Source organism: Corvus moneduloides, chromosome 1 (assembly GCF_009650955.1).
Source record: "Corvus moneduloides isolate bCorMon1 chromosome 1, bCorMon1.pri, whole genome shotgun sequence".
NCBI classification, from domain to species: domain Eukaryota; kingdom Metazoa; phylum Chordata; class Aves; order Passeriformes; family Corvidae; genus Corvus; species Corvus moneduloides.
In genome coordinates this window covers 135022722-135094810 of record NC_045476.1, presented here as the reverse complement: position 1 = coordinate 135094810, position 72089 = coordinate 135022722, and the positions used below count along the sequence as shown (strand labels likewise).

At 41.5% G+C, this 72089-nt stretch overlaps 1 protein-coding gene across 1 annotated transcript; it reads right to left on the bottom strand.

Moving 5' to 3' along the window:
- Positions 1-41523: 41523 nt before the first annotated feature.
- On the bottom strand, positions 41524-69038 carry ZBTB10 (zinc finger and BTB domain containing 10). Its single transcript, XM_032128169.1, has 5 exons — positions 67821-69038; positions 60698-61595; positions 51320-51493; positions 49182-49357; positions 41524-46698 (listed from the first exon to the last, which is right to left on the bottom strand). The coding sequence occupies exons 1-5, from the start codon at positions 68745-68747 to the stop codon at positions 46393-46395; spliced, it is 2481 nt and encodes an 826-aa protein (XP_031984060.1). The 5' UTR covers positions 68748-69038; the 3' UTR covers positions 41524-46392.
- Between the last annotated feature and the right edge of the window lie 3051 nt (positions 69039-72089).

The window sequence follows — 72089 nt, the reverse complement described above, 5'->3', positions numbered from 1 at the left end:
TTTAAATATTTGTGTTTTCTCCCAGAACTGTGGGTGAGGGGTTTTGGCATTTCAGGCTGAACTTAGACCATTTGGCTCACTACATGGGCTGATTTTCTGCGTTCCTCCCCCTGCCAGCTCTGTTGCTTCCCAAAGTGAGGAGCAAAATGAGAAGTACAATCCCTCATTGAAGACGTTTCATATTTAGAACCGGCACCTGATGAAGACGTATCTGCACTGCACTGCTACCAGACATGGAGAGAGGCAGAGTGGGTATGGTGTCAGGGCAGGGGAACTAGAAAGCTATCAGAGGAAAGCAAGATGAAAGTGGAAGGGAAATGAAGTAAGTGGGTGATAAAATAATTCTGTTATATAGCAGCAAGCCAGAAGGATCAAAGGATCTCTTTTATTTGCATTTTATCCTCATTTCTGTTCCTTGCCATTTCCTTCCTCTGCTGCATATTATTATCACCTCTATTATAAAACTTTCTGGTTGCTTGCAATTATCCCCCCTTTAATCTCATGCTAGGCTCTTCCTCTTTGATCCATGCCTTCTTGCCATATGACTGATTGTGTGACTGCTGCGTATATATGTAAAAACATACATTTATTTCAACTTCATTTCCCCATCGTGTCTCCAGTTAAGGTCTCTAAAGTCCAGGCAAAATTGTGTGTCCTTCCAAAATCCTTCCTGCTTACCTCAAGCAGGCTTGATTCAGCTCGCAGTAAAAATGTTGCAAACAGAAAGCTCCTTTTAATGTCATTTTATTTTTGCACAAGTTACAGTTACAATTTTACACAATAAAAGAACACAATCTACAGAGAGGAACACCTGATTATGCTCTTCATGGCAAGGCTAAGCAGAGTTCAATAAAGAGACAAACCTGTCACTGGCAGACCCTCGAGTCTTTCTCTTTTTTTTAACTTCTGAAAAAAACCACCTTCTTTTTCTGTTCACTCCCTTGCCTCCCTCCTACCAGCCTCTCCTGGGGCCACTGCTACCCCCTGCAAACCGGGCTCAGTGGCAGGGCTGAAGCATTCCCTGAGATGACAGGGAGTAGAGCAGAATAGTCGGAAATGTCAGAACAGAGCAGAGTCAGTTGGAAAGTCACTAGGGAAGATGCTGCTTCTCCCAAGGACAAGCCAGTGCTTCCTTCTCTGGGGGGAAGCCGGAGGCAAATGCAGCTGCCCAGCCCAGCCTGGCCCCATCCCTCTGCAGAGGGAGGGCAGCTCCCCACCCACAGCAAGCGCTCTCGCACAGGGCTGACACCAGGCAAGAACACCTGAAGCTGTATCCATCTTTTCTCTCCTTCTCACTGGTTTTAAGTAGTATTTCTTTAGCTGTGGTAAATCCTTTTGAGTGTATGAAACACACTGGCCCTGGATGGCAAGAAATTCTCGTCTTCATTCTTCTTCTCCAAAGAGAACGCTGAAGGAACAGCCTGGATTATCTGAAGTAGTCAACTGCATATATGTATTCTATACTTACAAATGTGATAAGGACTGTCAAAAAATACCAAACTCCACAAAATAGTTAAGCAGCTTATAGCATGAATATTGTTAATTAAACCTCTTGATTTTAAAAGAAACATAAAATATGATGGAAAAATTCTTCTTTCCCTTGTTCACTGAATTCCTGGCAACCGGATACAAATAAGCACCCCGAGAGCTCAGAGGAAAAAAGAGCTGCTGAAAGGAGCCACAGAAAGGAACTAGGAGAGCACCTAAACTGTAATTTTCATCCTGGCCTACACAAATCCTCCATGAAGCAACACATCTTCCAGAAAAATCAAGCTTTTGTTCTCTGTGGCTATAAAGAACATCTGCTCTTCATGTCCTCCAGAGTACCAGCCCCATGTTGTCCTCACTATCCCCTTCCTTGTGAAAAGGAGAGCTATTTGAAATTCTAAAAAAGCAACAAGTGATTTCATTTTATTTTCCTTCACGTGAGTTTTGTGCTAATAAGCACTGAACAAAGCATCTGCAGAGATGAGAGTGACAAAATGCATTTAAATTTTTTAGCTTTAAGCTCTTGCACATGCAGTACTGTCTCTCTGGAATTAAATGGGACTGTGGTTGTTTCTAATACTGCTCTGTATTCAAAGAAACCCGTTAGTAGTAACACAAGATGCAGCACCTCATTGTTTCATTTCTTAGATCACAATATGACCTTGAACATGTTTCCACTGCCCACCTCACAGGCTACTCTGCAGACACACAAAGGATTTGCATATTATTGAGTTAGAAAAGAGGCTCAGGATGTTGCTACCTCACATCCTTCACCTGCCCTGCTCTCCTCAACACACCATCACATCTCAGGTGATGCAGCTCAGCCTTCTCTCTCTCTTTTAAAAACTTTAACAACAGTGAGTTAATTGATGCCCCCTGTGTCCCCTGGTGATCAATTACAATTAATCACACAAGCCCCACCCTCCAGCCCCAGTGATTATTCCCTCTCAGGAATATACTTCACTTCATATACTGTTGAAGATTCTAACACTGAGAGTAAGAAACTTGATCTTGCTCTACAGAACTGAAAAGTCTTGCACTTAAACACCTTTTGCAGCTGTGAGTACCGACACCCACTCACCATTCACCACTAAAGAGAAGGTTGCATTTTCAACCTTCTCTTTAGTAAGGTGCATTAGTCAGACTCCTGAAATAAGCGCCTCCAGGGTTTATTTTCTGTTCCTGTGGTTCTCCTTTGAACTCAAGCCAGCCTGTGCCTTCCCAAAACATTAACAACTGTGGTAATAAATACATCTGATAAGAGTTCACAGAGCATTAGCATCAGCAAGCCAACAAATGGCTACCAAGTGTTGGAGAGTGTTATGTGCTGGGGATATATCACAGACCGGGGGGGGGCTCTTTAGGACCTCCAGAGGGCAGCTGCCCTCCTGGGGAGTGTGGATGGGCACAGCTGACATGAATTGACTCACAGGGCTGCATGTCCCAGCCTCAAAGACTTCAAAAGCTTCTAGTTTGGGAGAGGAATAGATTATTTGTCTTGGTGATTCAAGTTTCTTGTGATTGTCCAGAGAGAAAGAGAGACTGACTGAGTCTGATTTGGTTGGTTTATTTTTGCTGAGTAGTGGTGTTCTGATTTCCTAGGCTTTAAGAGAGAAATAGTGTTTTATGTGCATGGCTACTGAAATAACAGTGGTAACAGTTATCTCAGTGCGCTGGTAAGAGATACCATGAGTGGTCAGTCTGCTAGTTCACAGCATGAACAAGAAAATGTGGACAGATGGTGGGTCTGGAGCCAGAATTTGCAGAGTACTGATGAAATGTATGCACAAATGTACTCTTTGTGTGATGTGGTGATGAGCTTGACACCCAGAGAGGAGAGGCAGATAGGTTAGGGGTATTTCCTGCTGTTGCTCCCATGAGATGTGGGCTCTGGGGTTCTCTGCTCAGCCTGCACTGTGCTGGCAGTACAAAGCAGAGGAGCTCTCTCAGGCCATTCTGGCAGCTTGGATTTCCTGGGGTGTCAGAACTTTCTAAGCAGCCTCCTGCCACCAGGAGCCCCGAGCTGTGAACCATTCATTAGCTGCCATGGTCTCTTCTGATCTCAAGGTGTGATCCAGAGTGTGTGGTGCCTGTTTCATCAGGAATCAGGTTTCAGAAGCAGATGTAAGGGCTTTTCTTTTTTCATAGACTAAAGACTCAAGGCTGTGCTCAGTCTGTTCAGATGCTGTTTATGTTTCATCAGATACACAAACACTATCCAACTTGATAGTGTTGCTGAACTGGGTCTTGCTGAACTGTATCTTAATCACTCAACAAGCTACATGCCAAGCTCTAGCAAGTGAATTTTGCACTGTGTCTAGTTAAATCTGCAAAGGGGATACAGACAAGTGTAGTGTAATTATCCACAGTGGAAGCTGGACAGAGCTCGAGTCCACAACTCCTCCTTGTTACTCCAGGTTTCATCTGGGGAAAGGGGAGAGTGTGCAGGCAAGAGCAATCCCTCAGTTCAGAAATGAGGCTCTGCAGTGTGTATTGGTCACCTGCTGACTTCAAACACTGTGTCAGAGCACAGGTACAAAGGCTACAGGGGAGAAGGAGGCATATGGACTTCAGAGGAAACACATGGCTACTGCAGCTCTTCGGAACAGACAGATGGGAAGAATTATTGAATTCTCATTGGAGGGATCTTAACTGCAGGCGTCACTGGGAAATTCAGTGCAGCTGTCTTAAGGCACAGGCAAAGAAAAATCAAACTAGAAAACGGATACCTCCAACTGAGGTACAGTCAGCAGTGAGGTTCTCTGCACAGGAAGTGACATTTCTAATGACTTGTGACAGAAAATGAAAATACAGATTTTACATAGTGAAAGCCACAGTATTAAGGACTTCTGCTTCAATTTCACCTAACATTTCTCTGCCATTTGGTCTATATTAAACTAATCTGATTTCTTGCAGCTTCTGAATGGTGTCATTCAACCTCAGCCCTTCTTCTGAGACTTTATTCTGAGCTGACAATTTGTGGCTGTACTGCTTTCGTTCTTTCACAACAGAGCTCTCTGCTTGTACTGCAGACAGTGCTCAGTGACTGCAGGGGGTGATCAACACTGGGGGAGAATCAAGTTGGAAATGACATTTCTAACTAGGAAAACTACGGTAGAGATTAATCCAGTTTATAGTAGTATTGTTCAGTAAACATTTGAATACATTGTTTCCAAACCAAAACTTTGAAGAGTTGAATCTGGGTATCCTTAGTCTACATTAAGGTCCATAAATAAGAGGATAATTGTCAAATATCACATTTTACAGCTGCTTTAAAACTTCCACCAAAACAAATTTTTGTAGGAAAATGCAACTGTGAAGAAGTTAACTTTTTTTTCCCTAGAAGAATGAATTATTTGATCAATGACTCTATCATCTTAATTCAAACATAGCTTGTTGAAACACACAAGAAACAAGTTTGGGATGGTGGTTCTTATCAAGGTGGTTTTTCTTCCCCTCACTGCATTCTATTCTCTGGCTGGAATGGAGCACTAGGAGAACTGTGACAGTGTTGAGTGGGATATAGATCCCAAGGACTGTAAAGCAGTAAAACCACCTGGGGGTATACATCTCCATGTGAAACAAAGCCAAAACGAAATAGTTTGAATTGGAAGATTTCAAAATGAAACTTTCCACATGAAAACACTTCTACATATTTCACTGGGGGCTGGGAATCATTTTTTTCAGGTTTTTATCCTGATCATGAGACAAAACCATTGTGCTGAAATACTAGAACTGAAAATGTTCCAGTTACTTGTTAGCACAGTGAAGGCCAGCGTGCGTGTAAACCATTTCTGAGGATATCAGAATCCTGGCCTGGCAGGTTACAGCAAGCAGAGAATTTTGTGTGGTAAAATGAGCAAACGACTACCTCTGAGGACAGGCCACCAGATATTTTAAATTTCTGTTTTTAAACCAAAAACTAGGTCTTTTTAAAATCTGTCAAAGATGTCTGGTGGCAACTTCTTTGATCTGTCTCTGTTCAAACACAATTCAAAGTGTTGAGTTAAGTTAGATGGGAGACGGAGTATGGTGTTAGGGAGCAAGTGATGGTGCAGATGAGGAGGACTAGGGTTAGATGCCCAAGGTGCCTATCTTGTTTGTTCAGGTAATCACAATTATTACTCTGAGAACATTTCTCTTCATTATTTGTGCCATTCATATGAATGTAATTCACATCTTAGTACAATTCTCTGTTTGCTTGAGGGAGGTAAAACAGGAGACACCCTTTTTTTGGCCCTGCTTTTTGAAAGGCTGGTGCTTGTTGGCCTACTGTAAAGATAAACTTCTGAGTCCTTCTAATGCACTCTATAACTTTGTTATACCTTAATAGCTGGATCGTGCTTTTGGCACAAGATGCAGTAGAAAATTGAAAAATGGGCTTGTAGTGACAGCAGCTACAGGGAAGGAACAGACAAATGATGGGACAGTCTGTGCTCATCACAGAGCTGTGCTTAGATGCAGTGGAGATGTTCTAAGCTGGAAACAATTTCTGCTTCTTTGATCTACCAATGTACAGTTGAGGGAAATGTAAGAAGAGAGGCTTCAAAACTGGAGGCATACTAAGGCAGTAATTTCTAAAATATCTTAAAATTATCTGAGAGATATGATCAGACACAGAAAGGTAAAGGGCTAGAAAGTAGTGGACAGCTAACAAGCACCTTGTGTGGAGTAAAAGGGAGAGAGAGGAGGAACTTTTCAAGGGGATGCAGGTGAAGGAGGCAAAGACAGTGAAATCTTTGGCTTAGATAGCAATGTCAATGAGAGGGTGGAAGCCAAGATTTTTTAAGGCTCTCACTGACAAACTCTGTAAAGTGCTGCCCCAAAACCCAGCACCATAAAATAGGCACACAGGTGCTTTGCTGGAAGGGTCTTAAAATTGTCTTCTGTTGATTTGGTTTTTTTCTTTCTTCAGCCATTCTGTACCATCCTTGGCCATCTTCTGTACATGTTGGGTATACACATGTACTGCTGTGTACTGTAGTTCATCCCTTTATCATGCTCAGGCCTTCTCTCCTTGCCACTCACTTTCTCATGTCGTAAGACTCCATAGAAAGAGTTTAACAAGTTCAGTCCACTGGCCTTTTAAAAGAGAGATGGGAGATGTTGCTACTGTCTAAAATGTGGGCTGTTCCAAGGGGCTGGTGGCTTGGCCCCACAATGTAAAGAAGTGTTATTTCTGTAAAAGACAGCAGGAATCAACTCAGGTCTGAAAGGCAAGAAGTCAGCAAATAAACAAGATAAACATAGCATAAGCATCATTTAGTTTCTTTTAATTCAGTGCCTAATACACTAATTTCAGCACACAAAATACAAGCTGTTGCAAGTACTCCAGGAACTAAGAAAAAGGAGAAACAGGGGTGTTTTCTTTTAGAAGTGGTTTTCATGTGAAGTTACAAAGATGAAGTGCATTTTTAGCTACTGATTAGCTTTAAAATTATGCTATTCAAATACCCACTTGAATTTTCTGTAAGATAATCTTTAATTTCATAGACAGATTTTTTTACTTTTTTCACATCTGATTACTAGAACTGCTTGGGGAAATTTAACCATATTTCTGTACTCTAAGGTTCTGAGTAAAGATTGAAATAAAAAGGGGAATAGAGAGTTATGTGGCTGTAGACTTTAGGCTGGAGGCTTTTGACACTTACCAGGCCAGGCACGGAAAGCATTCCACTTAAGAGCAATGCAAAAGCAGTGACAACTCATTTCTGAAGAACTGAAAGTTTCTTTGGGTCAAGACAAGGATGGCCCTCCTTATAAGATCAACAAAAATTTCAGGGTGCTTTTCCTCCTCCATGCTACCTTTAAAAGCCAATTTACAAAGGCACAGTGGTTAGAGTTGTTCAACAATGGTTTGGGTTGAAAGGGACCTTAAAGTCTATTTAATTCCGACCCCGCTGCTGTGGGCAGGATCACCTTCCACTAGACCAGGTTGCTTGATACCCCATCCAACCTGGCCTTGAACACCCCCAGGGATGTGGCATAACACCATTCTTGCTGAAATGGTGCACAGCTATGGCTGCTTCACGGGAGCTGGGAGCACGCACTGGCATACTTTGAGTGATAGAATTATTAAGAATTATCTCTTAGCTCTTCTCTTTGTGCCGTAACAGTAAATCTGTACTTCTAATTACCGCTTTTAAGCACCCTGGTACCACTGCGAATTGAATATCTAAATCCAAGATGCACCTTTGGCAATTTAAAACTCCTAAGACAAATGCGTATGTGAATTCAGCACATTATCTGTGCAAATTTGGATTACTACATCCTGACTCCACACATACCCAACTTCGTGCTGGAAATCGCTCTCCTTCGCTATTGTATGCATAGAGTCATAGAGTATCCTGAGTTGGAAGGGACTCACAGGGATCATCGAGTCCAACTCCTCACCCTGCACAGCACCATCCCCAGGAGTCACACCATGTACCTGACAGCATTGTCCAGAAACTTCTTGAACTCTGTCAGGCTTGGTGCTGGGACCACTTCCCTGGGGAGCCTGTTCCAGTGCCCAAACACCCAATGGGTGAAGAATCTTTTTCTAAAATCCAGCCTGAACATGCCCTGACACGACTTCAGGCCATTCCCCCGGGTCCTGTCACTGGTCACCACAGAGGAGAGATCAGTGTCTGTCCCTCCTTTTGCCCTCACAAGGAAGCTCTATACTGCAGTGAGGTCTCCCTTCAGTCTCCTCCAGGCTAATGAGACCAAGTGCTCTCAGCCGCTCATGGCTTCCCCTCAAAACCCTTCACCATCATCATAACTCTCCTCTGGATGCTCTGGAATAGCTTTTTATCTTCCTTATTTTGTGGTGCCCCAAACTGCACACAATACTTCATGCATATTACCTTTTCCTTAACATTTATGGTTTTCCTGCCTTAAAAAAGACCTCTATTAAGTATGTAGCAGGTGAGCTTGTTACTTGATTTTAAGGGCTTGACAACTGCATGGCCCACCTGCTCTTCTACAAACAGCTGTTGCAGGGTATAAGGATACCGCTCTGATGAAGCTTCAGGTCATCAAGACACTTATCCAGGGAAACTCTGTGATTTAAAGTCCCCAGGTATTCATACAGCCTAAGAGGAGGAGAGAGGAGCAAAACCTCAGGGATTTTAAAGCACAGCTGTTTTAGAAGTGAGAGCTTGCATTCACGGTCTTGTTTCTAAGGCAGTTTTAAGGTGCACATGGGTCCTCATGTTCTGTTTCCAAATTCAGCTGGACTTCACTGTTTTCAGATGTGACAATGTGTGAAACAGAATAATTAAATGTCTTGAAGTTAACTGCATAGGCAGACTCCTTGCCTGAACAAACATATTCAACCCCAAATGTGGTCTTAGCCCTGCAAAAATGTCAGTAATTGCTTTCCCTCTTAACTGGCTTTTCCCTGATTCTTTGCTCAGACTACTTAGTAAAAGGGCAGTTCTAGGTGAGACCTCTACTCTCCTCAGGTCTTTTTTTCCATTCCCTATTTCTGTTCTTATTATCACGAAGCACTGAAGGAACACACTCATTCCTACAAAATTACTGTGGTAAGTGGAAACTTTGCAAATAACCTAAATGGGTGACCACAGACATTATTTAGGGAGAACCCAGGGGGCTTGAGGAGGGAGAGGAAGGGAAGCTGGAATTTATTTTGTTGTTTTACAGCTAAATCCCTAAGCTTAGTGGCTGAATAGCTGAAGTGACATGCTGAAGGAGACAGGTTCCTGACATCTCCCTTCTCTTTCCAATTGAAGTTGGTCTCTCACCGATAAATGCTGGCAGGCTTAGCAGTAATGTCTAAGGCATGAAAGTGCCCAGCTGACATGACACTCACTGCCAGAGGTTACAGATTTGTAGTAGTAGAAAGCACAAATTTTATCCATCTTCTTTCTCCCTTTATCTTGTAGCTTATATTTCACATCCTAGAGGAAACACACATTTTTTTCTGATAAAAAGACTACTCAGATACATCTGGCACAGCTGAAATCTGCATTTTTTAACTTATACTCTGTAAAGAATCCAGGCAAGCAGCTCCATGCACCCTACATGCACCACCAGTTTGAGATCCTCCTAGTAGATTCTGCAGAGGACCAGGATCTTAACACAGGAAAGCCAAGTGCTCAATGAAGCTGAAATTTGTGGTAGCTCTTCCTCATAGTTACCTGATCAGAGTTACATCTGTATTAGACTGAACAGGTTTAGTGCCTGTCCTCTGACTTTGAAGGCCAGTGACACTGCCCAGCTTGTGCCCATGCGGCAGCATTTTCCTTGTCTCCTGAAACAAGTCTCCATGATGTCTCTGGGGAACAGTTTCTGGCTTGTGTCTGGGCACTGGCTGAGAAGTATGGGCTGCATGGACCAAAGCCATCCCAAGAAGCATGCTGTCAGCATGAACTCATCAGCCACCACTTGTGCCCTGTTTAGCTCATTATTTTTGTATTGTAGTTATTACAAAAAAAAAAGGGAAGTGCTCTTCGGAAGAGAACAAAGTAGTTATGGAAACGATTCATTTGAATACAGACTTAAAGGCAACTGTGCAACAGTGAAGCAGAGTATGAAGTGCTGTGGCTACACAATGACCCAGTCCTTCCAAAACCATGCAGCAGTTCAATCTGCATTTTAAGAGTTTTTAGACCATGATTTTAGGAGCAACTGAAAAAAAAAAAAAAGAAAGAAAGGAAAAAAACCAAAAAAAAGTAACCACGCCTGGCAGCCTAACTCTTATTTACTGGGAACTGTAAAATAGACTTTGGAGGCAATGTTATGTTCTTAAGCAGTCACTGTCAAATTAAAAACAATGGAAAACACACTTGCATTTCAATTCTATTTGTCTCCTGGTATTGTATGTCACACAAACTTCAAAACAGATGCTATTAGTAGTATTTTATTCTTTCACCTGATGTGTTGGCAATCTTCAGAGCTATTTTGGTGGATCTTCCACACAGCAACAGGAACGAGAAAACAGTTTTGAAAGTGTGATTGTAAAACCACAAAATACTGACTTGGGAACTTGGTCACTTGTCCCTGAAGCTGCCCTTATTTCAAACCAAAAGGAACCCAGCGGACATGCACTAAACTCTCTCGATTCCCCACCCTTACTAGTTACTGTTTCCTCAGCTATACACAAACTTAAAACAGTCTGGTTTAAAACAGTCACTGCTGGATGGGTTGTGCTACTCTGTAAATAAGGAGGTTATTCCCTTCTCTATATCCAGAACCCTTAAGCCTATTTGCTTGTCTATTTTTTCCACAAGACAAACAGAACAAAGGAAACTCTGGCTTTGCCAGGCCTGCTCCCTGGTTTGCTGAAGCATATTGATCTCTGGCTGGGCAAGCCATCCTCTCACAGGGCCCAGCTGCCCTGTTCTCTCACTGCCCTCCGGCAAGAGTCTTTCCCAGCAAATCAATAATGCATCCCAGAGCCTGCCTTTTCCTGGTGAACACAGCCTGCCTCTCTCCACCTGTGCAGCTCAGGGGAAGGAAATGAAGGCAGCAGCCAGGGCTGGCTGAAGCAATAGGCTGGGCTGGGCTGGGTTGGGTTGGGTTTCCCCAGCAGCAGGCAGGACTTGGAATGCCAAATCAGCTCACTGTCACTCCTCAGGCTCCAGGATGCTGCTCACAGTCTGCAGCACCTTTCCAGGTGCCTCAGGCAGGTTGAAATGGAAAAACAGCCATCCTGACCAGGTCTAAATGGGAACAGAGGTATTTTTTGACAAACAGAATATCTCAAAGGATATTACTATTTTAGCCATATGCTGGTTTAGAACTGTGCCTCTTGCACAACTATGTGAGGATGCAGTCTGTAATTACATGTGATGTTCTAAGGTGTTTTTTCTCCTGTGGGATTCTAGCATCATTGGTGAGCAGAACAGCCAGTGACCACCTGGTGAGTGCCTGCTCAGTAATTTGATTTCTCTTCCATCCTGCCTGTGTTTGTGCATCTTCATAAGCCAAATGTTGCCCCAACTGTGTTCTGCGCAGAAGATTATTCATCGGTGCTCCTCAGGGGCCCAGAGGGTACAGTCACTCGCCAGCACTAATGTAGATGTTGTTACACACCTTCAAGGACAGAGGGGCAAGTTTTCACACCAGTGTTACTACTTGAGTGATGATGAAGTCACGGTGTTGTTACAGGAAAATTTCTTCCCATGGCAAAAGCAGATGGATATCCCCTCTCTCTTGGTTCCTGTCTCCAGCTACCCACTCCCACTCTGGCAGCACTATTCACTGCCTCCATAGTAGCACTGACACAATCATTTTCAAGTCTGGCCTGTAAATCATCTGCTCTGCAAGCCCACAGACAGTTTCACTAGTGCATTTGTGGAGCTGGTAGCTGGCACACAGAGGCAGGGAACAGCGTAAGGGCAGATGTGACACGAAGGAGCAGAATCTAGCTTTGATACTAGAGAAAATCTTCATTTAACTAAACCTTATGGCTGATTATGAACAAGGGACAGGGCACTTTGTATTCTCAGTCTGAGACACCTCCAACTTTTGCTTTGCTTACTCTTTCAGAGTACGTAGCATTTTTTTGCACTCACTTGATTGGGACTAGAAGTCTGGTGATCTCAGCTGTAGCCATGACAGTGCAGGTTGTATATCTGAGAATGGGGCACATACCTGCAGTGGCCAGCAAGCTGCAGTTTAAGCTGCTGCCCAGAGCTGTGTAAGCAGCTCTGTCATGCAGGCAAAAAGAGATCCCAGTTCCGCTAAGTGGCATTTAACTATCTTGCTCCTGAGACATCTCCATCATACCTCCCTCACATTACTTACTATACGTGGTCCAGTTTTTTCAAAACTAGAACAAAAACCATCCAGATAACACCCCTCTTCAGTGCCCAGCTACAATTCATCCCCAGAGCACCATCCACCTCAAACACGGAGGAACAGAGGCACCCTGTGGAAAACAACACACAATCCACCATTGAAACCTGCAACATGCTGACTATATGCAGGAGGAGGATAAATTAAGAACAAGTCCCGCAGCATAATCTTTCAGGTCATATTTAAAGCAAAGAGAGGATGCTCATCATCTGAATTCATGTATGTCACCACAAGATCATTAGCAGGCTTGATGAATGCTGTAACTCCACAACATGGCCTGCCATTTGAGCTGGAGGATTAACCTCTGTCAGTGGCAAATTGCCATCTTTTACACAGATGAGCAGTGCAAGGGCTTGATGATGGTTTCTTGCTGTTACTTGTTGACAGCAGAAGAATAGCAAATTGTGGGTGCAGCTCCATGTTTCCAGCCCAGCTGGTCCATCAGCAGAGGACATCCCACTCCCCTCAACTCTGCAGCAGTGATGAGCCCCTCCACCGCTCTGCTTCCTTGTCCTGGTTGTGGGCAGGATTATCAGAGGGCAGTGCACGGGATGAGGAGAAATGGTGCGAGCTGGAGGCAGAGCTCTGCGCAGCAGCTGACCCTGCGGCCACCACAGATGTGGTCAGTCGGCCCCTGAGGGGCAATAGGCCCTCCTCCCAGTTCGGGAGGAATTGATGAAGAGTAGTCTTGCTGCCTTTGTACTTTCCAGGCACACTTTAGATCCCTCCCCTTCAACCCACTCTGTATCTTTGCCTTGCTCAGAAACCCTGTTTTTACATTCCGGCGTCTGTATCTGCCTCCCCAGGCACACCAGGTCCCTCCACGCAGCTGCAGCCCCCACACCCCGGTCCTTCGGGACACTGAAGGAGGAGACTCGCAGCACCATCTGCCCACCTCGGCTCCCGCCCGCCGCCGCCGCCCCTATCCCGCCGCGTCCTCCCCCAGCCCCGTCACCTCCCGCCCGCCTGCCCCAGCGCTGCCTCGCCCCGCTCACGTACAATTCCTCCCCTTTCATCCTGGGAAAAGCCCCCACCAGCTCGGCCCGCTGCCGCTTTCCTATGTTATTAAAATTAAATAAATATAATAAATGGTGACTAAATGCTGGCTGCATTTGGACGATTCCTTCTTCTCCCCTCCCCCCCGCGAAAAAAAAAAACCAAAACCCTCAAACAAAACAAAACAACAAAAAAACCCCACCAAACGGGAAAAAAAAAAAAAAAAAAAAAACCACCAAAAAAAAAGCCCCCAAAAACCCAGACACCCCAGCGCTGCTGCGTGGCGCTGCTTGCTTTCAGTCTGGGGCTCAGTTCTGCCGGGTTCTCTCAGCCCCGCGGTGCCCGGGCCGGGCCCGCTGTGGCCCAGGGCAGCCGCCGGGCCGGGCGGCGTTTCCATGGCGGCAGCGGCCGCTGAGGCGGCCCGCGCCTCCCTCCCGCTGCTGGGCGGCAGAGGCGGCAGCGGGGCGGCCCGGCCCCGACATCCCCCCGGAGGCCTCACCGGCGAGCCGGGAGGGAAAACTTAAGGGAAACGGAGAGATGATGGGGGCAAATCTTTGTTTTTCACACCAGGGAATATGTAAACTCAGGGAATGGCCTGTGAGAGGGGCTGAGCTCCTTAGTGCAGCCCTTTCCAAGCCAGCAGTTTTCCCATCCCTGGTGGACTAGTAACGACAGTTTGTTTTTTCCAGGCGGAGGCTGGTTTTCCCCAGGATATTTCTATGTCCCTGTGGAAAACACACTGGTGGCTTCCCAGGACCAAAGTGGAAACTCATGGCCAGCACACAAGCATGTGCTGTGCCAGGGAAAGGGTCTGTGGCCTGGGTCTGAGCCACTGGGAACGGCGTTTCCAGGACAGCTCTTTCCCAAGTGCAGTTCAATACTCCACTCTCAACCATTCAAGATTTTACTAAAATAAGATATTTCATGGAAAACTCAGTTATTAGTATCTCCTCGAAGGTCCCACTGCTGATCAGTGGGGAGATGACACTGTAGTCAAATTGGTCTGAAACAAAAATCATTATTCATTCAAGGATATCTCTATTTTTCTACACATAAGCAACATTTCAGTCACAAGAAAAACCAGAAGCCACAGCAGCACAGTTAATTATTTTCATTTTGTTCAGAATTTTGCTACTGAAATCTTCCATGAAAATGGAGAATAAAATGTTTTTACAAACACCAGGGTTATTGACATTCTCTATTACATAATTTAAAAAATCAAGAGCATTAAATGTAGGCATCAACAGTGTATTGCTCGTGCTATGTAACTGCATACATTATGTCATATCTCATTCTAGGAAACTCAAGGAAAGCCGTTGCTTCCAAATGATTCACTCCTCCAACCTGGCACCCAGTTTCAAGTGAGTAGTGCAGAAGAGTAACACATCCTACACACTCCCTGCAAACTTTGTTTAAAAGTCAACTTCAGGAATCAGGGATGGGCAATGCTCTGCCACAGCCAAACTATATACAGATATTGCCTTCTGCAGAAGCCTACTTGGCTATGTAACTGTACAAACTTGTTTGATATTTTGATTATTATATTGCTGCTAAGAACTCTCACCCATATTAAATCGTTTCAGAGAGTCACTTTCCAAGCACGTGTGAAGATTAGAAGCCCCTTAACGTTCCATTTATGGGCTATCAATTATTATTATTATTTATGTAATTCTCGTCTGTGCTAAGTACTTGTGACTCCATGTGCTTAAGGAGCTTACTGGAGGGATTCCAAAGCAAGGATGTTGCAAAGGAGGAGAGGGAAGAAAAAGCCTGCTGCTTCTTAGAGGAAAGCAGCACAGCATGTAATGTAGGGCTTGTGGAAGAAGTTGTTGTATTGAAGTATGTAAAAGGTGGAAAGCATAAGAAGAAGGGACAGTAGATGGATTTCGGGTGCGTGCAAAGACAGTAGGAAGGAGAAAGTAAATTCACTCTTGTGATTTAAAAGATGCCAGCACTCCTTTGAATCACCTTAGCCTTTAACTGACAACAACCACAGATTTGAAATAAGAGACCTGTTCCCTCCTGAAATACCTCATGTCAGCAAACTGAAGAGAGATCTCTCTGAAACAGCTGTAGGAAATGCTAAGGAAAGAGCCACAAGTTAACCCCAAGGGGCTTAGGCTCAGATTCTTAAAGGTAATTAGGTACCTTTAAATACAAGTTAGACATCTAAATCTTTGAGGCTCAGGATCTTACTTAACTAACTCTGGACTGGAGGAAGTCTCCTTAATGGATTCACAGCCATGAACCCTTTCCTGGATTTGGTTCTTGTTTTGTCTTTCAGAAACTGAACAGGGCATAGTTTTATGATGACAATTAGGCTGGTGTGGTGGGGACAAATACTCTCCAGGAAACAAGAGATAGAAAAGTGGGGCGGATAGGAAACGTATAATCATTGGTGTCTTGTGGGGAATAAAACCTATGTGCTTTTGGTCAGCAATGAGATTTTCTTAATGTAAGAAAGCCAGTAAAAGTAAGGAAAAAAAGGTCTAATTTATCATGCCATGGAGCAGAATCTCAAAATTCTCATAGGCCCTTTATTTTGATGGACATCGCTCATTTCACAGCCATATTCCTATATTCTGGGAACAGAGCAAAATTGCTTTTATTCATCTCAGGCATAAAGAGCCTTGAAATTGCAGTAACAATAATTTACACTACACACAGGAATCTTATAGTATTTATAATTAATTCCTTGAAGTATTTGTATGCGTTCTTTGGTTTGGGCCTCCGGCATATGTTGCATTCCACACACAAGTCTTGAGGGATTCAAAAGGATTCTGAGAGCTACATTATTAGAAACATAGTCATATATTTGCTTCTGTATAATGTTCAGCTTTTAATAAATTACCTTCTCTCTTTGTCTCTCTCTTCTGTCCCTGCTGCCTACTGTCATAAACCTACAGTGTTTCTCTTTAGAAATCTCTACATTCATTGTTTTGACATTATTTATGGTGTAATACTCAATATTTATGAATACTTTCCTGCTGTAATGTTATGAGGTAAATAAAGAAGAGCTAAATTTAAAAGCATCAAAGCTCGTTTTTGTACCATGTGAGAAATTCATAGTAATAAAAAGGTTTCTGTGATTTAAAATCCAGTGGAAATAGTTTTCTTTCAAGTTCCCTAAAGCATTTACAGCCCAAACATTACAGTTTTGCAACATTAAATGACATACCTGCTAGAAATAGAATGTGAATGTATTTGTTTCCTTTCTGTGACTGATGGAGTGAGAGTCTGGAAAATTGATACAATTTTTTGTATTTCCATTTTTAATAACTTCAAATACAGCAAACAGAACAAGTCACCTCCTGAATAATGATGCATTGAACTAATTCACTCCTTTTTCCACAAAAAATGTCAAGGAGTCTGAAGCACACTCCTCTTTCTCACTGAGCTTCCTGTGCAACATCTCCCAAAGGACTACAGGCCTTTGCAGCTGCTTTCCTGATCTCCACACAGCCACACAGCTCACCTCTTCCTGCCCCTCCTCCCAGCTTCTTTCTGTCTTACAAGCCTTTGCAACCTCCACACCTGGTTAGAGTAGAGCTGTGTATTTGTCCTCATGCTCTGCACCAGGGAACAGCATAAGGCCCTGTCAGTGACTGAGGATCACATCAAGTCAGGCCACAGCAGCTGAAGAATTGTGAAGGATTGCAACGGGAGCAGAGAACTGTCACATCCTGAGTGCTGTATAGCACAGTCATAAACACTCCCACACCAGTAACTCTTGTGGAGGGAGTGTTCACTGTGGTGACTCTTATGTACTATTGGGGCTGCTGGAATGAATCAAAGGAATTCGAGGGCTTCTAAAACAGATTCAGTTCTTGATGTGTGCTGATCCCCTAGAACCCAAGCAGAAAAAGAGCTGCCTTGGTACGTTAAGCCTCTTCTGCATCCCATCCCCCACCTGTGCCTTTGAGAGATGATACAGCTCAGCATTAGGTGTCTTGTTATCCAAGTGAGCAGATCTGGTATAAATCTAAAAGGTTTTCATGGCAGGAAGTGGTAGGTGGAGATATCCTAAGGGCTGGAGCAAGGCTAAGACACAGCTGCCAGGGAAAGACGGGTGGGTGAGTGGGTGGGAGGAGGTAAGAACATCCTGGCAAGAGAGCGCCTTCCCAGGGATGAACACAGCTGAGAGAGTGATAGAGAGAGCGTAACTGTGCAGCAGTGGTTGGGGTGGGCTTTGTCCAGCTCTCGCTTTAAGACCAGATGTGGAACGCAGCTCCCTCCATTGCGTTGTAGAGAAGTGAAACAGGAGAAATGTCAATCTCCTCTCTTACCTCTCCACCTTTCTCCTCTCTCCAGGTAGAAGAGGAAACCTTATGGAACAAGGGTATTATTTCCTTAAAGAGAAAAACAACCTTTTCACTCCTTCCAGTATTCCTTTCACATTGTTAATTGATTGTGCTGTTGTTACAAAAAAATATCTGAGGAACTCCAGTCTCTGCTGGAGCAGAAAAATGTTCTGAACTGAGACCTAGCCCTCAGGTTTAGAAACAGAAAGTGACTGTCAGATGACATGCATGGAAATTCCAGCTGTGTTGCCTTTTTTATAGAACCTAACTCTGTTCTTGAAGGCAGCTCTGAGGAAGCATCACTAGGAGGCTTCTGGCACCTTACAAGGACTGAGTGGGCTGGAGTAGCTAGAAGCCACTGCTGCCTCCGAGGATATCAGGAGGATGTTTAAGATGTAGGCTGGTCAGAGGCCATGCTCCCACTAAATCTGACTGCTTACCAACTTCTCCAAGGGGAAAAAACCACTAGTAATTTAGTCCTGGGACCAAAACTGGAGACTGGGAGATCTTGCAACAGTAGTTGAGAGGTCTGCCTGTGGGCTAAAACAGCTCTTAGAAAGTTGCAAGTAAGAACTTGATACAAAGCACTTGTAGGAGTATAGGAGAAAAATCCTAACTCCAGGTGGGACCTGTGAATTTACACAAAGCTGACATTGTCAGCTCTGTCCAGGTGCTCACAAGCTGGCGTTACAAGTAACATAGAGGTAGAGGTGTCTTTGCTGGAACTGGATGCAAGGCCGTATCAGCTATGGGCTCCAAGGCAGTTTTTCACATTCATGTAACAATCTCTTACCTTGGTTGTAAGAGGTTCCTATAAAGCCTGTTACTCAGCAAAAGGCTAATAGAGCAAAAGCAGATTAGACAGTGGTTCAGACTTTTTTTTCTTTCCTAAATGAGTCGTACATATCTGGGTTTGGTCCCTTTATTCTAGGAGCAGTAGCAAATATTTGTCATGTGAACATACTCTCTACAAACTTCAGACAGGCTGTGTTTTAAAAAAAGTGCTTTACAGCTTGTCGCTGCAGACAAACGGGTTCTCCGAAATCAACTGGGGCAGACAATACAAAGAAGCTTGAGAAACAAGTCTGCCTACTGGGACTTGAGACTTCACTTCTATATCCTTTTGCAAAAACAAAACTGAAAGAGCTGGTCCTTCAAAATGCTGAAGTGAATGTGTTCATCTAGGAAAGTACAGTTAAGTCTCTTCTAGGGGAAAAATGATTCATTAGACTTACAGTAGGAAAAGCGGATGATTTCCTTTGTTTAAGACTCTTTGGAGAATTCCTTATTTGGAAACTGTACAGTTCCCCATATTTGGGAGAATCTGTTTGCTGTTTCCTAAGGATATGTTTCTAACTGTGAGAGCAGTCTAGGTTTAAAAAGCAGAGGACTTTCTTCCTGCTTGGAATGCAGGCTACCAAGCTGCTTCAGCTGCTTCTCTGTCCAACTGAACATTTGTCTTTCATTTGAATATTGAATTTAGTTATCTGTTTGGTGAATATATATTGAATGATTGTCTTGTTACTATGTCCTCTTTGGACTGTAAACTTTAAACATTTAGTAGTTTTAGGCACTTATCTGAAACAACAGGTGGTTTGATTAGGAAAGTACAGGACATAGCAATAGACAAGAGATTATGTAGCTGGAATAAATTAAGTGTCTCCATGTAAAAGTCTGTATTTACCATAGCTCCAAGAGTGTTTTGCATTCATTCACTAAAGCAACACCATGGGGTTTTGCAGAATGGTGTTTTTATGCATGGCAGAAAACTATTAAATGTCAATGTGACTGGGAAAATTCCTTAGGATTTATGTTTTGAATTAATGCTTAATCGGACTTTGCAAAAGTCAACCAATCTGATAGAGTGGTGAGATAGGAGTCAGGTCAGATACAAAATCCCTATTATAACATCAGTAATAACATTATAGTACCATAACTAGTAGCTTTGTTTTCAAAGTAGGCTGTAAAATGTGCTCTGAGTTGAAATATAGTGTATGTAATTAGATTTTCCTGCAGAACTTGTTTCTGGAGGGCTAATATTTCCAGCTGCTCTGGGTCAAAGAAAAAAAGGAAAAAGAAAAAGAAAGAAATTCAGAGAAAAGCAATAGAAAACACATCAGAGCTCCATGCAAAGAGAAGAAACTAAGTTTGCAATTTTCATGGTCTAATTAGCCTGTAGGTACTTCTGACTTCTCCATTTCTGCAGTGTCAGAGTACAGCTGCATCTCAATGCTCACCAAAAAATTGCTGGGATCAAATATAAAACAACCATTTGGCTTTGTCAGAATTGCATTGAATATTTCCCTGTTACTCTTTTGATTACTATATTTTCTCCTTGTGTGGCTGTGGCATTCCTTAGATGTGATCTACAAGCCCAAGAGCCAGATGGTGGGGCCTGGGCAGATGCTACGGGTTGCAAGATTAAGAGGGAACTCATGCAGGTAAGTAGACTGGTGCAAGGCTCCTTCTTGTACAAGAGTCATGGTCAGATGTCCTCTCCAAACCTAAAGAGCTTATGGGACAGAAGAAGAGAAATTACAGGTCTTCATCCTATTCTGGAATCCTTTTACCTGCTAAAAGGTAGCCATAGGCCTTATTTCCATGTTCTACGTGTGGTCAGCAGCTGCATCTAAGAAAGACACACTATGGACACTGCACATGGGCTGCACATTCTGCATCCAGGAAGCTTTCTCCTGGCAAAATGAAGAGCCATTCCTGAAACAGCTGGGGGTCATGCTGTACTCTCAGTCCCCCCTAAGGACTGAAGAGGAAATTAGTCATCTGCAGTGGAGCAGTAGGAAAAAAAGATGATAAACAAAAGCAAAGTCACATGATTTTTTTTGGTTTTATTTATATATATAATATATTTATAATTATAATTATAATTATACTTTCTTCTGGTAGGAGAATCAGAAGCCAAGGATTTTGAAGGGAGGAGAGATACAAAATCATCCTGTTTAATATCTTTACTGATGACCTGGAGTAGAGGATTGAGTGCAAGCTTAGTAAATTGGTGGAGAACACCAAGTTGGTTGGGAGTGTTGATATGCTGGAGAGCAGGAAAGCTCTGCACAGGGATCTGGACGGGCTGGATTGATGGGCTGAACCTACCTGTACGAGGCTCAACAAGGCCAGGTGCTGGGTCCTGCACTTGGGTCATGACAACCTCAAGCAGTACTACAGGCTTGGGAAAGAGTGGCTGGAAAGCAGCCCAGTGGAAAAGGACCTGGAGGTGCTGATTGAGAGCCAACAGAACATGGATCAGTGTGTGCTCAGGTAGCCAAGAAGGCCAATGGTATCTTGGCTTGTGTCAGCAGTGGTGTGGCCAGCAGGATCAGGGCAGTGATCTTCCCCCTGTACTCAGAACTGGTAGGGATGCACCGAACTGTGTCCAGTTTTGGGACCGTCACTACAAGAAAGACATTGAGATGCTGGAGCATGTCCTGAGAAGGGCAACGGAGCTGGGGAAGGGTCAGGAACACAAGTCCTATGAGGATCAGCTAAGGAAACAGGGATTGTTTAGCCCGGAGAAAAGAAGGCTCAAGGGGAGACCTTATCACTCTCTACAACTGCCTAGAAGAAGGTTGTAGCCAAGTGGGGGTTGATCTCTACTCTGATGTAACCAGCAACAGGACATGAGGGCATAACCTCAGTCATAACCAGGGAGGTTCAGGTTGGCCATCAGCAGGAGTTTCTTTACTGATAAAGTGGTTTAAGCACTGGATCAGGCAGCCCAGGCAAGTGGTAGAGTTGCCATCTCTGGAAGTAGTAGAGTAACCATCCCTGGAAGTGTTCAAGAAATGACTAGCACTTAGTGCTAGGGTTTAGTTGGCATGGTGGTGTCTGGTGAAATTTTGGATTCAATTAGCTTGGAGGACTTTTCCAAGGTAAATGATTCTATGATTCTGTGGTTCTGTGAAAATTGTAGGTGACCTTGGCCCTTTCTGCTCTCCTCTTCAGTGGAGTATTGCAACCTTTCCCCTTTCCTTTCCTTTCCTTTCCTTTCCTTTCCTTTCCTTTCCTTTCCTTTCCTTTCCTTTCCTTTCCTTTCCATTCCATTCCATTCCATTCCATTCCTTTCTTCTTTTTCATCAGATCAAGTGAACCAAAGAGTGTCTGTACTGCTGCAGAGAAATGTGAAAAATAAGCTACAGCCTCACATTACTCAGAGCCCACAGGCTCCCTTCATCACTTGGCAGCCAGGCAGAGCAGGGCTGTACCCACCCATGCTAGGGGCACTGTTTTGCCTTTAGAACTCTGTAGTTAAAATATAAATATGTTTCCTAGATTCCTCCTTATGACAGCATGAAGATACCTGCAGTATCTAACTGATACTGAAGTATTCTGCTGCTTAGACTTGGCAAGTCTCTTAATTACTAGTTCTTCCAATATTTCATGCTTTCTCATAGATTTGGCCCTCTAATCACTTTTGTGTTTCTGCTAGTTTTTAATTACAGCTATTATTTTCCTTTCAAAGAAATTCCATAAATTACTTTAGTGCAAAAATCTCTCAATGTAGATCAGTCTCCTTGTTTTTATGAGTTTGCAGTTTTGGCAGTATTGGAGATTTTCGAAGAGATCAGAGACTTTCAAGTCTTTAATATACAACTGTTAATTAGATTCTGCTCCAATTAAATCTAAATAAAGATTTGCTAAGATATTTGCTGTGTCAAGACTGTTCAGGCATCAAATAAATGGGCTTTGTTCTTATACCCAAACAGCACAGGTTACGAAGATTCAAGAAAGCCTCTGAGACTCTTGTTTCAGTTTCACACCTAAGAAAGAAGTGTAAAGTTGCACTATTCATCGAATTCTGATCAAATCAATGTGGGCCTGAACAGAGTATTTCTCACAAAATAAGGGCTGTATTAGGTTTGTGCAGCAAGTTTTTGGTAGCAGGGAGGCTACAGGGCTGGCTTCTATGAGAAGATGCCAGAAGCTTCCCCTTGTCCAAGTGAGCTGATCTTGGACCCACCACTGACCAAGGCTGAGCCCATCAGCAATGGTGGTAGCACTGCTGGGGTAATGTATTTTAGAAAATGAAAAAATGCCAAAACAGCAAGTTCAGTTGGGAGAGAGGAGTGAGAATATGTGAGAGAAGCAGCTTTGCAGACACCGAGGTCAGCGCAGGAGGGGGAGGAGGTGCTCCAGACACTGGAGCTGAGATTCCTCTGCAGCCCATGGAGCAGACCATGGTGAAGGAGCTGTGCCCCTGCAGCCCATGGAGGACCATGGGGATGCAGAGATCCACCCACAGCCCATGGAGGAGACACAAACCAGAGCAGGTGGATGCCCGAAGGAGGCTGTGACCCCATGGGAAACCTTCACTGGAGCAGGCTCCTGTGGCCCTGTGAAGAGAGGAGCCCACACTGGAGCAGGTTTTCAGGAAGGACTTGTGACCCTGGGGGGAACCCACGCTGGAGCAGCTCATGAAGAGCTGCAGCCCATGGGAAAGACCCATATTGGAGAAGTTGGTGAAGGACTGTCTCCCATGGGAAGGATTCCATGCTGGAGCAGGGGAAGAATGAGAGGAGTCCTCTCCCTGAGGATTAAGTGGCAGAGACAATGTTTGATGAACTGACCTCACCCCCGTTCCCATCCCTCTGCGCTGCTGGGAGAGAGGAGGGAGAGAAAACTGGGAGTAAAGTTAAGCCGATGGAGGGGGTGGGGGGGTGGGCAGTTTAAGGCATGTTAAGATCTAGTTTTTATTTCTCATTGTCCTACTCTGATTTGATTGACAACAAATTAAACAAATGTCCCCAGGGCAGGTCTATTCTGCCCATGATGGTACCCGGTAGGTGATCTCTCCCTGTCCTTCTCTCAACCCATGAGCCTTTTGTTATATTTTTTTCTTCCCTTTCCAGGTGAGGAGTGGAGTGTTAGAGCAGCCTTGGTGGGCAACTGGCATCCAGCCAGTGTCAACCCACCACATTGTTTTCCAAGTTTATCAGCACTTTAGACAGAAGTAATTTTTTAGACAGTTGTAATCTGAAGTGAGAAATGCGAGGTGATGATTAAGGCTGGCTGAACTGTAAGAACAAACTTACTGTCACAATGTTCCTCAAGCCCTCCGGAAATAGCCCCCGCACAGTTATTTTCAGAGCACATATTTGTGTCTCTATTAGGTCTACTCTTTCGGTCTAAGTTAGGAGTGTTAATCTTTTGTTGGTTTGAGCCAGTCATTCTGACATCTACTTAACAGTTTGCTCAGTGTTCATATGATCACCTTCTTTAGCCTAAAGTACCATCTTGATATTGAAATGTTACAAGCACTAATCCATGGGACAAATATAAAGAAATAATATGACATTTCCTGACAAATTTTGGCAAAGTTGATCAGTTGTCATGAGGCTGAAAGCATTTAGAAGATGAGCCTATTTACTTGTTACCAGCTGTCATTGTTTTATCCTTAGTCTTGCACCACGAGTGGGTTTTTTCCCCATAAAACCACAAACTCCATCGTTGGAACAAAGATTATGCAGGAATTTAGCCTTTTATTTTCTTTGCCACTGATAATTCGAATGGTTGCAAAGAGAAAGAATTGTATTCCATAAAACACTGGAATTTAGAAAGGAAAAAGCAATGCTTAAAGATTTCATGGCTTCTGATTTAGGGAGGCCTGACTTACTGTGCCTGAGTGCTGCACATGGCTGCACAGGCACTATGATGGCAGAGAAGCCATGGAAGGAAGTTTATGAATTAATTTTACAACAGTTTGAAGTGCTTATATTCCTCTATATGCATTTTTCATAGTAGCTGTAGCTGATTCTTAGATTAAAATAAAGTGGTCGGATAAACAGATTCCCAGGATTTCAGTAGAAGGTTTGTTTGGCATTTCAAGTCACTTCTTTGAGGAGCACTCACCTGTGACAGATTACCATGACTACTAATTTGTGTCTCAGCCTGTTTTACATTAGTTGTCCCTTCCTGACTCCAATAACAATTTGTTTGTTTAGTTTGTGGCAGATGTGCCAAGCTTGAGGATTAAAAAAAATGAATAACTTCTCCTCCACACATCCCCCAGTTAGGTGCCTCCACACTGTGGTTATTTATTTTGGGCAACTTTGTTAGGTTCTTTTATTTGCTTTCTGGTTTCTGAACTTGAGAGTGGACCTGACTCACATTTTCCGAGCACTGTGCAAGTGCTAGGAGGGATTGTTTGGGGTTTTTTTTTCTTTACCAAAGTTCTGTTTTACTGCAGTCTCTCTATTCCTTCAACCCAGTTCTTGAGAAAGAAAACCTATTATAAAGTGAGATGCAACAAACCCACAGAAGCTGGGATCTTACTATTGTGCATTACTTAAACAAGACAGAGAGCTCAGAACCAGTGCGTGGTGGTCTGTTTGTTGCAAGATGAGAACAGTAGGTATCCAAATTAATTGCTGTGTCAAAATATTATGTTCTAGCCAGAAGTAAGAAAATTACAGCTGGTACGTGATTCCAGTTATCACGTGATCTTTGGAAAAAACAAATCCGTACTGCTTTATGGACAAGCCAACAATTCCTGAACAGTAATTTATAATGAAAGCAGGCCAAAAAGGCTACCAGCATCCAGCCAAAACCCACCACTCATGCAGAGCAAGACTTGCAGAAGATGAAGGTAATTTTTTAATTCTAAGTACTTACAGCTCCCTGTTGTATTAAATCTCTGAAGTGTGACTCCACAGCTCACTGATAGGGGCCTCTTTCCCCTCGAGACATTGGTGGCTGCCCTCTGCTACTCTGCACCCTCCTCCCCAACCACTTTGACAAAGCTGTACAATCACCTCCAGTCCCTCCAGCCTGACTGGCCTCATTTATTCAAGGAACTGTTACAGTTCTGGCTACAAAGCTATTATTCTGCAAAGAATCTGAGAGTAAAAACTTTCATCCAAGTGTACACAGTGAACTTCCACTCCCTCATATGAAACAGCCTAGTAGAATTCATTCCCTCCCTTTTCCTGAGATGCAAGTGGGAAAAATATATTGCAATCTATCACACTCAGGAAAAATTCTGGAGGATGTAGAGATTTGCCCTCAGTCTGGTCCCAGTTACATTTATTTTCTACTTTGAATGTGACCTAATGTGCTCATAGCGGTTTCAATGCTAGAGTGCTCTGCCATGGTCCCGAATAGAGCTTTGTGTCTCCCAGCTCCATTTTGTGATTCCATCAGTCATATGTATTGGCCCAATTTTTTCTTCATGTTGGACACTGAGAGCCTAAAAGCCTGAAACCAAAGCATAAAACCATTACTAACGCATTAGAAGAGAAAGTTTGGAGATGTAGCTGTCATTGCCAAATCGGTTATTGCTTACAATGTGCTACATAGCTCACAATTTGTAACATACGTCTAATTCCTGGTAATTTCAGGTATCATTTGTCCTCCTCCAGTATAAAGCCACCTTAAAGGAAAAAAAACCTGTATCGACTGGTCTGCATGTAATATAATTATGCTGTAGAGCTGTTACATTAGGCATATGAGCCCATATGTTTCTTTGAATTTAAAGCAGGACTGTCATTCCCCATGCTTGAGAAAAGAAAATTGTGTCTGTGTCTGCATGCAGAAACATAAAAACCCGAAATAAAATACTAAGAATTGACTGCAAAAAAACCTATCCTTGATTTGGCCAACATTCTGGAGCCTATCAGTCACAATACTAAAATCTGAAAGCAAATCAACAGTCACAAGCAACATACTGTATTTACTTTGCAATCAGGACAGAGAATGTGCTAAAAATGGCTTGTGAGGAGGAAATTATTGTGCTCAAGAGTCCCATAAATTCACTGCAGGAGGCACCAGGCTGGTCTCAGTGCCATTCTGCAGTTAGCTAAAACCAGCGTGGCTGATGCCCTCCTTACTGTGGGGTGTCAATAGGCCCATACACAGAAAATCACAGAATCACAGAATTGTTTGGGTTGGAAGAGACCTTAAAGATCATCCCATTCCAAGCCCCTTGCCATGGGCAGGGTCACCTTCCACTAGACCAGGTTGCTGTTTCAACTACCTCTGGGTTGAGTGGATTAAAACAGATGAAAGAAGTGTTACCAAAGACACAGGTAAGGACTTGGATCTCCAAATGCACTTTTAAATCCCTCGCTATAAGAGTTTGGTATTTGTTCTGCAGAGCATGCCAGTACCAGTATCAAAGTACATGATAAACGTCAAGTTTTCTCCTTCCACCATCTACAGCAAATCTATTCTGTGACTGGGAAATGGAAGCTGATAGGCAAACAATTCCAGTTCTGGCCACTTAAAAGCTGAAGTGTCAAGACATAAACGTTTAGGCAATTTATGACTTCTCTTGCCTAGAATGCCACTGTTTTCCAAATCTCTTCACATCTCATTTAGACAAAAGACAATCTAAACCTTCTTAAAACTGAATTTTTATCTCATCAGCAGAACACATGCTGTCCTTTGAGATGGGGACAAGATGGTTAACAGACAAGAGAGGTGCACACAAGGGGCAGACTATTTTAAACTCACTGTTGTGTTGTCTAATTCAGAAAATAAATTATAAAATTGAAACGGAACTTCTGATGGAGTTTGCAGTGGAACTAATATGACCAGTCCTTTTTTAAAGAATTATACATCGGAAGCTCCAATGACTGTACATAGCTTTATGCAAATGATTAACACGTGCACTAAGAAAACTGAGACCTTCATCCAGGTTTGGTGATGACCACAACCCCTTGTCACTGTTGATATATCTTTAAAACAACACAGTTAGGAAAGAGAAAAGCATTTCAGATACCAATATTTCCACTTATTTTGCTTTTTTTATGATACTGTACCTAAAACTTAGAGAGAAAAGCATGCAATTAAGGTTCAAGCTTTGCTCCAATAATTAAAAAGCCTTGTGAAATGCTGAGAGTGAGCCCTGGCTTTTCTTTTACAAGCACTTGGCAGGTCATAAATAAAGCATGAGAGAAACAAAGGAAGTAAAATTGTGCCAGCCCCCAAAGCACCTTAAGGTTCATTTAATTGCCAGAAGTATTTTCCCAGTGAAGGAAAACTGCTTGTATAAAGCAAGATGCAAAGCAATCGATATTGGCAGCATTCAGTTTGCCAAAGTCTTACCCATTTTGTTTCATTTTTCTGTATCACAGTTTTTTTCAGGTGTTAGCAGCTGCAAACAGGATAAATTCAGGTTAGATTAGTGATGAATATGTCCCTAGAAATTCTACAGTTTTTACTTCTGTGAGCAGTCAAATGCATCGTGATCAAATGTATTGGATAGTCAAGCACTTTTAATAAAGCAAGCATGCGGCTGGGGCAACCTACATCTTTGTGGAAGGGACTGACTGTTGCAGTATGGACTGTTCAACAACAGTGTTCACCCCACAAAAAACCCCATAACTCAAAACTGAGAAAATTTTCATATCAGTCAGTTCAGCCCTTTTTTGCATTCACAATATGTCAGTTTGTTCTAATACAGTTTCGTTTTACATAAATTCCTCCATTTAGTTTATTCAATCTTAGAGAAATACCCAGCACAAAAGATGTTCATGACAGATCTGTCTGTTCTATACAACTTCTGCTGCCTGATTCTGTGAAAAATGTCAGTTGATTGAAACTAAAAGTAGTGTGCAAAGAACCCTTCACCTGAAAAGTGCTGAAAAAATGCAAGAGTTTTTTGCAAGTTAGTTTGCATATTTTTAAAAGAACCTGGGTCCACTGGACAGATAATTGAAAATGCAGATATACAGGACTAAAATTAATCTTCGGGCTACCAGTACAAAATTTCATTGACTTCCAAGTTCAACTGAGAGTTAAACTGACATCCTAGCTTTAAGCCTGTTGTATAAGCTTTTATTTTGATTATTTTTTACTATGAATCTGCTGTTGTGCCTTCATTCATCGTCAGCTCCTCTATGTCTGTCCTGAACTATGTGTATATTGTACAATATCTACTTGGATCTACAAGACCCAGAGGAAAGACCCTGTGCTGGTTCAAATAACATCTGTTTTCCCTGTGAAGTCTTAGGGTTTATTTTCTAGCAATGGAACAGTAACCAGCAGTTTTAGTTCTCAGTCTAGAGAACCTGCTTAAAAAGCTTGACATTTTTGCACGGTATCAGCCAAGTCAGTGGGACTGGCTTCTGGTGGGACTTAAGTGCTCTCCTGCCTTTAAAAGATGAAAGCTGTAATAACAACTTCAGCTTGAAGAGGAAGGAAGAGCAAAGAGTTATATATATTTTTACAATTGTACTTTGGTATTCTAGGACTGCACTGTTACATATCTCAGTTTCTAGAAGAAATGCATGAGACTGTGCATGTTTAAGGTTCTTTATTAGACATTTTATGAGAAAGTATAACAGACTTGACAAGAAATTAATGGCTAAATATAGTTTTACAGCTACATGTATCTTTACAGCTTCCTGAAAGCTAAAGTTTGTACAGACTTGCTTTAATTACCTAATTATAAAACAATTCATAATGCCAAAAAGCTATCAGTTGACATTATCTGTGTATGTCAGCACTAGTTTGTTTCACTGAGCTTTTGCTTAACTCCTGACTCCCTTTAATTTTTATACTCTATGGATCTATCAAAGGTAAATAATACAGCTTTGCCCACAATAAGATACTATGCTATTTTCTGCACATCAGTGTTAAGAATCTAATCATAAGCAGCAGCCACTTCTAAAGAAGTTCTGATATAAAGAACTGGATTCCAGTCTGAGGATTTCCTTGGCAGACGTAGCATTGCCTGATTTTCTGTGGCACTATTTGCCGTGGCTAACTCATACACACATGAGAGTTGTTATACCACACTGTTTTGTGAAATGAAGAATTAGGGTAAAGGATAGGTAAGTTATTCTTTGGCCCAAGTAGCTAAAAAAAATGTGGAGTTTTCTGGATTTGTGAAGACTACAGTGGAATGGCTTTTCCATGCATCCTTGTATACTTAACAAACCCTGTTTCTCTCAGCAGAGAGCAGGCTGGAGCACCACTGTACATACCAGCACTTAGCTAGCAACTAACCTTTTCCAGGCCTTTCAAGGTCCTGATGCTCTGGCTTCCTGGCCATCAAGCCAAACTCCATCCTATGGAATCAATTCAGATTTTCAGTTCTTCAAACACCCAGATGGGACTGGCTGACACATGCGGGAGCCGTAGGTCACCCACCCACCTACCTGACCAGCAGATGAAGGCCAAGTGAAGTACCCTCAAACATCTGAAATCAAGCATCTGGATTGAGCACGAGCTCCCTTTGTGGGAAAAGGGTTTCTTTTATAGCCATTAAGAAAGCATAAGCAGCTCCTGGGTTAGGTTTATCATGTTTTAAAGCAGACGTGTGAAATGGATGAGGTGAACATAGACAACCTGGGTGAAGTCAATCCAGTGCTGACATAAATCTTGCATGTGCCTTTGATTGGGTGGAAAAGCATGCCTGTGTTAAGGGGAGAGATTGTGCATGTTTCATATGCATCATCATAAATTAAGAGTAGCTGCCACATTCTCCAATTCTAATTAAATGTAACTCTTTCAGTCTTCCCAGCACATGCAATCAGATTCTTTTTCCTTTAGCTAAAAAATGTTGCCTGCATGCTTTCTCTTTCTTCTTTTTACTTAAGTTTATTGTTTGTTAGAACGTCTGGCCTGTTTCCAGGAGGAAGAAGCTTTGATGACTCTCCTGCTGGCACAGCTCAGAGAAACACATAGAATTTTTATTCTTGATTTTCATCTTAGCAGCAGCAGTCAGAAATAACATCCAGCTAACACTTAGAAAGAATGACAGGCGCTCAAAGGTTTTAGGGACAGAAAAATCAAACTGTGAAAATGTCTGTCAGTAATTTAAACACCATTCTGGAGACAGACCTTACCTGGGGCCACCAAAAAGGTGTTTTGGTCATCAGAGGATAACTTTTATTTAAGAATATGTATGTGTATATTAAGTAAGATAATTAAGTACAGAGAAGAGACACTATTTGAACTAGTTGTGTTTTCAAAGAAGGGCAGTAAAGCTGGTGAAGGGTCTGGAGCACAAGTCCTGTGAGGAGCAGCTGTAGGAGTGCCACACTCTTCAGCACTAGCCAAAGGCAGTTGCATGGATACGGACGTGGGAGCAACGCGGGATATGCCACATTTCCCTGGAAGCAACGGGGACAGGAGAGTACGAGAGGGCACTGCAGAGAGGATCACAACAGTGTGATTCCACAACATGGGGAGCTTTAAAATCAATACTGGCATCTGGTAAAAAAGATAAATGGACTTTTTGGTAATTTCACCATGGTAATTTATAAAAGAAAGGTGAAGGACAAAGGACTGGATCTTGCTTCTTCTTCATTTAGACACTTACAGCTGGGTCCATGCAGATTCCTGAAAATCAAAGCTACTGTTCCTACTTCACTTCTTGACAAGCATCTAAAACAAATGGGCTCTGAGGAGATGCTTATAAGGGAATAGAGTGGGATTTCAGGAAGATACTTATCTCTGAAAAAAAGAACTAATTGTTCAATTAAAATTAACTCTAAAAGCAACTTAAAAAGAAGGCTCTCTAACATTCTTTAACACATTCTAATTTCATTGCAAACACTTTTTCTTTCCCTCCATCTCATTTTCCAAAGGGCCATCCGATACAACAATTTAATAAAAATTTAATTTGAGAATTCTTTGTGCCAATCTAAAGAACACAGATTAGAATCTGTGCAACAGCTATCAGGATGACCGAATGTTTTGCACAAATGCTTTTGTTCTCTAATGAAAGATGATACATGGCTGAAGATGGTTGGAATTTCCTTTCAAGACATTTCACAAATACAGAAAATATTAGGAAAAACTACACAAAAAAAATCAACTATCAAACAAAACCAAAAGTACATGGCATCTGTCTTTTCAAAAATAAAACTAGGTAATTTCTTTACCACAATTCCTAAATTAATTTTCATGGATTGTTACGAGCTGGAAATAGGATGTTCAATCTAAGGTCTACCAGCCAGCCTAGTTAGAAAGCACGTGGAGAGTGAAGGTCTTCCCTGCGTCGTTTGACTGATTCCTGTGATTATCTTTTAGGCTAGATTTTTTTTTTTCTGTACTATATTAAAGTCTTTGCAAACCCTTAGGACTGTCAAGCAATCCCCAAGACTCTGTGTGACTTGAGGTAGTAAACATTTCAATAGGAGTTCAGCGTTTAAGGCTATGCAGTAAATTTCTTTTGGACTGGCCACTGTCTTAGCATCGTCAGTGATCAGTATCACTGGATCAGCCCCCCAGACACTTACATAAATTAAGACCTGGAGGTTTGAAGACGTTTAAGGTAAAACTCAAGAGCTTTGAAGAATCAGGGCCTATAAACTTGTCAGATTTAATGAAACATTTGGCTAAGCCTCTTCAAATTAAAGAAATCACATTTTAAGAAGCTGAAATTAATGATCCAGAATTAAATACTTGCTTTGGATTTGCCAGTTATCAAGAGTAACTGATAAGAACAGTAAATCTGTGTAAGATTGTGCATGACCAGAGAAACTGGAGTGTTCCAAATCCATTGTGACGTGAAACTGCTCAAAATCGAGGTGGTTGTTTTCAGAACCTCTCTTTGTATGTGCTGCTCCTGGCTGTTGCTGCTTTACACTGACAGACACCCTTCACTAGCTTATGTGGGAATCACAGAACAACTTATATATGTTCAAAAAGATGGTGATAACTAAAATGATTTTTCATGGAGGCAGAAAGATCCACCGCTGTCACATCCAGAGCTGCATAACTGAACTAAGCCACTGAGGCTTAACTGGGTATGCCTTTTGCTGGAGTAGGCTGCAGGGCAGGGACTATGGCATAAGAACTCAGAACTCAGACCACTCTTCCCTGAAAACACAGCAACAGCAGGACACTCACCAACTGCCACAATCAAATATGGGATGGAAATTCATCCCCTGTGTTTGCATCAGGTCCACTTGTGAGAAGCAAAAATTCTGTTTGTCCTGCTTAATCCAAGTTTCACCCTAGCCCAGCATCTTTTGGAGGGCAAACACTTTTGATCCTGGTGGGTAACCGACACTTCCACAATTAATTCAACATCTGTTCACCACTTTGAGTCACACCTAACAGATGGGCCACATCAGCTGGGAAAGGGCACCTCATCATTTCCCTGACTGAAACACATTGTGGCATATTGTAATGGCTATTAAAAAGGAAGGAAGACAGTTGTAGGGGGGGATGTTACCTTTAAATTGTACCCATTAATACTGTGCAGGTAGGAACAAACCCAGGCTGTTTTGAATCCTGCACCCCAAAGCCATTCTTTTGTCCCTGCTCCCTCCCAGCCTCACTCTCTTGGCCTGGAAAAAGGTGGCAACTTGCTTCCTACAGCTGTAGGCATTCCACCCTCCCTCAGGGTGATTGCTGCCCGCTTTGCATTACCCCAGTACAATCAATCTGATCTCTGGAAGGTGCCCAACACGTTTAAAATATGTCTATGAAACCTGGTTGATGAAGTTGCCCACTTTGCATGATCAGTGAGAGTTTGATTAGTGATTTTTGTGACACCACGATAATTAGATGGCTGGTTTCCAAGCTAACCCTTGTTATGAGCACACACAATTGTACTTCGAGCAACTGGGCACAAGAACATTCAAGTATAGCTTAGCTCCTCACATTACCAATCATCTTTTTCATTCTCAATGTGCTTCATAAACATTAATAATTGCCTGTCAAAATGTAGCTCGTACAAGTGTGATGAAGATTTAATCAGACTGAAGAAAGATTACAATCAGTGTTATTGTGAGCACTTAATGTGACAGAGAGACAGTAGAAGGCTTCTGAACAAGTTCTGCACTATAGAAATGCACTGCCTTGTGTTAAGTGACAATTCGTCATAATACCTTAAGTAATTTGTTGTCCTTTCTAGGACCCAACCTTGCAACTCCCAGAATAAGGAGGAAATTACTTAGTTTGAGAAATGGTAATTTATCCAAGGGACAGGACATAAAATGGTTACTTGGCTTTTCTTTGAGAGATTTACTTATAAGGAAAAAAAAGGGATTCTAGGTAGGTCCAATCAGGGGCCTAAAGAGCTGCTGAGTTTCATCAGCTTTAGCTCTGTGCCTACAATTAATTTTGCAATTGTTTCTGTCCACCTTCCCCAAACTGGTCTGTTTTGGACAGCAGAACACAGAACAGGCACTCAGGCCACTCCAGACAGCTCCTTGTGCGTGCATGACTCACCTGGACATTGCTTGTGCTGCTCTCTCTCAAGCAAAATTACAATGCAGGGCACAAGGAAGTACCACGATTGGATCCCATGTTCAGTCAGTGCAATTCCAAGAAGTATTTACCATACAGCCACAGAAAAGGGCCAAGTGAGGGTTTCCATTGTGGCAATATCTGTTGCCCAGACAGCCTTCTTCAGCAATATGCTCAGCAAACCAAGCATAAGCAAACAATTTTATCCCTAGTGTTTTTCCAGAGGAATAGTGGAAGTCCCTATGAGACCAGAAGCATTACAACACCCCATGAATAGTTTCCTGGAAAACTCTAGGACAGTGCTTGTGAGTTCTTCCCCCATACCATGTTAGAAATAAGCCACAAAAACCCACATCCACAACTTAGAACTAATCCTGCTATCACCACTGACTCCCCCTACCTTAGTTAGTCACTGCTTCCAGTAAAGACACTGTGCTGCACCAGAACAGTTCTAAAATGAAATGTAAAGATTTTAACATTTAAAGACATTTTGTTGGTTTCAGCTTCATTAAAAAAAACTCCTAAGCCACAGCAGGATAATGAAGCAAGACAAAATAAATGAGGACGTGCAAGATTGCAGGTACTGATTCATCAGCAGGAAGAGAAATACTCCTCTCACTCCCAGCCTGTGAAGCATCACACTGCTAAAGAACTTGGGTAGGAAAAACTGCCAGTAGTTATCATGGTTTGTAAATCGCTTTTTTTCAGTAATTATTTTGGAAGTTAAGAAATTCTATGTCCTCATTCTGGTCTTTGGTAGAGTTGATGAAAGCAAAAGCAGCACAGCTCTAGGGTAGCAGCATTTGCCTATGCCTCTTAGTTCTGCGATCCCATAAAAGCAAATGTGTAAACAGTTGTCCAGTCTATGCAAATTTCAAGGAAAATTTCCCTTTAGTTAGCTTTAATTTGGTCCTACAGACAGGGAAGCATTTGTGGTTGGAGCATATCAGGAACACTCCTGAAGTATGTCTTCAATTAGTTTGGTCCAAAAAGAATTCAGTGAAGTGTTTGGGGAGCTGTGCAATAAAGACTACAGGTGGGTAAGTGAGGTGATGGAGAGCTCTCCTTCAGGAGTGGCCTCCTGATCTAAACTAACTCAGGACCTGGATGCAGTTACTTTGGCTTTGACTGATTGCACTGGACAGCAGCACCTCCTCTTTGTCCAAACATACACTGAACAAGTTGAAATGTCTGCACCTTGACTCTGAAAGAGCTACAGGACAGCTCAAGTCCTCTGGTCTCTCTTGTCATCCCAGAAACAGCCCAGGGAAATGACCATGAGCACTGGGGGTGTGTGCAGTTCTAATAGGATCTGGATGGAAGATCGTCATTGTTTCTCCCAGCACCAGTTTTAGGCAGTCAAGTATTCTTCAGCTGCAGAAAGAACCTGGAAAGCAATCCTCTTTGCCTCCTCATCCCTTTGGATAGGAGTTATTAACAGGCAGATAGTGCCCAAGATATTCAAAAACATGAGCAAAAATTCCCAACCCTTGGGGGGGGGGTTGCTGTATTGTGGGGGTTTTTTGTTGTTGGTTGTTGGGTTTTTTTAAACTGAGCTATTATTTGCAGTCCCCTTTTGCAAGGTGAAAAAATTAGATCCAAATGTCAGTTTGCAAGTTTAATGAGATTGTGGTTCATGCAGTATTTCAGAAAAATACATCATTTGAATTTATATACTTAGTAAGGAAGCCAAAAAAGTTCTGAAGACACGTCAAAGAAAATAAGGGGGTGGGAAAAGAAGACTAGAAAAAATGGTTGTAATTGTTTTACACTTTACTGGAAATAAAAAAAAAAGAGTGGTCACAACTACACGAGAAACTTGGCATGGATAAATTTTCAGGAATCAATTTTTGTTGTTCTGAAAGGAGACGTCTGAGTACAGTAACTTCTAAACAAGCTAGATCCAAGTAACAGCAGAGTTGCCCTTTTCATGGTATCTGTGCCAACTCCAGTATTTGTTTTACATTGTAATGATGTGACAAGGCTGATTTGTGCTTTCCTTGGCTTTAACAACAATAGTAGCAAACTGATAAAGCTTAAGAGTAAAGTAGCTTATTAGCACTGGCAGCTTAGCCAGCAAACATCATAAAAAGGACTTAAATCAGAAATTGCATCTGTGCCCCTTGCTTTTGGCTGATAACAGCAAAATACGGAATACCAACAAATCAACCACATCAATCACCAACTCTGCTAAAATTGGCAAGGAGCAAGATTGCTGCAGACCTGACACAAAATCTGTCAGTACTGTGCCTGTTACCCCTATCACCCACATAAGGTGTCATCTCTATTAAAAGGTAAGGGAGAGCTTGGTGTCAAATTTAAAAAGCTGAACATAAACCACTTCTCATGAGAGAGTTTACTAAATATCTGAAGCCTCAACATTATCATACCCTGCCCCACACTATTCAAAGAAGGGTGCAAGCCAAATGACAGCAAGTTCAAAAGAAAAACCCTCTTCCCTGGGGAGAATATTGGATGCCTGGTGCACTTGCCTTTTGTCCCTCGAGATGATGCCCAGGAGAAAGCCACACACTACAGAGGATGAGCATTGCTTCTCGGCAGAGAGCAAACACAGACCTGACCAAGATTTCAGAAAAGCCCTCCATGTCACAAGGCTGGTGATGTTTGTGTTCCAGCAGCCTCAGCTTTAGCAACACCTTGATTTCTTCCACTTCACTTGCCCAAAAAATCTGCTGCACTTTTTTAATACAACTGCATTCCATACCATGTTTTATTCATTATTACAACTGTGCCTGAGGACACACACCTCAGCATGGAACCACAAGACATGACTTCAAGGCAAAGTTGGCATTAAATTAATATTGCATGCATTAATAAGATATTCCTTTGGCCATTCTGAACACAGAGAAGTCAGATGTTCAGGAACAAGCTCTATTTCAGCACCTGAAAAACAACACACAGCTTGCTTTTTTCTTTTCTTGACAGAAGTTATGTAGAGTGTAAAATACACCAAGTTTCAAACTGTGTGCTTACCAAATAAAACTAAACATGGTATGAGAAATTTGATGTTTGATTTGATACAGGAAAAGCAGCTGAAAGGGGTGGAGAGCAGCTGCATTTCAAAGGGAAATCCTGATCTAGAGCCCTCGCAGGAGCAAAGGGACACAACCTGAGCTCCAGCTTGATTATCTAATAACTGCAAGATGAAAAACAAAGCCCTGTTGCATGTGAAAATGTACTGCATATTTTATCTTTTATATATCAATTTCATTCAACACTGAATACATAGAGAGTAGCAAACTGGATTCTGGAATGCTCAATTAACACCATTAGACAAAATAATTAACCTTTAAGTTGGGAATTGAAGTCACAATAAACCCAAAATGTGACCTGCACATAGCAACACCAGGTTGCAGACTTACTGCTCCAATGCACTAAGATATATATTGTTAAATATATTTCTCTTATATACTGTTAAAAGGGGCGCAGTGTAAGCTCAGACTTTGAATCATCGAAGCGCCCTAGCACAAAAGTTCAAATTCCAACAGGGCTGACTCAGTCCTTCCGCCTTCCAAAGTACATAAATCTAATTCCATGTAGTTTTACTGTGAAAGGATCTCTAAAAAGCAGGGGTCCTCCTCCCTGCTGTGTCAAAGCTGAGGATTCCCTCTCCTATGATACTTGCAGTTGTTCCCTGCCATTCTTTATGCAAGAACGGCCCAGAAGGCTCCATGTTGGATCCAGCAATCAGGAGGTTTCTTGTTGATATTAAACATGTTGCTTTGAGAGCCCAATATCAAGTTATAGAAATACTTTTAGAAATGACCTGGTGCAGTAATTTACAGGTAGTGCAATATAGCTCCAAAAACTGGTGACAAAAAAAACCCCCTAACTGCATTTTAAGATGCATAACCTAAAATATTGTAGAACAGTGGCACCAAATCCAAAATTAAAAGTTACTGTCTGTTTTCTTACGAACACTTTGCTTATAAAGAAATGTTATTGAATGCTAGGAATATTCAGGATACCTCAAGTTTGCAGACAATTTACAAGCAGAATTGTTTGGCCAATGTCCATAATGCAGTCACTAAGGATTTACTATAACTGTTCTACCTTCAGTAGGAGGTGTGGGGAAAGCCAATGATCTTCATTAACATCAGTAAAAGCAAGGCAGCATCACAACAAAATGCATAAAAGATACTTATATTAAATATTTTCATTATTCTTTTTCCATCACGTGGTTTTTTCAACTATCAGCTGAGGTTGAACAGACCCAGATCTCCCTAACTCCACTGAGGTTCTTCCTACAGGAACTCATTTCCAGCATTTTTGCATTTCCAGCAAGGAGATTAGGCAACAGATCTAGAGACACAATCACTTCAGAGCCAGCTCACAGAAGGGCAGAAAAGATAATTATGTGCTCAATTGAAGCATTACAGCAAGTAAGAAGAAAAAAAAAAAAAAAAAGAAAATTATCTGGTGCAAGATGAACAGGTAGAAGTGTTTCTGAGAGAACAGTTGTTTGAGATTTTATCCTGTGATGATAAAGAAATGAGTCATCATCCATCACTATGAATAAACTCTAAAGTTAAATCATTTGATGTGGTAACTTAAAACCACATTCAGTTTTAGATTCTTTTCTAAACCTACATCAAAGAACAGGAACTTCCAATAATTCTCATTAAACAGCACAGATTTACACAGGTACTCCAGTACTTTAGCTCTTGAAGAGTAACTTTCTCGTTGCTTCGTGAGAGCTTTATGAAAAGACAATGATCTACTTGGGGAAATGACACACACAGGGCCAAATAACCTCCTAACATCACCTAGCAGGCCACAACACAAAAGGCAACAAAACAGCTTTAAAGAGTCCTGTCAAATGTTGTGATCAGATACACCACTTCAATAGCTACGGTTATAAAAGCAGCATAAATAGCGACAACTGCACTTAAGATGTGCTCAGCATTATGAGATCATACTTTGATTAATTTAAATGGTGTGTGAGCACCAAATCACACGTTCAGACTGTCTAGTGGCCTCTTCATGATACTGTGCCTGCTTCAAAACTAAAATGCTTCAGAGCAAGGTGTAAGAAATTCCAAGGGAAGTCTGCTTCCAGTGTGAAAATACATATGCCTTTTTTGTAGATTACAAGGGGGTTTTTAGCCCTATGAGTATACCATGGTCACCATGCCACTTTCCACATCTTCCAGACAAAAAACACTGTTCAAGGAGGAATCCAAGGCAGAATAATTTTCAACAGAAAGCTACTGGCCACTTCTTGGTAAACACTATAAATTCATATCTTCCTGTTTCTAGAAAGCGAGTAGATCCTCCATAGTTACAAATTACCTTAGAGGTATCACAGGAAAGATTACTTTGGGATAAATCCAATAGTTCTGAAAAAACTATGACTGAAAATGGCAATGGCAATTTTTGCAAACTTAGCCAGAGTAATATAAAATATCCAATGCGGCTTAGAAACACCTTGGCAAATCAAGTCTCAGTAAGGTTTAAAAGCAAGCATTTCCCTGAATTCCAATTACTCAAAGGTTAGAGATAAACCTTCCCACTCCTCACTTCCAACTACCTCGATTACTGAGAAAGATGATAAAAATGTATAGACATATTAAGAGTATATCCTATGACCTCAGTAGCGTGATCTCCAAGTGCATGCAGAAAGATGGCATGACAACACCTAAAGACCACATACAGGTCACTCACTAAAGCAGCATTTCTTAAGGAAAATAGTTACTTAATGAATCTTTCAATTAAAGCAATGCTTCAGAAATTTATTTCCTACATTTCAGCAACATGAAAGAAAAACATTCCCAGGTAATATTTATTTTGTGACACTTCTTCACTGATAACATTTGCAACCTAAACCCAGGAGGAGGAACTTAAGGCTAGTTTGAACAAGATATAACCTATGCAGACAGTATCTCAAGAGAATGCAGCACACACTGACTCATAAAAACAACCCTTCCAATCTAGAGGCATCTTAAGTTTATAGAAGTGGGATGCAGCTACCATTTCTTGTCAAGCTGACAGTTTTGGCATTATCAATAAAATCTTTGAAGGAACTGGACTAATACGATGCCTCTACAGCATTATTTTGGGAAATAAATGCATTGAAGTGGTATAATCACTTGCATGCTCAAAAAGACCTTCTTCATTTGATGTGAAAATAATTTGGTGTGTTTCTCAGCATAAGCTTGGTATCTCTCAACAGCTAACCCTGATTGCATTTCCAAGCTAAAGTGAGGCTGACTACTTCGAAGTTTCATGTTAGGTCCATCCTTTAAAGGCCAGCATTTCAAGTGTTAAGGGTTTTACAGCACCACCAACTGAGCCTGCTGCAAGATAAGCACCTTTTCCGGTCCTCGCTGAATGCACCCAGACTTCAGGCCCATTAACAAAGCTGCTACATTCATGCAGCACTGCTTTTCCACCACAATCCCTCTGACTTTGCAGTTCATCTTCTACAGCTCCTTGCTGTCCCAGTGTTAATTCTTATCTAATTAGATTGAATTTGCTGAATTTTAACAAACATACTTGTTCGGCTGCTGCTCCTTTCTAGCTACAAAGCTAACACTGTTCTGTGGAATCTGAAGCTCTTTTCCTAACATATTTAGACAAAACATAATAGTTCATATACATTTAACAAAAAAGAAAATCACATTACTGTACTATACTTAATTAATAAGCTTAAAATATATTCAAGTCTAAACACAGTTCTCTGAGAAACACCATTCAGATAATTAAAAATAATGCTGAAGTTTGTTCAGTGGCCTAGAAGTTATTTTCCAGGCTCTTCCCAAACTGGAGGTATAGTCCCCCACAAGACCATTTCCTCACATGCTCTAGATACAATCAGATGTGCAGTGTGCAGGTCCAGGGAATAGGAAAAGCTAATTAGACAGAGGCCTTTGGTCTTCAGTAACCCCTGGTATCGTGGCCAAGACACATATGGAGACTTGTCTGTCCAGGGTATCAAACATAAAGCTTTCTCTACAGGGCAAACAGAAAATTTTGAAGTGTTGAAATCCTTCAAAGAACCAAAGGGCTGATCATATTCTAACTGAAGAAACTCTCTTGTGTAGAACCTACCAAAAATAACCCACATTTAGAAGATAACAGAAGCCAAAGCACCAGTTTAAACACATACCCGGCATTATTCAGTCAAGAAGCTTTTGATAAACCCAGCTGAAAGCATTTGCTCCAAAATTCTCATGTTGGTGGAGCTGGAGGGAGGGAACAAAACAGCAAGGGAAGGCTTTTGGCGACACACAGTACTTCTGCATCTCTGAGGGGATCCAAACCTTCTGCTGTGCACTAGACTGGGGCTGAAGTACCCCATCCGTGACCTGCTCAGCCTTGCATTGCAGTTTGTCTAAAATCCAGTTTTAGGTATAACCACCTCATCTGGATTCTGCTTTTTAGAAACTGGTCATGTGAAAGTTGGCATAATAATGTATGTCTAAAACTGCCTTATTATGAGAGACGTTTAAAAATACAGCTTAAAATAACAGCTATTTTCTATAAATTCTGTATTATGTTGGAAGCAGAAATTATTTGCAGCAAGTTGGATTTTATTTTTTAGTATTGAATGTTAACACTTAGCCATCCAAAAAAATCTCTCTGCATCTACTTGTGGAGGATGAGGAGGCAAGGCACAGAAAAATAGATAGAATAAAATGGTTATTTCTTGAATTTATTTGCAACATGGTAACTTAAAGACTGGTGCACATAGTATTAGAAGTCTTGAAACTATGTTTACATACCAAAATGTTAGTGAGAAGTTACCTATATCTGTATCCTGCAGTGGCTAATCCAAATTGATTCAGGTAAGAAACATTGTGTAGCTTATTTTAAACGTTCACTTCAAACTGCAATAATGTAAAATACAAAGCACTTGATAAGCCAATTTTATTTTCAAGATTAAGTCATAAGACTAAGTCTAGGGTAGTTTTACGTTTTTTTCCCCACATAAAAGTATTTTTAAAACCCATGGTGAATTATACATTGAATCTTCAATGTTAAAGGGTTCTGCTCAGCAACACCCCTTCCCCAGGATTTCAAACCTGTGTTTTCTTTATTACAAATGAATTATTTTATTACAGGTTTGTTAAAAGGTACTAAATGAAAACCAACTTCTTTCTTTTTATCCATTGTGTCGATATTTAACCTTTACCATACTGTTCAGTGATGCACAGTAATGCGCTATTAAAATGTATAAAAGGCAAAGGAGCAAACGTGTATCAAATAAAAACTGGGTAACAGATCACGCAGTGAAGAGGGATGCTAACAGAAGGGTCTACAGTAAAGTATCTACAGAAAGCTACTCAGTGCTACTACTTCTGCAGAGCCTGAACCACATTCTGAACACAGTGAATAAACTCAGAAGTGGGCTTCTTGCATAGCTTCTTCATCAGAAGGTGGCCACCACATAGAGCTGGAGAAAAGTACAGTGAACTGTCCAAAACACTCAAGTAACAAACCAGAGGAATTGTAACAATGCAAATCAAACAGCCTTTTTCTTACCACATTGCACTCCACATTTTGCTCCTTTTTCACTCTCTTTTGGCACAAGATTTTTGGGCTGGTGGTGATGTCAATTGTTTTGCTTTCATTTCAGTTTCTAAAGCCATTTAAATACAACAAAGTAAACAAGGAACACCAAACAAGGTACAGTACTTCCAAAAGTGAATTTTGCATCTACGTGGAATCAGCAGACTACAAAAGTATTTCGGAATAGGTGGGAGACTTATGTTAGTGGGTGGCAAGAATGAGAAAAATCAAGGGAAACAAAACTTAAAAGCAAGCTAACAACCAATTGGCCTCATTAAAGCAAATCCTATTAAAAGCCTTACCAACTTAAAGCGAGGCAAGGAAAGCATCTTCTGCTAACAGCATTACTGCTGTGACCCACAACTAGGAGCAGACCTCATGCCAGTGTCCAGGCCACCAACTTTTCTTCACTTGATAAATGAAGTGATAGAAAAAGAGGGACATGTAGTGATACCTGAAAACTGCATTTGCAGAAGGCTACACATCTCAAAAACCAGGTGTACACTATGGGAACCAGTCACTGCAACTCGTACTTCTTGGGATGCACACTGACAACTGAATGCAACTTCTGGTTTTCAAAACTGGTTTCACAGCAAAAACTATTTTACTAGAGGATCTGTTTGCAAGCTGAACTACAAAATTTGTCTAAGTAATTGGAAAATGCCATTTTCCCTGCAAGATGCATCTGTCATTGCAATTGAAAAATGCTTTCTAGTGTACTATAGTAACATTGGCATAGACAAACACATTCTATGTTGTGTGTCTTCCTGACATCATGCCTACTTTGACCAGGACTTCTAACTGTGAATCTGAAGTGAATTTACTTATTAATTTGATTTTGTCCTGCATCACAGTGCCCTGCCAGTAAGTGCTCTGTATGATTATCTCTAAAGATACCCACCACTGCTTGAAGAGATCAGAAAGCAAACAAAAACCCACAGAGAAAGGGGGAATCTCAACATCAGACAAACTTCATTTGTTTTAATAACAGACATGATTCTTTTCATAAAACTACTTGTGTGGCATTGCCTAAATACACAAATCGCAGACATTTGGTTTGAGAATTATTTCATCAGAGGACAGAAAGAAAGACTGGGTGTCTTTTCATTTGATAAAAACAACATTTTAAGGGCATTAGTCGTCTTTTAAAAAAGGAAAAAAAATCTCAAAACAGACAAAATCCACTGCCGTGTCACTACAGCGTAACTTCAGCACTTCTTGAGGGAAAGAATTTCTTGCACAAAGAGAAATCTCTTCCTAGTTCTTATAATAGTGATAGAACTTGAGCTGTCCCTCAAAAACTAATTCTTCAGAAATTTCGTTTCATTAATTTAGAACTACCCAATCAAGCTAACATATTTAAAATAACTTCTAAATAAAACAACTCAGAAAAGCCAGACTGCAGACAGCATCTGAATTCTTATGGTTCTCCAAGACAGGAACAGTGGACCTTCACTGAAGTATTTCACACCACTTGCTAAAGACAGTCATCCCTCTCTCTCCAACCTACCATGGGCAATTACATGCAACTTCTAAAAGCAAGCAATTGAACTTTACCAAGGAAATTATGATTGTCACAATGCAACAGAATATTAAGGCCAGTGAATAATAACTGAATAGTTATAAATAACACAAATGTCTACTAAAGCCTGCTTTTCCAAATAGAACCAGAACAAAAGCACAACAATTCTGTAGTGTACCAAGTGTATATTTCAATTTACTGTAATGCAGTCTAACAACAAATTTGGTCATAATTTACCAGATATACATAAATGATTTAAGTAGTAAAAGGAGATTCAGTTCCAAGAGAATAAATTCATACCTTGAGGAAAAAAATCCCAACAAAACAAAAGGGAAAAAAAAAAAAAAAGAAAAAAAAAGGAAAATACATTAAGAATGTAGAGCCAGGTCCAGTTTCTAAGCATTAAGTGAGCAGTATTCTAATAAAGCAGATTTAGGTGAATTTCAGATATATATATATATATTTATATATATAGACAGATCTACCAATTGTAAACTATGGTTTTAAAAGGGATAAATGGGATGGAAAAATCTTTATGCTATACTTACATATTCACAAAGCAGAACATTACTTTAACGTTTAAAATACTTTTTCATTCATATCTTTGCCCAACTAATTTCTACTTTGGACCCCACCAGAATTACACATTACTCATTTCAGTCTAGAACAATGAGAATAAAATGTATTCTTCAGTGTAAAAAAAGGCATCCCGCCCTCCCCACCCTCCCCAAAAAAACTATTCATGTCAGGTTTACAATGATGTGGAAACTACCAATGAAACAAGTGGATGATTAAAAAAAAGCATTTTAATTCCCATATAACTGTAGTTCAAACTTATCATCTCAGTTTCAATCAGCAAAAACAATGTCTTAACATTATGTTACTGTTCTATGGACAACAGTAAAGCTTGTCTCTTTAAATACATACCAACTTTGATCAGATGGAGCACCAGTAAGATTCTGTCCATCAAAGCATAATTCAAAGCTATCCACACAACTACCATAATTTAGTTACCTGATATAAAATAGGAAAAAATATACTCATTTTAAAATTAAACAAAGTTGAAAAATATGGTGACCCTCAATTGTTTTTTATACAGTACTGTCACACTGGCCTAGCTATGTGTCATGACAAATGCTCTGCATATTTACTCACTGTGACATAACAGTACATCAGACTTACTGTTCCAATGATTGCCTAAATTCACTTGCCTTAGGCTAAACAACACAGAGGAGTTTAAGGTGAAGGTGTAATGCCCTCCCCTCCCTATGAAAGGGGCCTGAAATCATTGGTACAATATTACAAGCTTAGGAAAAAAAAAATCCAGGTGGCTACGAAAATTCAAGTTTCAATGCCTCCTAGAAAATCTGAAACAAAGAGCATAGGAGCATATCCTCCTGAAAAGTAGACAACTCAAAGAGCATTATTTTGCTTTGGATTTTTTGTTTTTCTTTAAAAAAATTCCAGCAAATGAGCAAGTTAAATGTAATTTGTTTACATTAAATACTAACAATAACCCATGAAGTACAAAAGAATAAAAAAAAGTTTGTGTTCAATGATGAACGATGGGCACGATAGCCTAGTGTCCAATTCATATCACATAAACAAGCCAAAAAATGGACAAGTAAGAAATTATAGACCAAAAAGTTGTTTTAATATGACACTTTCTCCGTTCCTTGTATTTTTATTCTGTGGGACTGAGGTATACACCAGGGAAACCAAAAAATTTTGAGAGAAGGGGGGCCCTTAGAAGAGGGAAGAAACATTATTACATCAGATACCTTTTAGAATGACTGTCTCTTTTGATTAAGTGGCACAAGAGTTACCCATGCTCTGATCAGTCTATTATTTTCATTACTGGTCATTTCTTCTGCATTATCATTTTGATGAATATCTGATGAATCAACAACAACCTTCTTTAAAAACAGACACTAAATTAATGCCATTAACAACTTCTCCAGTGCTTATCACCCATAGCACCTGCCAGCACAGAGCCAAAAGTTTTCAACCCAAATTTCAATATGGTGTTGGCAATATCTGTGACACATATTTAAATGATTGGCTTTCACCTATCAGATTATGGGAGAGGTAAGTTTTGTATGGCAAAGACATGCTTGTGGAAAACAAGAGCCACTAGCCCAAATTAGCTTCACTGACTCACTGACAAAAGTACGAGTGGATTTGAGAAAGCTGTCTTTGTATTTCCATACAAAGTTGCAATTTTCTTCATTCATGTTAACAGATACATGAATGTGTAACATAATTACAGTTACTACTATGTCTGAATAGGACCCAAGTAGCTATAGCCTATAAATAATAAAAAATACATTTTTCTTTTGATAACTGACTGTAGATGTGAGGACTCTGTATAATTCAACCAAATGGTTGTATGCTGTACAGTCCTGTGCAAATATAATAAAAAAATTAATAATCCTTTTTTTGCTATAAGGCTTTGACCCTACATTTTCACAGCAACATAACTACCATCCAGCCTGTACCATATTTCGCAAGCCTTCAGTCCAAAAATTCAAACAGTCAATCCATACAGTGTCCATTTGCAGCACCCTGAAGTCATATGCTCTGTCAGTCATCTAAAGGCATACAAACTTCCCCGGCTTCATCCCATCGAGACTGGTCATTCTGTTCTTCTACATCATCACCAAGCTCCTCATCACCTTCTCCCACTTCATTTTCTTCGTATTCTTCATCCCTAGGGAAATCTGTGTCCTGCACCTGGTCTGCTCCCTCTTGCCCTCCAGGTTGAGATTTATCTGCACAGTCTACACAAACTCCATAACGTCGTGATCCATGTCTTATTCCAACGCTGGCTGCTAGCATGAAAATCTTCTTGCACACCATACACTTATACTTTTTATCCTTTTTATGCACCTGTGGAAGAGAAATTTTACTAGCTGAATATAGGCATATCAGGTAACATTTGCATATAGTACTAGAAAACTATTAATAATAACAGTAACAATTATTAATATAAAAATTCCTACTTTTAACTTTCCCAAAAGATACCCAGCACTGTTTAGAATAAGGAAGGACTACTGGAGATCTACATATGTACTCCTCAACAGTCATGAGCTACTGCCCACAACCAAACGACCTCCTTGGAGCTCAGCAGGTCACCTGTTCTGTACGCAGGTGAGTGTTCAGTTCTCGACTCCTCAGGGTACAGAACAAGACTCAGAAGCAATGAGAGCAGCGTAAACCCTTACACTGCACACAAGATAACAACTTGTTTAGAAAATTGCTTTTACAATTTTACATCCTAGAAATATTAAGAACAAGCAAGAGTTACTAAATTTAAGAATTCAAAAAGAAAAATTCTTCTTCCACAATTTCTCCTTCCCAACAAAATCAAAATCAACATCAACTTTCCAGGTTCCTTTGGTAAAATTTTTGTCCTGTATTTGAATCTGTGTGTAAAATTAGAAGGCTGTTGTTGACTAACCATGAATTTTGATTTTGAATTTTTAAGTATGTTGTTTGTACAAGTAACTGAATTCAGCAACCATGTATATTAGTTATTATTATCTAGGAAAAAATTAAGTTGAAGACCTCCTTCCATCTAGTGTTCCCACAACAGATTACAATTATGTGCTTAAATATCTCATTTGAAGTCCCATTGAAAAAGTTGCAATTTTAGATAAAAGAGAAATTACCACCCAGATGAGGGGAAAAAGAAATTAGGTCAAGATACAAATAGTTATTTCAGCTCTGCTGTATAATCTGTACAGCTGATACATGTGTTTTCCTCAGCCTCTAGACTCGCTGTGATAATACTTCACACAAGGCAGAATGTTTGAGAGTTGTTGAACTGAAAGTGGAAGGGAGGGGAAGAAAAAAAAAAAACCAGAAAAAAAGAAGTGTTCTGACTTCAGGGAAAGGACACTTAAGTGAAAGCACAGAACTGCACTGTGCTCACTCTGCAACTATTTTCACACTGTCTGACTTCATCTCCTTTTGTGGAGGAAAAAAAACTTTCAGCTACAAGTCCTGGTCAGATACTGCAGGACAGAAAACTAAAGTCCCACTCTACTCTTCCAGGCAGACCAACTAACTCCCACTGTTGCTGTTTTCTCTAGTGAGCCACAAGGAACACGGCCATCAATGAGGCAGTAACGCTCCAATTCTCTCAGCCTTTCTCCACATGAGAAATGATCCATCCCTCCAGTCCTTTTCAAAGCGCTCCTCTGGAGTAGCTCCAACAGTTCCACATCCTTCCTGTTTTGGGGACCCCAGAGCTGGATGCAGTGCTCCAGGTGGGGGGAGGTCTCATGAGGGGCAGAATGCCCTTCCTCACCCTGCTGGCCATGCTGCTTTTGATGCAGTCCAGGATACATTTGGCTTTCTAGGATGAGAGAGCACATTGGCAGCTCACGTCCAACCTCTCACCCACCAGCACTCCCAATCCTTCCCGGCAGAGCTGCTCTTGACGTGTTCATCCAGCAGCCTGTAGAGATACTGAGGGTTGCCCCAACCCAGCAGCAGCACCTTGGAGAAGTGGAATTTACCCCACTCCATGTACTAACCTTTTCTATCTACAAAACTTGTCTTGCAAAATGAGGGGGTTTTTAAAATCACAGCTTGGAGAAGTGTTATTACTTTCTCACCACCATATGATCTTGCTTTTATTACTGCCCTAAAACACACCTTGGAATTTATACAGTATATATTACAATGAAGTGTTATTTTCCTTACAGACTAGATACAAAGTACCTACAAAATATCCAAGACAGAGAATACTTTCTCTGGATCCTCAGCAAAACAAGTATTCAAGTCAAATTCTGAGTGATGCAACTTGCACAGGACAGGGTTAGCTGAACTGCTGGTTATGATACTGGTAGAATGCAAGTCAGACAGATGTTTACTTTCTGTATCAGATATTTTTCATTCTTTCCTAATCTTAAAGCAGATACTATACTATAGCTTTGTCTAGTTGTGAAATAAACATTTCAGAACTACCCCAAGACATTGTGCAATTGCTGAATTAACAGGGTGCCCTCACAGAAAATGGTGATGCAGCATTATAGACCAAGATGTGCTGTTTTACTGCAGTAAAGCTAAGCCAAAACTGCTTTTCATTGTCTGCAGAATACTTATATACACTGCATCCCTTTATCACATCACTTTCAATCTTGAAATGACTGTCTTCATTGACACTGCATTTTCCATTAAGAAAACAAGAGGTACAGTTATCACAAAGAGATGTTTATCTTCATCCATTTCAGATTAAGATGGGACAATTTGCATTATGTCAAATCAGAGAACAGTTTCTTCCAACTACCAAAATACCTGAAAAACCCTATAAAACCCCACTCATACATGTGCATACATATACACGAACACTTGAGATTACCTACCAAGGAATGTCTCTTTACATGCTCTCTTCGTGTAAACAGCTTCCCACAGATGTCACAACTGAAAGATCTCACGCCTGTGTGAATGAGCAAGTGTCTCTTTAGTGTTCTTCTGTATTTGGCTACATAATTACAGTGTGGACACTTCAACTTGTTCATGATTAAAGCAGAGGAATCACCTGCAAGATAAGAAGCCATCAGGAGAACAGATGATGAAATACACACAAAAAATATTTCAGTATGTTCTGCCTGGTTCACAAAAATAAACAGGTGCTGAAACAATAAAGCAAAACAGATGACTTTTCATCAGCCAAATCAGGACAATGCCTGCCTGCAGAAATCACAAATGCTGTAAGTTCTCCATGTACAGTTCTACTAGAAAAATACCTACTTGTAACCAAGGCATTTTTACCACCATTTTTACCAGAAGTCTTATTTCATGAACTGGAGTAAGTTAACTACAATTTACCAATGTTCCATTTTTCTAGAGGTCAGTTATACCAGAAAACACTTTCTTCTGGATTAGAAACCCTAACTCTGCAGCATTTAGACAGTCGCAATCTTCTCTCCCAATATTCTATTTAGAATTACATGCAGGAACTTTCTGCCAAGGTCTGACTTGACAAATCAATAAAAAGAAAGTATAACTAAGTGAGAACAAATATTGATAAAAGGAGTAGAACACTAAGAGGTAGCAAAATTCTGAAACTCTCAAAAAGGAAGTTACTGGTTCAGACTTTACCTATTTTCTACTTTGATCTAACAGTAAAAAAATAAAAAGAGCAGAAAAAATTTCTGGAAGTACCAATTTCTCACTTCTTCCTTATGATGGAGGAGAATTCTTTACATAGTTTGCTCAAAGGATATATGTAAAACAGGTTTCATACAGCTGCCTACTACTGTGTGAAAAAGAACAACACAGGATACTGTGATGTGGAAAAGGCCACACAGGACTACAAGGACAGTTTTGATAAGAGCACATTGACTCAACTTATTACAGGTGAGAATTTATGATCATCATCATAACCATCTAGAAGCATCCAAAAAGCACTGGCTAAGGCTGTGTGATTATGTGCAAGAGTTTCTAATGTTCAGGCTGGCAGGAAGAAAACATAAGTAACTGTGAGATGTGTGCTCATGTCTGCAGGTCTGTATCTAGAGTTGCCTCCTTTGAGCTTCAAAAGCCATCATAACATGGAAGTTACATTTTGCTAACATTCACAAGTTTACATTGGTATATTAAAGCACTCATGTGAGCTACATGTCAACATAATGTCACATAATGGCTTACATGGAATAAAGTAAGTCCTACACAGGCAGACTTCAGGGCTCTAAGACATATAATTTAATGATTTAAGAACAGGCAGACCAAAGACCCAGGTTCTAATTTCTTAACTGCCAGCAAACTTCACCTCCTGATAACCAAATTTCTTCTACTGTAAACCCCAAAATATTTAAAACAAACCATAAGCCACATCCCACTAACAGCTCAAAGTTAAAGAAAAGAGGTAAGCATTACTATTACCCAGTACTTGATACCTTCTTTTTACTGAAGACTTTATGTATTTAAGGAACTAGCAAGAATTGTTTTAGATACGGTGGTGTTTTCAGTATGTTTTCAGACAGAAAAATAATTACAGATAATTGCTTGCTTGAACTGACAGAAGAAGGCTTAATTATAGCTGCAGTGAACTAAAAACATTTATTGCAATGAAATTTTTATTTTTAATAGCAAGACATGTGCTGAGATTTCCTGTTAAAATTATATTTAATTCTGTATCTTCACCATCAAAGTGTTCAATTTCAAGAGCCATTTATCTGCATTTAGCTTAGTAAAGGGGCGGGGGGGGGGAAGCTATCAGGTCACTAAAAACCTCAGGTATCTTCACACTCAATCACAAAACAAGAACTGATATAAATCACATTCTGTTTTTACTCTTCCATACATTTGAATTCCTTTTCCTCCCTCCAAGGAAGTATGATCCACAAAGGCAAATGATATGGAAGAAGATTAAATGTTTACATAAATAACCTCATAACCCTCTAAACAAATGAATCAAATATTATAACCAGTGATACAAAAGATAGAGAACCCCTATCAGAGGAAAAAACTGAACCCACTCTCCACCAGATACACTTACCATTTTCCCAAGCTTCTTTTGGCCAAGATTCTGGCAGCAGTCCATACTTAAAATCACTTGAAGTACCCGGTAGCAGTCCATACTTGAAGTCACTTGAAGTACCCGGCAGCAATCCGTACTTGAAGTCATTTGAAGTACCCGGCAGCAATCCGTACTTGAAGTCACTTGAAGTAGCTATTAAAAACACAGTCTTACTTTAGCTTCCTGGGTTCTAATCAGTCTAATCTAATCTGTTTAGCAAAATATATATCCTTTTCAAACTGTGACAAAAATTTTTCTGACCTTAAAACAGCAATTATAGTATTTTTTCACATAGTATTCAATACTAAAACTAAGAAATAACTGCATTCCTAATTTCAATGAAATGAGGCCTTTGAACTACTCTCCACAGCACCATTTCTTCTCCCCATCCTGAGAAAAATTCAAAGCCCTTTTCATACTACAGGGACTTTGATGGTAAGGATATGTATTCCCTTACTATCATCAGGAGGGGGGGCTGAAAGGTTTTCCACTGGATTCTCTTTACAACTGCTTCATGCAATGACTTCACCCAGACTGTCACAGGCACCTTTATTTATATAAAGTATCCTACTGTGTCTATCCTACTATATTTAGCTATGTCTAAATCCTTTTCTGAATAATCATCTCTATTACTCTATAACCACATCAATTCAAAAGACCACAATTACTTGGAATATAACAGCTTAAAAGGCTAGTTCGCATATTTACATTTGCTCTTAAGACAAGATCTTCTGCAGTTCATGTTGTCTTTGCACCCTTTTTTCCTCTTTAAAAAAATAAAACTATTCAGAAGTGAACAATGCCTCAAAAAGACCTTTGTTTAATTCTATACTTTATAACAAGTAAGAATTGCATCAGTGAACATGGAATCACTATTACAGAGCACAGAGAAGAGAACTATAAATAGTACACAATAAAGCTGCACTAAGAATTTGACAGAATCGTATTTGTTGGGCAAAAACTCTTCTGGCAAGTGCAAATCAATGTTCCCCCCAATCCCCAAGACAGGAGTTTGTTGGAAAACATGAACTCATAAATCCATTACTTTCCTCACAGGCAAACAGCTGTTAAATAAACAAACTGCAGTGGTAACTGGCAGATTTCCTTCTATTTTTCTAGATGGTACTTGGGTCCTCACACTGGATTCCCAATGTCACCACTGTGAAAAGTCTTGAGGAGATGCATTCTTGCTTTCAAGCCTGAAACTATACATTTTAATAGTCCAAAGACTTATTTTTATCCCTACACTGTTCATTCTAAGGATTTTTTTGGGAAAGGAAATTCTCTTAGGCTAATCCGGCATTTCATGCAGCTTGTGGCAAGCTGCATATTTAAACACTTCCAACTTGCAGTTTTACTGGAAAAAAGTACAGATTACAAATCCTCACAGCATGAGACACAGTAGTTTCATTTACTGCTCAGGCAGCATTACTATTGGCAGCAGTGATTTGGTCTGCAACGTAAGACAACAGTTCAAAAGGATATCACTTAGCAAGTAGGAAGCTTATAATTCTATCCTATCCATTAGACAATGGCAAACAACAAGCAAAGCAGGATCATGACTGCCAAACTAGGCATTCCATCAGAGCTTTTAAAAAGCAGAGCTTGAGTGAATGAAGAGAAATAGCAGTATTTTAGCACATCTAACTACCTATTTTGGTACAAAAAGAAAGAAGAGGGAAGGGAATAAATCTCCCTCTCCTTTAAGAAACAAAGCAGTGAGGAAAATTTTTTAAATTACTGATCCTAATAGCTGTTATGTCCAAAAGAGGCAAGAACTCCTTATACTAATTTGGAGTGATGGACTCCAGCAATGGCATCTCAACAGCTCAAGGAACAGAACACAGATACCCTATAGACATGCCAACTACACATTCCTTTGAGGTGAGGAGGAAGACTTCTTTCTGTAATACACAAGAAAGGATTAGTGAGGAAGCAGTGCTGTGCAGTCTGGGTAAGAGCAAAGATGACTTGATCTTAAGGCTAAAAGCTTCCAAATTAAAGCAGACTTCAGGATCTAGCAGAGGAAAAAAACGAAACTACTTTTATAATGTTTAAAGTATTAGATCCTTTCTTTATAGATTTTTGTCCCTGCACTAGAACTGTAGCTGAATGTAGTTGAACAGCTAAAGGTCAGTCAGTAATAAAATATTTTAATCACTTTCCCCCCTTATAGGATGAACATCTGGAAGATCAGTAGACCAAGTCTTTAATGTACACAGATGTAATGCTATGCTGCGTACAGGCAAAATTGTACATGTTCCTTCAGAATAAGCATACACTATAGATTGACCATAACTAAGAGTTGGACCAAATTGAGCACATTTATAACACTGTCACTTTGACAGTTCTTCTGTATTTAAGAGAACACAAATTAAATTTCATTAGGAACCCCTATGCACACAGCTGGTATTTAAGTTTGAGAAAACTTAGCTCAAACCCCTGCATAGTTCTAGATCTTAGCACGAGACTCAGCAGAGAGCCAAACAGATTTAAGAGCTGTCATCTAGTCTAGGTAATAGCTACTAAATCTTTCAACCTCCAATTGGAAGGGAAGACTCACTACAACATGAAAGAACATCAGCACAGATACCACAAGAGATAAGAGGTTGCTACGCACACTTCACTCTCTGCATAGCACATGACTAAGTAGATAATAATTAAACCTAATGCTTATTCCTAGAATAATTCATTGACCTAGAAAACCTGCTTTCTAGATTAAGCACACATTTAATGTGTTCAAAACAAAACCATGAAAAAGGCATCTTTAGTGTCTTAATTGCTCAACCAAACAGGATAGACTTGAATTACACACTGTCGGGAAGCTGGAAGTGCAATACCTAGCCTCTACTACCTTCCCCAGCCAGACATAGAGCCACAGTCAGGTATGCTTCCAGAACACGTTACAGAGCCCTGGGGCTCAGAATATCTTCTCCCATTTCTCCTCTCACGCAGGCTACTGCCCCCTGAAACCTGCTTGCAAAACTAGACAATCATCATCTGACTTGTTTCAGTCAACTTAAAGCCAGATGACCTTGATAGGAGGCTGGAAGCAACTATGGATGCAGTCGTACTGGTAGACTGGGGGTGGGTTGTAAACGGGGAAAGTATAGACAGGTAAGGCAGATCGTTTGGGGGGGGGGGTGGGGGGGGGAGCTAATTAGAAGCAATATTCTGTGTCTCCAGACCAAGCCATCTGACCACAACTTTTCTCTGATCTAATGTTACCTTTTTACACTTTAGTTGATTTCTAATAGGCATAAGTTAATAACTCAAATGTCAATTATCCTCAAACCTTTACCCATTCTTCCAGCCTGCATGGATAAAAGGCTATCAGTAATCTGATCTTTAATAGAAGTCAGCAACAAGCAAAGCCAAAATAATAAGAAGTAAAACAGAATTCAAAGAAGCTGATTAACTATCAGCACTAAAATTCACACTATGTTGATTTGAGAAGAGATAAGGACAGTGTGAAATAAAATGAAGTGGTTGTGTAGGCTCTTATGCCACTAACAAAAGCTATCAAAAACATTTTATGTTCTACTGCATTTGTTCTCAGGAAAAAGGATAACCAGAACCCAGATACAATGATTTTCAGTTTTGAAGACAAGAGTTAGGGGTACACCACCAGAAAGAGAAAACATGTCTAAACTAGAAACACCCCTAGCTTGACAGGTTTCCCTCTTTTTCTACAACTAGAAATATGCTGATCTGGGGGGCAGAAAAGGAGACATTACTGAGTAGGAGATGATACAGAAAATAATGAGAAGTTTACTGACAGAAGCCACTGAACAGGTCTTATAGAAAAGGACACAGACATATGGTGCGCTGAGGGAAAAGATACAAAACTTTCATTAGATACAGCTGTCTGTAGTGAACTTAACTTCTGTTTTCTTTACATATATTAGCACTGGAAATAGTGCCAAAATAAGAGAAAAAGAAATACTATTTTTTCACTACGTTTTCTGACACTGACTGCTCATCCAGATCAATTAAAAAAGACAGAAAGTAGACAGGACAAGCGATTAGGCCATAGCTTTCAAGGATTGTAAAGAAAGCAGTGGTAATCTACTGATACAATCTGGATTGCTATTAGAGAGCTGGATTTGTTGCTTATGTTAGGTAACATGACAGAGGAAACAGCACTGCGAAGACTGACACACTAAGACAGGGGGGAAAAGAAAGTATCTTGCACTCCCTTTGTTCCCAGAGTATTCTTCACATCTTTAACCTTGCTTCTTCTGAAAAGGCTTATTCTGGAAGCACATTACTGCTCAACTGCCTCTTGCAACAGAGGGCTTGGACATACTTAAGATATTTCGCCAACACAGTCTTACTCTTACTCATACTCTATTACTCCCAATTGCTCTCAATTTTTCTATTTTTCATTCACGAAAAAGTGGTATATTGCATTGACTATGGAGTCAGATCTAGCATCAACTAACCCTGACAGAAGACCACCAACTGATGCCAAATACATTACTCACTTGCTTTTCAACTTGATTATCATACCTTCCCTGAAAAATCCCTTCCCAAGAAAGTGAAAGCTATTTTGCTGATCTCATCCAACAACTACACCAGTTAAACACAAGAAAATAAGGAACTTTCCTCATGCAGACCATTTATTTGTGTGTTAATTGTTCTCATGAACCATTTTTATTTAGATGTTCATCATCGTCAGTATTTCACAAATGAAAAAAATCAGCACTTCAGATTGGTATTTTTCCAGTAAGTGAATGCATCGCACTGGAACTCAAAAGGATTTTCAGGCAGAGAAGATCTGTAGACACCACAAAACCTTCTTCCCCAACCCATTCGCAAAAAAGAAAACAAAAAGCAAATTGACAACAGCAATACACAAAACATTGCCTAGAGTAGTAGGGAGAATGTGAGGATCTGCTTGTCTTTGGGATCCTCCCTTGGAGAGGTAGGAAGAGGCTAACCCTTAGATGTTGCAGTGTTATCAGAGGACTTCTAAAAACCTATGACATCTTCAATACCAGACTACATAGGGAATGGGGAAAATAAAGTGGTTAAAGGTCCACCAAAGAACTTAAATCTTTTAATCAGGGTATCAGCTTGAGGTCTAAACAAAATCTGACTGAGGGTTGTAGTACCATGGAAAAGCAGGAAAAATACACAATTCTTTTTTGTTTTGTTACACAGTCAAGTGGGGCTTATTCCTACAAGAAATATATATATGCATCCTGATAAGTCCATCGACCTTGATTTCTTCAAATACAAAGATACCTGTCTTTATTGTAAAGTCCTAATCAAGTTGTGTTATGCTCCTCTCCTGTATCATGACAGAAGCTGTGACCAGCACTACATTTTTTGTAAGCAAGTTTAGCTGCTGTTTGTATCCTTCTGAAAAGTAGTTGCTTCTACAGCAAGCTGAATTAAATTCCTTAAGAACCCCAACAAAATCAGTCAGGAACCCTCTTGTTTCACCAAGGGCTGTTTTAATCTTGCACTTCTTGTCCTTTTCCCCATCCCCACCACATGTACATGACAGCATTATCCAGCCTGAAAATCACAATAACAAATTATACACTTGTAGCTTCATAAAGCTATTGGGATATTGCATGCAAGTCTCTGCAAAAATCAACACGGTCAGTTCCAGAAAGCATAAACAACACCTCACAGCTGTGTTCTGAAGTCTGAGGATAGGACACTTGTATAAAAAAAGAAAAAAAAAACAGGCCCAGATGAAAGACATATCCAAGAAGTGATGAAAATTGACAAAACAACCCTGTGAACAGACATTAAGAATATGATGAATTATGTTCACTGAGCTTTTATGAACTTTTATAACTCACTATAACACTGTGAGATGCTGACTGAAAGCATGGTTATTTTCACCATGGTAAATGGTTAATTTGTAGGATGCATGATGGCTGTAAATAGTAAAGACTTTTTAGCAGATTATCAGCTAGGGGGGGAAATACTGTGATAGGTGGTAACATTCAGTGTTTTAGATAAACAGTTACTTTAATATAGCTAAAACTGGAGACGTCTTGAAAGCTTAAGTAAAATGTAAGTAAATATAAATGTAAGACAGTACAAGAAATTTCAAACCCATCCTAACTTTATGGAGCTTTTTTAAAGCTCACCAAAGTGCTACTTTTACAGGGAAGGTGTTAAATATAAACTAACTGGCAACACAGGGTGAGAGGAAGATGAAGCAGCTGATATCCTTATGGATACATGTAGAAAGACTCACATTCAGCAAGGAGCAGTTTAACATATTTGCTTTACTGGAACAAGAGGGGTAGCACATGCTTCAGAAAGCTCTTACTGTTTATTATCTAATACTTACCTAGCTGGTAACTGGACTGCTGCTTACTGCTGGTAACCAGCTGGAAAATTCATTTACTATAGAATTTGAAGAGTGGCTTCAGGGATAAATTTTTGTAGTGAGGAAAGTGTTCTGAAATAGGCTTCTCTTCCATATATCTACAGTATTTATTTCCCATCACAAAAGCATCAGACCAACCCAAACCTAAATCAAGGGCACAGAAACTCACTCTGCATGTAACTGACAGCTCATAACCACTGATGTTACCCCCATCAGAACATGACAAAGCACAACAGTAGAAGGTCGTTGTTTCCCTTTTAGCAACCAATGGGACAGCATGCTCCTTAGCTCTGAACATAAGAATCTACTATTCTTTATTTTTCTTCTTATAGAATTGTCTTATATCTATTCCAGATGACATTTTCTTATCCATTTTTACCGCTCAGTGCCTATTATTTTTGGTAGCTTTTCATCCCCATAAGAAATTTAATCCAAAACTAGAAAGTTACTGTATAACCTGCAGGTTACTCTACAACTCATTCTTGACATTCTTCCAACTCTCCACTCCTCCCTCTTCCACCCTTTCTTTGGCATAGAGGGAGCAGTTAAAAGAACAGTGTTTAACAGTGGAATCTATCCACAGAGCAAAGCAAAAGAGCCACAAGTAGAAGAGAAAGAATACCTAAAGGTGAAGCACAGACTGTGGCTGAAAAGTAAGCTATACCAAGCCCTACTTCAGTCACTCTTCTTGTTTCAAACAATATGCAGGCATGCAAGAACTTAGTAAAGGTGTTATTACAAAAATACTAGATATGGCTTCCAAAAGACTTCTAACACTGGCAGAAAATGTACTTATGTACTTGGGAACATATATGCTGTGCTCTGAAAATACCAAGGAGATTACTAGGTGACTAGTATTTTAGACTCAATAAAATAAACTTCAGTCTGCAGTCACAGAGCTTTCAATGGTTTTTGACAGACACCACAACACATATTCAGTATGCTCTGTCTCCAATACAGTTCTTTTCATCAAGATGCTATATGGATGTATTTTGTAATCTAATTCTTTACCATAACAAGTTACTGGAAACATTGGTGCTTCTGTTAAAAAAAAAAAAAAAAAAAAAAAAAAAAAAAGGGACAAGGACTAAACATACCGCACTATCCATGTCCTCCATTATTTCTCCAAGAAATCTTCACAGCATATGTACAAAATTCCACAGCATCCAAACAAGTATTTATATCTGTTGTTGGTGCCATCATACAGTAGACACAGTCTCTGTATTTCCATCAGTAAAAGAGTATTGAATATTTACCCCATATAAATCATCAACAGAAATCACATGCTAAATTGTGTCAGAAATTTGGTATTTGTGCAGCTAATACACATTTCCTCAGCTCTTGCTCCAGACCTTCTGTTGGGTCCTTTTTCACGGCACTGCAACTAGAGCAAGTAGTGTAGCCCAGCACAGGCAAAATTTTTGTGTGGGTGCTGAGGACTCAACATCCCCCACTATCCACATGCTTTACTTAGGCTAGATCTAACCTGGTGCTGTGGACCTGAGGCCTATTAGCAACTGGCATGTTCCTGAAACACAGTCTCTATTGTCAGTTCAGCCAGAAGGAATCCTGGGCAGTCTAACAAAGCTTAGCCAGTAAGAGAAGTACAGGAAATTCACTTCAGAAGCACACACTCCCAAGTAAAGCTAAAGCAGACCTACCCAGAGTTCAGAGATGAAGACCAGAGATAAGTAACGCCCCTGAAGCATTTGCAGAAGTGCTCCTCAGTACAGCTGCTCCTCCAGAGCTGCGCTGTTGTGCCACACTACTCACTAAGCACATGAAGGTCTCTTGTACTGGAGAAACACATCTCCAGTCCCAGCCTGCACAGCTCTGCACTGGCACATGTCACTGCGGTACCCAGGCACCACTGGCACCGCACAGCACAGCCATGAGTCCCCACATGCCCCCTGTGGGACCACTGCTCGCCTGTGTCCCCAGCCCTGCAGGCAGGAGCAGAGCAAGACCCCTGGAGGAGACAGGACACCCACAGTTCCTTGTGTTTGAAGCACGCATACATTTTAAACTGCTTTAGAAACAAGACACATCTAAAGAACGTTGTTCCGCTGTACCTCAAATCCACCCCTAATTTGGCTCCTAAATTGCAGTAAGTTTTCAAAACTATTAATTCATCAAAAAGTGAGGCAGGTAAATGACACTACTTCAAATGCATACATCAGCTATTCATACAGCATAATAATTTAAAAAATAAAAAACTGAACTTAATTACATTGCCCCAAATGACAATTACACTATGAACATTCTGCTGCTTATAATTCTTTGTGTGACTGTATTTGTTTAGCAAACAGATATTTAATCTTATTCTACCATTTACATTAACCATGTATCCTTAAGGAAAAAAAATCCTATTAATTCTATCACTCTCAGGATTTGTTTAAAGCATAGTTCAACAAAAATATATTCCCTTCTAGTATATGTCCAGTATTGTGGCATCTCTTGCTAATGTTTCACAAACCTGTTGTAAGTGTTTCTATTATAGTAGCCAGGATTACTCTATCTTGTAGCTTCCCACATATCCCAACAATAAGAATCAGCAGAATGTTTCTGGGTGACTCAGGTGAAGATTACCAGAAAGATCTTTTGCTAGTGGAGGGAAGGAAATTACAAAGGCCCTTGCTGTCTGTACAATCAGCTAACACTAGCCACCAGTTATCAGTCCTTGATTTTGTGCCGAATAGTTGCCACAGATTAAGTACAAATGTAAGAACTGTAGTTTCTACCAGCTGCTAAGGATCCCCATTTCAAGTGTCAAATGCAAACAGCACATTACATACTGTATGGCACAGCCATTCTCTTCTCTAGCTGATGATCCGCTGCTGTGCCCCAAGGCAGAGAATCAGATTACCGACTTAGTAACCTGAACGGTGTGCTGACTTTACTAATCCAATCCAACATACCTTTACAAAAGTTACAAAGTCAGGTACTTCATTCAATACTTTAATTTTCAAATGACATAACTGTCATTAAGCAATATTTACCTGCTTCTTCTTTAATAAACGACAAATCTTCTTCTGGATAGGGGACTGATGGTTGCAACACTGAGCAATCTTCAGAGTTCTCTTCTGTATTAGGTGGTATATTATAAATAAATCTCTTTGCAGTTTGGTTTTTCCTTCTTGCTTTTCCAGGTTCTTGAACTGATTGTCCCTGTGCACCCATGTCATTCCACACGAAAACTTTTCCCTCACCTTGAGATTCATTTTCAGCCATTTCAGGTGAGCTGTCCTGGACCCAACTGCAGTCATTCATTTGGTAGCTTTCCATTTGGCCCTCATCAATAGGGTAGGGATCATTCTCAGTTTTTATGCTACTTGCCAAGTTGGTAAGGTTTCGTGTTGCCCAGAAGCTGGCAACTTTTTGATCCCTTGGAGATAAACCATCCCTACTAACAGATCTTCTGTTGTAATCCACTACAACAGTCTCTGGAGCTTCCGATTTTATACTTATGTTTAAGGCATCTTTAATGAAGTTGCGGCAGGACTGGACAACCTCCGTCATCTGAAGGTAGCTGGCCACCGACATCACTTCAATGGCGTTTTGGCTCGTAAGCACGAGGTTACCAGAATATAAGAAGTCCAAGATGACAGAAAAACCTTGAACAGCAACAACATCTAAATAGGTAACAGTGGTTTGGTTACGGCTTTCTTTGTTTGTAAAGCAATACAGAGTCTTAAAGAAGCGGCTGCCTGCAACCAGGATGTTCTTGTGAGCTCTGAAGACCCTCCCACTCACCACAATATTAACATCGCAAAGAATGCCTTTCTTCCTCTGCTCGTTGAGCTCTTGCAGGAGCTGATAGCAGTAAGAGTTCTCATTTGGCCTGCTGTTAAAATCACAGTATCCTTCATTATTCAGTTCTGATGGTAACTCTGCCTCCTGCAATTAAAAAAACCCACAAACATAATTAGCTCTTAATGAATACTGTCCTTAATTCTTCAGGACTGTAATAAGGATATGAAAATAAACGAAAGGAGACAATTTTAATCAAACTATTTTTTTGTTATTTATGTTCTTGGTTACAAAGGCAGACAGGAATATATAATTAACAAGATATTTCTGAAAACTAAAAACCATGCTCTCATTCTGCACCTTCCACCCCCAAGTTTGTTTCAAACAGAACTAGAAGATTTGCCTTCAGGGCAAAGGAAGGGAAATTTCAGCCTAAAGTAAGTAAATACACAGTTGAGTGTGAAGTGCTTGTTATTCCTAACCCACACACATTAAAGATTCAGGAGTCTCTCTTTCCAAAGATTTAACTAGATGATTCTTACATATCCAACCCCTTGTTCTTCTTCAGAAATCTCCACTTAAACAATTAAGCAGAATCCTGATACGTGATTCAGCATTTTCTTCATGCTGAGATACGAATACATAGATTAGGCCTGTATGTCCCAATCTGTCCTGAATGTTTTAAAGGAAACATATTTCTAAAGTAGATATAACAGCAAAGATATTTCTTCTAGTTTTACAAATTAAGTGTTTATCCTTTGTTTTTTAACTGTAGCAGGTTTAGGATTAAACAGTGCATCACATGACAAGCAGGCAAAATACTGCAGATGACAAAAAAACCCTCGACATAAGCTTCCATTACAATACCTAACTAAGACTTTCTTGAAATAAGCCTCACAAACTTTCCAGTAGCAACGCTGGCACATACTTATCACACACACACCACCTTTTTACAATGGGATCTCAAACATGGCTTCAGAATTTTGCTAAAACCTGATCTTTTCATACAATCCAACACCAAGAAATAATTCATTATTAAAGATTAGTTCAGTCAGGGAGAGGTCAAGAGATCTGAACTGGATTTTGGAGCACATAGAAGACTTCTAACTCATGTTTAGATAATGATGATTCAGCAGCTAGGATAATGATGGCAGCAGCTAGGAGAAAGCAGAAAACACAGACTGGCGTATTTGAGACCATACTTATATGGGGTTGACATATGCTGCCATCAAGAGCAGCAACAAAGACAGTCTGTTTCATACTACATCTCCAAGATTCTCTTTTCTTCCCTAGCAAAACTGGATAGCTCCAAGCCAAATCATTATTTTCTTCTCTCATCATCTAAAACACCTCACTGATTAGGGAGCTGGAGGTGTTGTTAAAGCTCACCTGCCTCAACATTATACATCAAAATCAGTATTAAAAAGGTAATGTTAGCACTGTCATGAGCCCATAATCTATGCTGGGACTAAAATACACATTGCAGGAAAGTACTACCCTTAATTTGAGACTACAGCAGAAACCAGCTACATAGATTAAAAAAGTCACTTTCCACCACACAGAAATTAGTGGATTACATCACCTCACCTCAATTTACAACCCCACTGGAATGACAACTGAGGCTGTATCTACATCTAAAATGGTATTTACATCTATAAGCAGCAAATAAGGCCCGGTATAACCAAAAGAGAAACTGTGCCATTTCAGTATCTCCTGCAGAGAAATTTCGGTTTGCTGTCACATTCAAGTTGCTCCTGAATCTCTACCCTTCTCAGAAAAACACTTCATTGAAGAGGAAGAAATAAAAGCAATTAGGCTTTTATGTGAAAACAAGCAATAGATCTTTGCCCAACCTCATCTTAATTTTTTCTGTGTGCTTTCTGACACACCCCAAGTACTCCCTCAGATTAAGGTTGTGAAACGTTTGCCCCAAATGTGGGACAGCTAAGTCTGTCACTCTAAATTCTCAGCAGATTTGGGTTCTGGACTAGCTTCCTGTCACTTCAGCTATGGAGCACTGCATAGTTTCAAAACACCAATTACTGACACTGGATCAGATTAAGATGAAAATTATGGTACCCTGAAGTGTTGTCATACTCGTCAATCATCAGTGACTTGCACCTCACACAGTAAATGTTAGGTAGATGCTATGATAGCTGCCAATTTCATTCTTGAGAGCACATTAAACACTGCATAAAATTTAAAAAACAACCTGCAGCAGTTCTTTTCTTTTGACAAATGTCTGATTAAATAATAGAGACAGAGCACATTTTAACTGAGCAAGTGTAAGTACCCAATCAAGCTAGGACCATAAATAAATTGATATTTACAGTGAGGGGCTTTTGTTTCCTGAGAACAGGACAAGCTCAAGGAAACTAACATTGTGCTCAGTTTCAAATAGTTAGACTTTTCTGCATACACAAAAAGATAAATTACTGTTTTATATGTATAATTCATTAATTAAACTTGCCCAAAAGCAAACAGGAGCAGAAACAGATGATCAAAAACTGCTACTAGACATTTAGTTTGTTAAGTTTTCTTTCTCCTACTGTTCCATCAGCATACTCTGTCCCTGGGAGGAAGAACAGTGAGGGCAGGAAGAATTAAAAGAAAACCCAAACCAATATAACCACAGATTCCATCTCAGCTGCATGTATATGAAAAGTAGTTATGCCACATTTTTTAATTCTCCACTACCACATCTTGCTCTACAGCAGTTCCCTGTGCCCCCAGATTAATTGGATCTTCTAACAAAGTAAGCTACCAGTAGCTTCTTAATCTGTGCAGCTACAGAGCAAAATGATCTCAAAATATGGTCCCATCAGCTGCACACGATGCTCCACTGTCATTGTACACACACAGCATCGCTCACAGACAACTCAGCAATTTCAAATTGTTTCATTCATTGCCTAATATCAAATTGAGTAGTTTGAGGTTTAGTAAAAACACTACAGGAAAATACAGTAAGTGATAGTCTTTACTCCGAGGCCTGACGTCCTCCTCAACTTCTTTGCTCTGCTAAGAGTAAGTCAAGAAGTTAACTTAGAACACTGTAATGTAACTCTTACATCTGAAGCATGACTTCCATTCATCACTGCTCACATAATGCAAACAATTCCAGTTCGCATGGAAAAAATAACACATCAAAGGCCTTCCTCCTTTTGGAGAGCTTCTGCCTTAAACCAACATGCCTGTTAGGCTGGAGAAAGCTTTTCTGGCAGTATTTAAATTATGTCCAGAGAGAAAATGTTTTAAGATGATGGTTTGAGAGGAGGAACCCCCAGCAGCCAATAAATCTGCATCTTATGGACCCACATTCATCAAAGAATTAAAATATTTTCCCACGATTTCCCAGTAAACATCCATTTCTTAAGATTCTTGCAACACAATAGTCTGTTTACTACAAAAAACAAAGGTAGTTTCAAGCTGATGATAGATTTCCTTAAGCTTTAATATGGAGAAAAATTATTTTAAAAACTAGAATAGAAAAATATTCAAGGCTTTGCTCTTAGAAAGAAGCATCGGCTGACAGCTCAATACCCTTGAATTACAGCAGCTGCAACCACTTGTGATGTATTTTGGCATTCCAAATTAAATGTATCCCAAAAATAAACCAAAATCATCACTCATTTCTTCACGAGTGTAATATCCAACAGACCTATAGAAATTTCCACTGCTTTACTGTCTTAACACCTACAATTTCCTTTCTGCACTTGAGTGGTGGCACTATGCCATATGTTTATTAGCAGCTGCTAAACATGCCCCGCAGTTGAGGCTTGTCAAGTCCATAATACATGTGTGCTGTCTCCAACAAAAAGGCTGAAAGATCTCTCCCAAGTTTCATTAAATCTAAACGGCTTTGCTGCCTCATTATGTATGTTGGAAATACGGTCAGGGTACAAATTACCTACTGTTGTTCCAAGTATCTGGTATCACAGCATTAAGAAAAAAATAGAGCTATTGTTTTGGTATTAATTTAAACATATGTATCAAAAGAAATTGAAGTGCCATTAAGAGTATGAAAGGATACGGAAATTAAACATAGAAGGGAAAGAAAACAGAGATTCTTAATCAGGTTTTTGATAAAGCAGCTGTAACATGAAAGTACACCACAAAGAAAACTACACTGACTCCTGAAAAACTGCAAACTTGTGAGAAGTTTTTAATGGAAATCTAATTGCAGAGGGATGCACAAAGCAATGTTTTCCACTTGAAAAAAAACCAATCTCTGTACAGCTACCTTTGTCCCAACCTTATCTTTAATACAGTGCAGAAGAACCACTGACTCATCTATCCTACTGTTTCATTTATTATTACAGTTACTACAATTTTTTCTTAAACTATCAGTGGTATAAAAGCAGAGATTCATTTTTACAAATATTCCCATGACAATGAAAGGTCTTCAAATAAACACTTACATTCTTCAAATACATACTTACATTAACTTGTAGGCTACTGTGATAACAAGCCAATATTCTGTCCTCCCTTCCACCCTCCCGGTATTTAACAGTTTTACAAAAGACTGAGGATAAGTGGACAGAAAGAAAACAAAAATAAACTGAGTAGGGAAAAATGCTTGGAATAGCTTTTATTTAAATACAGGTAAAACAGAGTGAGAAGCTTCCAAGTGTGGCAGGGATTAGCAGCATCCACCAACACAGGAGGCTACACAGTGACAGAACATAACTTCTACAGAGTAACCATTCACAACTCAAAGTTAGAAACTAAGCAACAAGACGGTAAAGAATATGCTGCAATAGCATTATGCAAAAGTGGAACATTTTCAAAGATATGAAGAGGTAACAGAAACTAAGAATGAAAGTTTCTTAATTAGAAACAACTAATTGAAAGCAAATTTGGCTGAAACACTGCAGAGTGAATAGCAAACCCCAGAAGACTGGAGAAAACTAGTAAGACGACCTACTACCATGAAACATCTGTAACAGTAGCTGCTATAAAACTACACTCACTGAAAAGGTAGTATTAATCATCTTGAAGGTGAATGTTGCATTTGTAAACCCAAAACTAATATTTTGGATAACCAGTATTTTGTGCAACATAAGGTTTCCCTTCCAGTCCTGTAATAGCTTCACATAAAACTTGCATACATTTTCCAAGTAGTTCTAAGAAAACTATCGTTCACCTAACGTTTTATCAGTCATCCTGTAATCCTGATATCCTGCTCGAACATTTGACTAGCAGCTCTTGTCCAAGGTACCCTGAGCTCCTTAGAGTGCTCAAGCAATAACCTCAATCCAACTATCGCATTGTATTTCAGACTCCAAATAAAGCTATCCAGCCAAGGTGGGTGTTTTAATTAAAACTGAATTCTAAATTCAGAAAAACTGAGTGACTGATCAATTAATTCCGGCTAACAGCCTAACAATTCAAGGACTAGCCTAACCTGAAGCAATACTAGCTAATACCCGCAAGCAAGTTGAACGCCAGCGAGGCGATCGAGCGAACTTCAGTAGCGCAGGCATCCCTAGCAGAAAAGGCTGCAGAAGGCTGCGGATTCAACACAAGTATTCTTTAGGGGCTTTCCATCCCCATATATTCTAGGGCAAGCCCTGCCTCATTCGTGAAAGCAGCCAAGAAACACAGTGATTTGAAGTTCAGCGGGGAACGTGAAGAGTTTCACTACTCCTATAGCGTTAGAGCGACGGTGGCATAGTAACACGGCTTGCAGGAAACCACATGTTTATCTCAAACACACACCAAGCGATTGCAGACTTCTTGCTCAGCAACTCAATCTAAAGTAACGCAATCGGGGAAAAAAAGATTTCAACGTGAAGAACTTGAGTACACAGAGTTATCCGATTAGTGAACCGGGGCCACACCGCTAAGCACGGCAGAGCAATTCCAATTTCACGCCTCCGAGTCCCCATTTCACAAGCGGTCGCCGGCCGGACACTGGCCTCCCTCCGCCTGTACCGCAGGAGGAAGTTGTAACGAGCGTATTTAAATCAGTGCTGTGACACTGGGATTCGTACTCAACTTTTTTCCCACATCGCCGGTTTATCTTCACGAGATAAACAGATGAACTAATGAAAGCGGTACCCGCCAGCGCCGGACGGATAACGGGAACAGAGTACAGCCCCGAAAAACAGCTCGTGCTGCGTTTGTGTGCCTGCCCGCATCCAGAGGGAGAGTCACCCCAAATCCCAGATGGGGCTCGTCTCCCGCTCCGGACACGGCAAGCGAGAGCACCGCGGCGTGCCCAGCCCGCCGAGCAACAACAACCACGAGCAGCCATTTAAAGAAGTTCACGCACGTGGGCACAGGAAAACCTCACCGATGCGAAAGGGGAGGCCGGGATTGCCCCTCCCTCCCCGCCGCCCCCTCCCCGTCCCGTGCCGTGCTGTGCCGTACCTGCTCGGCGCTGCCGGGCTCGTTGAGGCGATGCTCGGCGGAAAGGTGGTGCCTCAAGAGCAGGGTGCGCTTGTAGTTGCGGGTGCCCTTGCAGAGCTCGTCGTGCCCCCCGGGTAGGGGCGCGCCGGACATGATCAGCTCGGGGGGCGCGGCGGCGGCGGCGGCCGCGGTGCACCAGGCGCAGGACATGAGGCCGGTCTCCTGGCAGTAGTAGAGCCACGGGAACTCCTTGAGCCAGGAGCCCTGAAAGGAGATGTGCAGCTTCTGCAGCAGGGACTTGGGCCTGGCCAGCGGGAAATGCCGGATGCTCTCCCCCTCGCCGCTGCCCTCCGCCTCATCCCCGCCGTCGCCCCCCGACCGCCGGCTGCTGCTACAGCTGCCGCCCTCGGCGCCACTGCCGTCCCCCAGGCTGCCCCCTTCGCCGTCCTCCTCGTCGTCGCTGCTGTCACTCAGCGAGCCCCCGTCCTGGACCAGCTCCTTGCCCTCCAGCAGCCCCTCCGTCTCCAGTCCCTCCGCGCCCTCCAGCTCCATCTCTTCGTCCGCCCCCCGCCCATTGAAGTGCTTCCGCGGCCAGGCCGCGGCCTCGCAGCCATTGTTGGCGGCGGGGTGGGCGGCCAGGAGCCCCCCGCCGCCGCGGAAGGCTAGAGTCCGGCGGTTCCTCTCGGCGAACATGGGGCCGGCGGCGGCGGCGGGGGGCGACGCCGCGTCCTGAGGCAGCAGCAGCTCCTTCTCCTCGGCGGTGGTGGCCTCCAGCTCCTCGGCCTCCAGCCCCTCCAGCTCCGCCTCCTCGTCCGCCCCGCGCCCGTTCAGCGCCTCGGGGTCCTGCCGCTCCCAGGCCTCGGTCCCCGCCGCCGAGGCGGCCGCCGCGGGGGTGACGAGGCCGCCGCCGCGGAACGCGAGCGTCCGCCGGTTTATCTCCGCGAACATGGCGGGCGCGCCCCGCGCCCCCCGCCCGGCCGAGCGCTCCGTCCGCCGCGGGAACGGGGCGGGGGAAGGAGGCGCCCGGCTGCCGCGCGGGGGCGGCGGCCGAGAGAAGCGAAGTCCGGCCGCTCGCTCCCCGCTCCCCCGAGTCCGGCCTGGATCGCGGCGGGCGCGGGGCTGCCCACAATGGATCCCGCTCGATCGCTCAGCGGCGGCGGCGCTTCCGTCCCAACAGGCCCCGGATCGGGTCGGGTGGCAAATGAACAACGGGCTGCCCACAATGCACCGCGGCCGCCGCCCGCCGCCGCCGCAGGGGAGGGGAGGGGAGGGGGGGGCGCGAGCGGGGGGCGGGCAGGAGGGACGGGGGGGCCGGCGGGGGGCGGGCGCGCGCTGCGGCCGCGCCGCGTCACGCGCCGCCCGCCCCGCCCCGCCCCGCCCAATGTGGGGCGGGGGGGGGGGGGGGCGACGGGGTCGACCCCCTCCGTCCCTCCTTTCCTTCCCCCACATCTGCCCGCGCCGAGGGGCCGCCGCCCGCCCGCTCCGCTGCCGGAAGCAGGGAGGGAAGGGGGTCACCGCGGGTCCCGAGGGGCAGCGGCCGAGCCTCCCCGGGGCCGGGGAGCGGCGGTACCGTTATAGGCGCGCGGGGCGGCGCGAGCGCTTCCCGCACGTGCCGGCGGGGCGGGTCCCTCTGCCGGGCGTCAGGCGCGAGGCGCGGCGCGCGCGGTAACGCCGCCGGGCGGGAACGGGAGCGGGAACGGGAGCAGTCGGGAGCACCATGGGCAGGTGCTGTGGGGTGGCCTCGCCGGGCTGCACAGAATCACAGAATAGGACGAGTTGGGAGGGACCACAGGGGGTCATCCGGTCCAACCTCCCTGCTCAAGCAGGGTCAGCCTAGAACACATGGCTCAGGGTTGCTTCCAGACGGTTCTTGAGTAACAGGGAAACTCCACGATCTCTGTGGGCAACCTGTTCACTACACCGCCACTTGCTCACTTCTCCCCCACGCCCAGTGTGGGGGGAAACAGAAAAAGAAAAGCAAGGAAACTCATAGGTCAAGTTACAGAATTGCTTGGTATGTGAAAAAATGAGAGAGAGGGAAGCCAGAAAAAGTGCTCAGGCAGTCACTGTCCACTCTCCAGGGGTATGCCAGTTCTCAAGAAGATGCCCAGCCCGTTCCCAAGAAAAAGATGGTTAATTTCCCTAAACACTCTCCTCTGTGCTCTGCCCTGGAGCACAATGTTATGCAGCATGGAACACTGCTGTCCTTGGTTTAGTTGTGTCACCTCCCCCCCGTTTGGCACCCCCAGTCTTTTCTCTGGTGCAACAGAGTAAGAAACAGAAGAGGCCTCGGTGCTGTGCCGACACTGTTCATCAGTCACAGCCCATCCACCCACTGTGAAGAACATTTAGTCAGGTCCAGTACTGCAGGTAACAAAGTATCTTAAGAGAGGGACAGTGATGGAGTCTTCCAGCTGAAGAAGCGCAGTGTTGTCAGCGTCGTGTAATGCTCGTACATATATTCAGTGGCAAAAAAATACACCCCTCTGTGTCTTGGCCTGGAAATAACACGGGGGTCTGGGACAGCTGCCCTTAAGCTTTTGCGAAGACTTTGCAAGAATACTGTAAAAATTCTATAAACAATAATTATTTCCTTCTTCCAAAGAATTGCTTTGGAAAAGGAGGTATTTGGTAGAAAATTAATTTATATTCTGGGAAAATTAAGAAAGTCTTTCTAAAATTCTGCAGGGAGGGGAGAGGAGAGTCAGTTGTGGAGAAACAGAGAAAGTATAGAAGACAGTATCAGATTTCCAGGAGAGGAGCAAAAATGTTCTAAATCTAGGAAAGGGGACAGAGGAATGATGAGAGATAAAATAACTTTTCGATTTGCCGTGCCTCACTGGGGCACAGGGTGGAGGTAATGATTCAGGTCTGGGTCCATTGAAGCAGAGGGTTCCCACGACACAGCCTCCATACAACACAAAACAGACCTGCACTTCATAAAGTTTTCAGTTTTGTGAAGTATCCATAACTTTGCATTCCTGTGGTACTTGACTCTCACCTGTCAGCATTTGTCAGCTAACTCAGCCCTTACCTACGTTAGAATTTCTTACCCATTTTATATTGTTTTTAAAGAAATATTTAGTGGTGTAGATTCTTCCTCACTATATGTTTAAATCAGTGCAGATTGCAGTGAGTATATACAGAAAGTTTGCAGGAAAAAATCCCTGCTGGGATTCACATTTACAGAGCAGACTGCTTGCGATCTCTGGGAACATTAAGTACAGCCTGGACTGGTCTGCTAAAAACCTGCTCCGTGGTCATCCAGGAATGACCTGCCAAGTACACAGGAGGAATGGTAGGGTAACGAGCTGTAGGGCTTCTGTTCTGAAGTGCAAGTAGGTGTTAACTTGATTGCAGAAGGTAATCTCGAGTGGTAAAGAATCGATACAGTATCATAAAATGATTTAGATTGGAGGAAGCCTCTGGAGTTCACTCAGTTCAAAGCAGGGCCAACCTTAAAGTTACAGTAAGTTTCTCAGGGACACCCTCTCAGACTCTCCCAGAGTGTTGACCTTTTGCAAGAGCTGCTCCCAAATGGTCTCATCATGCCTTTGTTGTCAGTTCACTATGAGGGATTCCACCACTGTGCATGCTCTCAGAAAAGGGAACATAACTGAATCATTGTTGCTAATTTAATGGTTCTATAATGGCTCGGTCACGCTAGAATCGAGATTGCATTGGTCTGTTTATTAATTGCATTTCACTGTCTTCGCAGACACAGGTTTCCCCAGGTAATCTTAATTTTTGCATGACACTCTTTTTGTTGCTGAGTAATTTGCCAAAATGTGCAAACCACTTAAACTTCATGGCAGAAATTCTCATTTTCAGACTGCTTTGTTGCAAATGCAGTTTTCTATTGTGTTCATAGTATGACAAAATATTTCAAAAAGCATCCTGAGATGCTGTAGCAAAAATGCATTGATTTTGTAACAATATTGCAGTTTCTTCTTCAACTTTTCAGTTCCCCTGTCAAACCCACATGATACTAAGGCTCATAAGTAAAAAATAACCATTGATATACACCTCCTGGTAATTTTTTAACATATCTTTTTCACCCACACTCTCTTGAAAGTCAGCAGTGTTTACTGCCAAAGTCCATACATTTGGACAACAGCCAGGGTATCTTTGCTTTCCCACTCTTTGATGGGACAGTGTAGGTAAGAAATCTTTAGAGGTTAACTGTCCTAGTACTGTAGATGGAAAATGCAGTTTTATTCAGCCTGAAATCTAATTCTTCAGACACAACATAGAGTTTCCTTAGCTTATGTCTCTGATAGTCCTTTGGTT

Excerpts from the sequence above, each read along its gene's own strand:
- ZBTB10 (XM_032128169.1), bottom strand. The coding sequence starts at position 68,747 with ATGTTCGCGGAGATAAACCGGCGGACGCTCGCGTTCCGCGGCGGCGGC. Across the intron at positions 61,596-67,820 it reads AGCCCGGCAGCGCCGAGCAG|GAGGCAGAGTTACCATCAGA; the intron begins GTACGGCACAGC and ends TTTTAATTGCAG. Across the intron at positions 51,494-60,697 it reads GTTTATTAAAGAAGAAGCAG|CTACTTCAAGTGACTTCAAG; the intron begins GTAAATATTGCT and ends TGTTTTTAATAG.